The 72,089-nt window shown below is 44.5% G+C and overlaps 1 pseudogene; it reads right to left on the bottom strand.

The window, feature by feature from the left end:
* Positions 1–14,361: 14,361 nt before the first annotated feature.
* LOC144783316 (SLC35A4 upstream open reading frame protein pseudogene) lies at positions 14,362–28,480 on the bottom strand (annotated as a pseudogene).
* Between the last annotated feature and the right edge of the window lie 43,609 nt (positions 28,481–72,089).

Genomic DNA, 72,089 nt, shown 5'->3' on the forward strand with positions numbered 1-72,089 from the left:
GTTATTTATCAATCCACAAAAAATATTTGCTGAATTTCTTCTGCAGCATAGGTATATACATAGTGCATGATAGATTGATAAGCTGCCTCAGTACGGAATTCATATAATATTTTTTACATTAGAAATATACTTTAGTTACTTGAAGTACGTGTTACTATTGTTAAATGCCCAGACAAAGGAAACAGGCTTTCAGTTTATACAAATATTGGTACAACATTGCAGGATTTGTTGGCACACATTGATTCATATTTTACTTGTTGAGAATAAAAATAATGCAGACTTTTTGGCCTTATAAAAAACACTGCACAAAGGTATTTTTGGTTTATATCCTTTTTGGTGACAAAAATTCACTATTCTAACAACAAAGCTCAACCATTCAGAGGTGTTAAACAGTTCTGGAGATAATTAAAAATGGATAAGGGATAAGATTGTAATTGATATAGGAGCTATCGTGGGGAATTACAAAACTGTGACCAAATGGTTTCTGAAGATGTTTCCCACATGCATGAGATAATGATAATAAAGAACCAAAGTTTGAGAGCCTTGAAGCAGATGAAATATGAAAACTTGGAAAATGTTTTGTGATCAAAATTCATGATCAGTTCTATTTATACAGATACAATAAAGAACGATTGTATATGTATTTTCAGCATCATCATCAGGAGCAGGCGAAGGAGAAATTAGTCACAAAGGTGGTGAAGCAGCTCACCAATGTGTGAGACCACCGACATAGATGGGCAGCCTGGCTTTTGGGTGAGGGGACTGGCACTGAGGCCACCAGTTCTACATCACCTTCAGAGGCCTCCACAAGTGACCAGTCTGTAGTGGTGGTGAACCCTACATCAACTTTTTAACCTGCGTCCTTGTCCATCAACCAGAGAGCCATCTCCACTCTCCCTCAAGCCCGCCCCCCCCCCCCCAGTTGGCCAAACCAAACCCCCTAAAAGAGCTGGTGTCAGTTGCCTTTGCTACAGGCACCGCATCCCCTGCCCCTGTCCTGGCAACTGTGCTGAGTGAGGAGGCTAGCTCTTGGCCTACGCAGCAACTCTGTAGGCCAGGCTGCACTCCTGAATGCCATCCAGGGCCTTAGTTGCCAAATGCAACAAATGGTAGCATACCTGTAAGGCATTCATAGTGCTATGTCTAGCCTGCAGAGATCCTTTATTGTACTAGCCTCCTCACTGACCGCAGTCTCCCAACAAGCTTAACCTTTTACCCCAACGTAGGTCCCTTTTCCATCCCATTTCCAAAGCCCTGTCCCAAGCACACTTACTCCGTTACATGAACCCACTCCAACAGACACAAGCAGCACACCCCCACATAAAGACAAACACACCTAGAAACACAAACACATATCAAAACAACATACAGACACCACACCCACACCCACACTCATCACAACCATAACCACCACCACCAGCACAAGCATCACAACCACCACCATACCCACCACACCCACACCCACATGCACTCCCACCCCCACAACCACCACCACATCCACAATGTACTACCACCACACCCACAGACACAACACCCACAAGCACCACACCCACCATAACCACAAGCACCACACCCACCATAACCACCACTAAATCCACCATAACCACCACCACATCATCACCCACCAGCGACCCCCCACAAGCACCACTACAACCACACCCACCACAACCACCACCACACCCACAAGCACCAGCACGACCACAAGTACCACACCCACCACAACACCCATAAGCACAGCACACTAACAAACTTCCACAACCACCACCACCACACCCACAAACATGCCCCCACAAACACCACAACCAGACCAACCACATCAACAGCACACTCATCTAAACATACACATTCACACACAACCACACCTACACCCACAACACCACCAACCAAAACCAAATGCACACATTCACCCGAACACCAAACATCTGCCAAGAAACACATACCCAAATGTACAAAACATACAAAAGACCCAAATGCATCTACACAACAGAGAGACACGCACACACACATCACCCACTGCAGCTTCCTATACCTCCCAAACCCATCCTGCCCATTCTCCTTGTTATGATTATTTATTTGCTCTGGCCTTGACCCCTTCCAAACCTAAACAAACCCCTTCCAAACCCAAACCCACCCAAACTCAAACCCAAACCCACCCACACTCAAAGCCAAACCCACCCAAACCCAAACTCAAACCCACCCCACCTGAGAAGGATTTTTGAGGTTCTTGCTCTGTGCCAGCTAGATGCCCTTTACCTGAGGAGGTTGCCCATGGCAGTTATATAGGGGGTAATTTACCAAGAAGAGCACAACAGTTCAATCTGATGACTCCCATTTGTATATATTATTCATCAAACTTGAGTTAAATAAATCAAGATTTTTCTTTGCACCAAGTTTGTCATGACATTAATTTTCATTTGCAATTGTTTGATTCCTAGAAATGTTTTTGGCTAAAAGGTGAAGTACATATTTTCATTTACCATTATGACAGAAAATATAACAGATTTTTGTAATGTCTACTTTGTTAAGTGCTTACACAGGTTAACATTTTATGTAATGGTAATTTGAATTTAGGTGCAAGCATTCATCATGATAATGGACACAAGCACCAACAAATATATATATATTTTTAAATGTTAATAAAGGTATGTTTATTTCAACTTGATAATTGATAAGAATAAACAGATATGTATTACACCTTAAAAAAGTATGTGCAAATTGAAATTTGATCAAATACAGGTATTGCACTAGACAAGGGTAAATATTACATGGCTGTATATGTTAAGTCATTCAACTTTGGGACTGACATTGGTTTTACGGGTATTTAAAAAGTCACTGTTACACCTTGTCTAGTACAATTTCTACATTATGTTACATTTCACTTATCCCAATGATGAGTAATGTATGCATTTTTAATGTAACAATTTACACAATTTATTTAAACACACTTGTATAGTTACTTTTTGATTGATGGGATTGGGAGACTCCTGCACTTCCTGGGTGGATATAGATGTCACCTCGGCTAGGAAATATCCAGAGGACGAATAAGATATTGACTCAGTTATTCAGTAAATCAGCTGTAGGTTTATTAGGATAACTCACAAAAATGGCCGCAATTTCACTTTGAAAAATGTAGCCAGATCCCAATAGAGTTCAGGGTAAGAGATAACATTTGGATTATCAGTATCATGGCTCAAAAAAGAATTGAATATGAAGAAGCTTTCAACTATTTTTCTGACTGTTCTCCTTAGTTTGCTGGAGGGAGATAGCTGAAATCCAATCGTTGGATAAACAAGAAAGTTAGGATCTTTTTGCATCTTTGACATCCATGACGTACCTGTTGTGTGTGAGATGGGTGTTTGCACTGCTCTGCTCATGCCTATTCTGTGTGCGAGATAGATGCTTGCACTGCTGCGTGTATGTGTTCTGTGGGTGTTAGATGCTTGCACTGTTGCTGCCATACCTGTTCTGTGGGAGATAGATGCTTGAATGGCTGAAGTCATACCTATATTGTGTGTGATATAGATGCTTGCATAGCTGCTGCCATACCTGTTCTATGTGAGATGGATGTTTGCGCTGCTGTTGTCAAACCTGTTCTGTGTGTGAGATAAATGCTTACACTGCTGCTGTCATCCGTTTATGTGGGTGTTTGCTTGCACTGCTGTGGTTGTGGCTGTTCTGTGTGTGATTGATAACAGAACTGCTGCCTCCATTACCAAAGTCGTACCTCTTCTGAGTTGTGAGATAGATGCTTGCAATGCTGTGGTTGTGGCTTTTCTATGTGAGGGATGGGTGCTAGCACTGCTGCGGGCCTCTCTGTTCTGTGTGTAAGATGGGAGCCAGACCTGGTTGGAGTTTGCGGATTTCCGCTAGACGGAACTCCGTGAAGTGACCAAAAAACTCTGACGTGCAATGCGGAGTTTCGCAAGTGCACGGAGTGTGTTATGTCATGCCATTCGTGCTGATTTTTAGTGCTGGATGTTTGTCTCGTGCTGAAAAATGAGCGCCAATGGCACCATGCCCAGCGCAAGAGCGAGCAGCTTCTTTCTGCCGCTCGAGTAGATATTCTACTCGAGATGCAGCTTCCTCAATGCGAACGGATGGTTTCTCAACACGAGTGGTCGCGACCATCTGTGAACGCCCGCATTGAGAAATCTTGCTGGGAGGTGGTCTTGCATTGGATTTTCCTTGCTTGCGCTCGCCAACTTAAAGTTCACTGCCCAGACCTAATGGAGGATTGTACTGCTCCAGTCATTATTGTTCTGTGTGTGTATTGAATGCTTGCCCTGCTGATTGCATGCTTGTCAGTTATGCTTGCACTGTTGCAGTCCTACCCGTGTGTGTGTGTTTTTGTTGATGATGAATGCTTGCTCTACTGCATTGGTATTTGTTCTGCATGTGATTGGTGGTTGAACTGCTGCCTGCACTGCCGCAGTTGTACTTATTCTGCGTTGTGAAATAGATTCTTGCACTGCTGTGGTTGTGGCTGTTCTAGGCGAGAGCAGTTGCTGGCACTCCTGTGGGCATTGCTGTGTTACATGGATGTTTGAACTGCTAAAGTCATATCTGTCCTGTCTCTGTGGTGGATGCTTGCACTGTTGTGGTCCTACTTGTGTGTGCGAGCAGGGCACAAGTCTTAAAAAAAGTAGTGAGGGGACGCTGACGTCACGACAGGAAGTGACGTCATGAAAGGTGGCTTGCACCATCAGACTCATTGCCTCCCCTCGCTCACCCCTTAGATAGAATTGCATCAGAGAAGCCAGCGCGTGAGCAGCGTTCTGAATGAGCTCCGATCTCGCACCAGAGAGGCCACAGAGTGAATGTGTGGCTCCATTTGCTCCAGTAATCCAGCTCCTAGTAAAATAAGTGGGGGTTGCCGTCAACCCACGTGGTACCCCGACTCGAGCCCTGTGTGCGAGACAGATGTCAGCACTGCTCCTTGAACTTCTGTGGTTACATGCGTTGTGCGTGTGAGAGGGATGCTATGGCTGTTCAATATGTGTGAGAGTGGCTGGTTTCACTGCTGCTGTCGCACTTATTCAGACTATGGGATGGATGCTGCTGCTGTAGTACCTGGTCTTTGCGTATGATGGATGTCTGCACTGCTGCTGTACTACCTGTTGTGTTCATGAGGAGTGACCGCACCACATAGATCATATGTGTTTTGTCTGTGTGGTGGATGGCTGGATGCGCACCACATAGATCATATGTGTTTTGTCTGTGTGCTGGATGCGCACTGCAGAGGTCATATGTGTTTTGCCTGTGTGGTGGATGATTGCACTGCTGCGCTCACACTTGTTTTGTGTTTGTGGATCATTGCACGGCTGCAGCAGGTGCATCTGTCCATCTGTTCAGTGTGTGTAAAATGCTGAAATTGCTGCAGTCATGTGTGTGTGAGAGTTTTCTATGGAAGCTTTTACTGTTGTTGCCTACTTGGTTGAATTGCTGCCTGCACTACCACAGTTGAGCCTCTTCTGAGTTGTGAGATAGATGCTTGCTCTGCTGCTTGAGATATACATAGTATTATATGACAATGAAGCTCGCACTATTTTTGCCTGTTGATCCCCGTTCAAAGTGCGGATTGAGAATAGCCACTTTTTTTTAACCATAGTCAATAATGGACGTAAACTAATACGCCACAGTGATAGTCTATTCGGATCAAACTCCATTGAACCACTGTTAGTTGATCGCTGTCGGAGGACTTTGGGTATTTAACTTTCACCCACAGAGCACTCCATAAATTCTGTCCACTCTTTCTTTCCTCTGTCCGTCCATCTGGGGTCAATTATTTGTGGCAGGCGTGGGCTTGCCCAGCAGTTTCCCCCTCACTCATTGCCCTCCTTTAATCTCATAATAGGGGCGAAGCAACGGTAAAATGGCTGCCATTAAGGTGTCTTCGCGGCTCAGGATTAGCTAACATCAATAGTGCGCGTGACCTGACCGTGCAACAAGAACCGGCCGAAATTATGACGTGTCTGTGCTGATCACGAATCTGTGAACCCTGTGACTCACGCATTTACCTCAGATCTCTCAAAGTGTTCTACCAATTGCTACCTATTCTCTCTTTAACTCTCTTGATCCTTTAGGACTATAGATATCGGTGACTTGGATTGGTAAGGTAAATGGTGTAAAAATCCAAATGGTATAAACCCCAACTGATTGAGTGTAGGTTTACCTGTTTTAATGTATACATAAACATATGGGCCCAGGTGAGTATGTTGAGCAGGTGAGCCCGCGCAGATTTATTGTGAGTGAAACATGTCCTAGTTGAATTTTATGTTCTACCTCATAGCCATCCTTCAGGAGAAAGCCCCACAGTGACAGTTCCACCATCATACTTGTCACTTCAGACATACTCCACTAATCTCTGGCTTCTGTGGCTTCTGTGGTTTCTTTCCCAATCACAATACATGTCAATGAGATTGCCTAGTTGCCTTTGAGTTCCCTAGGACTGGGGAATGTGACCAGCACAAACACTGGCTCAGAGCTTTAAATGGGCCAGGCTTTGTCGGTACTCGGCACTAGCAGTTTTTAAAATGCAGGTGGTGAGACGGGTCCCTATCAGGTTCTCCATTTTTGCCCCCATGCACAGTGGGAAAAAAATCTTAACTTGCCAGCAGTACAACCCTTCAGTGGCCTTTGATGTAACTTCAATGAGACTCGATATAGTTATTTCCTAGTCTTACCATTTCAGAATTGAAGCATTTTTAATGTAATTTAGAAAAAGTCACTGTTATTACATATTTATCTTATGCAACATTCAACCAGTGGCTGCTCCTCCGCTAAGGCTGAGGAGCGTCACCCCACTGCTCTCCGAGCAGTGCAATGGACAAATGAAAAGATAATAACAACATGTTATTATCATTTTATTTTTAGTTTGGGTCTTGCAGCCAGGTTTGGGTGGGGCTTGCATGATGTCAGAGGGAGAAGGAGTGGCTGGTGCATCATAAATGCGCATGATGGTTTGGCGGCCGTCTTGGGCCGGCCAAACCGTCATGTGCACTTAGCATGTTCTCCGTTCGGCTGTATTGCACAGCCTGGGTGGTGAACTTGCACAGGCTCCCATTCCCTGTCTGAGCGCCGAAGCACGGCGCTCAAACCAATCACGATGCTGCTGTTATGCTGGTGACAGGAGCGTTGTGATTGGCTAGGGGAGACTGTGAGCCTAGGTGCTGCCGGGGCCCAGGAAAACAGTGAGGTCGGAGGAGAGGCGGCGGCTGACGACTTGCAGGTAAGTCTTCTTTTATTCTAACCCTAGTTCCCCCCCCCGCACCTGTCCCCACCACAGTGCCCTTACAGCCGCCACCAATTACAACCACTAAAAAAGCCAATAGTCCTGGCTTGTTTTAGGTGTAATGTCAGTCGTATTATCAGGATACAATAACAGAAAGATGCAGCTAAATACCAGCCGGCTGATACACTATGCCAAGTACAGATTTGTATCTTACGTGTTTAGGCCATGCCCTTAATTACATAGGCCACACCCCTTTGAGAGGCCCTCCAATGTTTTCATCCTACTTAAAGTCCTGCAATGGCCAGAGGTGTGAATGTGATACATACTGAAGGCAACACACATTAATAGTTTCTTCTTTTCATAGAGCTAAAAATTCAAACTATATTTATGGATTAGTTTAGCATTTGGTGAGTTGGCAATAAAACAACTGGAGTGGCAGAGACATGAACCTTTGTTGGCTCAGCCAGGCCAGCTTACCAAATGCCATGTCTGTTGATCATCCAAGCTATGTTAGCATGGTGGTACTGTCATCACTTCTATTTCTATTTCTTTCTATTGTTCTCCAAAGATCCCCTAAGCAATGGGTCTGTCCTCGGAAAATCCCCCTGGTGAGCTGGAAGTTTTCACCTAGTATGTGGGCTACAGTTGTGCACTTTTCCTCTCCGGGACCACCATGGTGTACATAGCAGACTCAGACAGTAAACAAAAGTAGTTTGGGTGGAATCAGAAAGATGCCCTGAATAAGTGTGGGCCCTCCAAGGACATTTCACCAGTGGTTGTACCGCAGTAGATCTGGGTACAGATCTACGGTGCCCAGTACAGTAAGCAGATGTTACAGCACCTCCAGATAAACTTGTAGGAGTTCAAATAGTAAATGAGCAATAAAGAGATATTTGAAGTGTTTTTTCTCTGGCAGCTTTTGATGTTTCTTCAAAGACATGTCAGAGATCGTATAACTTCTTACAAAATGCTGCTTATTATTCTGACAAAGGGATCTGCATTTATGTTTTATTTCTCTGACTTGAAAGTAAAATAATTTTGCATGTTGAACCAAGTGACACTGTTACTGGGACGTGAAGAGGGAAGACAAAGGGAGGACACAAACGATTGATAATGTTAAAAACAAGCGAAGACATTATTTTTACTTAGCAGACTAAACACAAAGTTACAACTGCTTTGATTTATCATTTTTCTGTTTTAAGTATGCCATATTTTTATATAAAGTTAATACAATTCCATAGCCAAAAAAGGTGAATTTTGTAACATAAAAACTTTGGTCCAATATCGTATTGGCGTGTGATTCCACTTACCTTCCACCTCACATACCACCTTGCATACCACCACTGCTTTAGGGTTATGTAAATAGTAAGAATGTACATAAACTAGATCTCTACAGATTATAATCCATGAGCATCAGCAGGTTTGTGGTATAACCACTTCCATGATCTGGTTTTACTGCATTAGTGACAAAGATAATTAATCACGTCATGGGGTTAAATAAAGAGCCATCTTACCGCCAGAAACATGCTGGAGGTAAAGATGTACAAAAGCATGCTGCAACAGTGCTACCGTGCATCAAGTCTCATTTTACCTAAAAAAGAATTGTTTGTTGGGTGGCAAACTACAGGTGAAAAGTTATGTCTGCAATAGAGAGTTACCTGTTGACTTGGGGGCATATTTACGAGGGCCTTGCGTCATGCTTGCACCACGCAACGTGGTACATGCACGACGTAAAGCTTCAAGTCATATTTATGAAGACAAGCAAAGCCACTTTGCGTGACTTTAAATGGCTTCATAAATAAGGAGTAATGCAATGCAGCGCAAACCGCTGTGTTGCATTACTCTGCGCAAGGGAGGTGTTCCGTAGGTGTTGCGGTGGGTGTTCCCACACAAGTCCCATGGTTTTTGATGTATTCCCAGATTAACCAATCCTGGTAAACCTGTAATTTGCTCCAAAAAGATATGCATCCCCAAGTAAGGTGTAATGAGGATAAATGTATTTATTTCTCCTTGTTGTTTCCTCTTTCTAAGCGTGTTGCAGTATGCAGCATACATAGAAAGAGGATTACGCCTCTGTGGATTGTTTTTGTGCAGGAAGGGGCCCCTTTCTGCACACAAACAATCCTGCCTGCAACACGGGCGCCCTTGCACCATGGCTTGCACCATGGTGCAAGGGTACCTGTATTGATGCTAGGCTGCCGAAATATTGCCAGCACAGGGGGTAAGGACAGCAATGCACCGTATTGGATAAATGTGGCGTATTTCTGCCCTTTTACTGTGACGCAGGACATCACAGCATGGGAACTTGCTGTGCTGTTCTATGCCACAATCTTTGTAAATATGCCCCATAGTGTTCTCATGTAAGTGAGCTCCATTGCTTATTTTTCAACAGTATGATCTTTTGGGCTACATATTGTGTCTGTGTATCCTACGGTACTTAATTATTTTGGTGTCTGTTATTTTGTGGACTGTGTAATATGTGTATTGGCCCACTGACCTACTGCATTGTTATTTTGCCACTCAACTTCGGTGTCGGCTCTTGTCTTCAATTTCCACTTATCTTGCATTATGAATTACAATACTGGCATCAAAAGTATAGTGTTTGCCAATATCTGCATATTGCTAGTTGCTACAACAGAAATAAAACAAATTGTTAGCTCCATTTCTGTTATTTGGTTAGGGTAAATTAAAAATAAATATTTTTAATTTAACTCAGTCACTTTAAGGAACAACACAGTTCATTTAGCTGAACAAAAAAAAAATAGCAATTTTATTATAAATTAATAATAGTTCAACCTCAGTTACTTGAAAGATTGGAAAGCTCATTGGATTGGTAATCGTCAGGTTGAGTCCAGCTCACTTCCCCCGGCCGCCGGTCCCCCCACCCCGCAGGGTTCTGAACCATCCTATATATTCATCTTGACATTTGCAGGTGACAACCATGAGGTCGTAAGACTTCTGAACGGAATCAGCTATTTTAGTACACTCACTCTTTAAGTAAAAAATTAATGTGACCTTGTGTAAAGTAATTTGTGCTCACGTAAAACACTCCAATACCTTCAGGTCAAGTTTGCGCTATATAAAACTACAAAAATAGAAGTAGCACATGAATTTTGAACAGCTTCTATTACTAGTGAGATGACGTTCATGGCCAGCCCCCCTACTCTGAAAATTGTTCAGTCAATCAGCATTTGTATAGCACAGCACTGTCACTCCTTGGGACATCTTGCCACTCAGGGTGCTGTGTCTCCATTGAAGAGCCAGGTCTTAAAGTTTCTTTCTAAAGTACATCAGAGAGGGTGCTGTGTGGAGGTGGAGGGGCAGGGTGTGCCAGGTCTTCATACTGATGTAAGAGAAGCAGCAGCCGTTGAAGCAGCTGTGAAGGATGCTGGAGGGGTGCGAGAGTGAGAGAGGCAGATCGCAGGTGTTTTGTGGGTAGGTGGAAGTTCTGTCGATTATTGATGTAAGATGGTCCTAGGTTGTGTAGGGCCTTGTATGCATGCATGAGGACCTTGAACTGGCATCTCTTCTGGATAGGTAGCCAGTGAAGGTTTCTGAGGTGGAAGGTGATATGGTTCAGTTTGGGGAGATCGAGTATTAGTCTGGCTGAGGTATAATGTATGGTCTGTACTCTTTTGAGGAGCTGGGTTGCAACTCGGCATAGAGAGTGTTGCCATAGTCAAGGGCCTGTGTGACTGTCTTTCTGGTGTTTATTGGGATCCATCTGAATATTCTATGGAGCATGCAAAGGATGTGAAAACAAGAGAACGTGAGTGCGTTGACTTGTCATTTCATGGTCAGTTGGCTGTTGTGGATGATGCAGAGGTTGCTAGCGTGGTCTATCAGTGTGGGTGTAGATTTGAATTCCACTGCCCACTAGCTGTGGTCCCATGTGGGGGTGTACTTCCCGAATATAAGTACTTCTGTTTTGTCAGAGTTGTGTTGGTGGCAGCTGTCCCTTATCCATGTGGTTACGATGGTCATGGCGTTGCAAAAGATGGTTTTGGTGTCGGTGGTGTTCTCCGTGAGCGACAGGATAAGTTGAGTGTCGTCAGCGTAGGAGATTATGTTCCGTACGTGGGATCTGATGATGTCCACTAGGGGGGGTCATGTAGATGTTGAACAGGGTGGAGCTGAGGGATGATCCTTGGTGTACGCAGCATATGATGTCCATGGGTGCGGAGGTGAAGGAAGGCAGTCAGATGCTCTGTGTGCGTCCTGAAGGGAAAGAGGTGATCCATTTGAGGGTGTTTTCTTGACTGCTGATGTTGTGGAGTTTGTCGATGAGGGTTTGGTGGGATACAGTGTTGAAAGCATCAGAGGTCAAGGAGGATCGGGCCACCATTTCTCCGTGGTTGAGGAGGATTCTGATGTCAGTGGCGCCAACCAGCGCAGTCTCAGTGCTGTGGTTGGCCAGTAATCCTGATTAAGAAGTGTCAAGTAGGTGGTTGAGTTCCAGATATTCGGTGAGCTGTTGGTTGATGGCCTTCTCAAGTTCCTTGACTGGGGAGGACAGCAGGGAGATTGGTCAGTAGTTTTTTAGGTCGTTGGGGTCAGTGGAGGGCTTTTTCAGGAGTGTTCTGACCTCTGCGTGCTTTTATCTGCTTGGGAAGGTAGCCTCGGTGATGTAGGTGTTGAGGATACTGGGGAGTTTCGTGCTGATTGGGTTGGCTCTGAGGTTTAAGAGATGATGGGGGCAGGGGTCGGTGGGTGCCCGGAGTGGATGGATGACATAATGGTTGTGATGGTCTGAGATGTGAGAAGAGACCAAGTGGTTATCATTTGACTGGTGTTTGATTGCTGGGTGCAGTTGTCGAGGCTGAGGATAGTGGGTCAAAGTTGTTGTAGATAGTGGCAATCTTCCGGTGGAGTCACCTCTGTGTTTCTGCAAATTGGAACTCTTGCAAAAACAGTATTTCACACAATTTGGCAGTGTGCGGTGCTTGAAAGGTTCTGGCTGGGGGTTTTGGCCTGTCTTTCTGAGGTCTTGGGTGGGAGCTCCCTTATTCCTCCAAATTGGTGCTGTTCCATATAATGGAGGGGGTGGGGGAAATATCTATAAGCGCCATTTGATACTACTGGGCTTTACGCTGGCTAAATAGGACATTGCTCGTAAGTGGAAGGCTGGGGCTCCACCATTGCTTTCGGCATGCAAAAATGGTTTGGATTTCAATATGGGTTTGGAGGTTCCTATTTTTAAAGTTCGAGGGTGCCCGTTGAAGCATTTTAAGATCTGGAAGAGATGGGCAACCCATAGAGGCTTTGACCTAGGGCCCCCTGCCGTTGGGGATGTGGCAGTTGAGGGTTAAATTGGGCAGGAGTTGTGGTTTTGGACCTATAGGGTCCGGTGGACAATGTCCTTTGTGTGCAGGCGATTATGTGTTATTAATTGTGTGGTGCAAAGACAATGCAGGGGGGGTTGTTCCTTTATTATTTCAGTTTGTGCATAATGTATATGCTAAAAGTCAACGCAATACTTTTGTGTATCATGTGGCAGTCTGTCTCTGGGTTACAGAGCTCTGCATTGTCTTTGACAATTGACATAATAAAAACTGTTGTTAAAAATGTATTTTTTTAAAACACAGTAAAGGAGAGACAGGCTCCAGGCAATGGTGAGCGCTTGTATGCTCATCAACCTTTAACACCCAAGGGAAAGTTTTCTCGAGAACCAAAGCAATCTACTTTTTGGTCTCCATCACGAGTTCCCTGTTATCTCTATGTGGTTATACAGGGCTAGAATTAAAGATTCCAGACAGTATGGGGCTTATTTATGAGCCCTTGCGTCCATTTTGCTCTGCCGGTGCGTAGGGTGACCAACTGGCATAGGTGCAAATTCAGGACTATCAGTGTAAAAATTCAGAACAAAGGGTTAAAATTCAGGACAAAAATTCAGGACAGAAGGTCACAATTCAGGACAAAAATTTGGGACAAACAATACGTTTTACAGACATATCAGAGGAGGTGGCACAATAATATGTAAGTAAGTAAATAGACAACCAAAATAAATACAAGTCAAAATAAGTTTATATAAGGTTGAGACAATCGTGCACTCCACAGTTTTTCAGTATGCGCACAGCTTTGCACAGCGACATTGGGCCCTTCATGCAATCAAGATTTGTGCTAATGTAACAATAAACATTAAATAGTATTTTTTTATTTCTATGTTGAAATCTGACATTTAACTGTACAGTGAAAACGCTGTTTGTTATTTTATTTTCTCCAGCATGGTGCCAAGACAAAAGCAGAATGTGTTGCCTTAGTCCGATGCAGGAGAAGGCACACCACATGCTGTCACTAGCAAGTTCTCTACATAATTTATTGAGCAGAGCAAGAAAGGAGCAGCACATTGTATAGCGAATTCAGACCTGTGGAACAGTACGCTTTGTTTGGTAAGCATGCAGATAGTTGTGATAATTCTGGGCCAAACTTAATAGAGTCCGTCCTAAACCTTAAAGACTTCAAACTGAAGACCTTGAAATTTGACCCAAAACTTCAATGCTACAATAAAGTAAAGGCATCAAACCACTTGCCGAGTATAGAGAAGGAGGGTTTCTTATTTGCAGCCTCTTACAAAACCATATTCTCAATAAACTAGGCAACAAAAGTTATATTAATAAATAAAATAAAATAGATAAAATAAAATATTCCCAAACAACAACACTGCAGACTAGACCTCGTAGCATTGAGAAGCAGAGTATAAACCTGGCTGAAGCAGACCCACATTCATCTGCTTTGCAATTCAGAGATACTTTAGAATTTAGCAAAAAGCATCATCAACAACTTGACCTTTGGTAACCAGTTGAAGTAATGTGCGCTTTCCATTATGAGAGATTTCTACTGAAATAAAGCCAACTTTTTCTTTATACATCAACTATTAAAATAGTACAACTATATCTTAAGAGTCTTCAGGTCAGAAAAGGAAATGGAAAGGCTCCATAGTTCCAGTATTGACCCCCAAACTAAGTCTCCTAATTCGTAGTGTGTGAGCAGACCGGCTGAGTTGTCAAACACCTTTCCAAGTCAACAATAAAACAGCATATATTACTCTCAATAAGAAAGTGTGCACATATTTCATCGTGCAGATTGTTTAAGGTTAGCAGCATGAGAGCTGCAATATCTGGGGTGCTTTGCTAGTCCGGCCGCCCTTTCTTGAAAGAGCTAAGGTAATCACGGATAGTTTGCTCAACATTCGGAACAACATAGTTCTGAGCTGCATAGTTCCTGGTGCAGACACCAATTGCAAAACATAGGACAGCTGAGGCTCAGAGCTAGGCCACCACATACCCCGCAAGGAAGCCCTTCAGAAATTGAGAACTTAGCAACAAGCCTTCCAAGGTCACGCCCCCTTGCACCTCATCCCCCACCCGACGCTGCAATCCTTCTAATTTATCTTTCAGAAAAGCCAGATCCTCCAGCTTTGCTGTAGAACCCTTGTTGTCTCATCAACTTCACCGGCAAATTGTTAGGCGCATGCTGTCACTACAATTGGGCCCATTGTCATTCTAGAAATGCTAATCAGCTGCAGTCTCAGAATGACAATGGGCCACTCCACAGTCTGCGCGAGGTCCAGGAGTGGCCGCTGCAGGCAGCCTCTACAGTTTGAAAGATAGGTGCAAGAGGCCCCAAGTGAAAACTTTTCACTCTGGGCCTCTCGTAGGGAAACAGCATACCTTACTGAAATGTCCCATTTCGATTTTAGTATGATGTCTGTAAGGCGTCAGTAATTTGGGGACCTCAAATTACGGACGTCTTGTGACATCATACTAAAATAACGGACGGTCCGTGAAATTTAAGGACGGTTGGTCACCCTACCGGTGCGTCACTTTTTGTGACGCACCAGCAGCGTTAAAAATGCACCATGTTGAGTCATATTTACAAAGTGACGCATCTAGTTAGATGCGTCACTTTGTAAACCCCTGCCCTACATTATACCTGCGCCCGGTATAATGTATGCAGGGTGGGTGTTCTGGCGCAAGTAAGCTTCGTAGAAGTCACGCAGTGAAATCTATGAGATTTCACTGTGTCACTTCTAGGACACAAATGTGTCAATATCTGACGCCTAATTCACAGCAGGCATAAGACTGACACAGGCACATTTGAAATGGGACTTGCCAATGTGAAATGACTCATTGATGAAGATGCGTCACTTTTATGACACACTCCAGCAATGTATCATTTTTGCGCCTACAGATACGTCAGAAAAACTGACGTATCTGTAACTCCTTGCGACATGATGCATCATACTGTAAATATGACGCATCCAGCATGTCGCAAAGAAGGCGCAATGAAAAGTGACGCATCACTGTTTCCACGCAGCGATGCGTCACTTTTCATAAATGAGGCCCTATGGCTTCTGGATATCACAGGAATCACCATTTATATTCCCTATAATAAGGAGTGGCTGGGCCTAGAATTACTGGGTTCTTTTGGGCAGTTTGCAGATGTTTTCCACTTGCTCTGAGCAGCTTATAAATATCTGTAGGGTCAGTGGGAATCTCGAGTGGGGGCAGGCAGGGAGCACATCTGAAGTGGAGGGGGTGTGGACTTTTTGGGGATATAGCATCCGGGCAACTCATGATGGAGGCCTTTGCAGTAACTGACCCTACGTCATGTGGTGACTTTCAGCTTTCAGACTTGCAGTTTCAAATTCTCATTAAAGGAATGACACTTCATGTCCCATGATGTTTAGGGCTCTATACTGAAAACCAGCATTGACTGAAAGTTACTCTCAGACATTGTTGAGGTATGGTTTCGATTTCGAAAGTCTAAATAAATAGTACACTCCCTTTCGTCTTAAACATTCCGAAAGTCTCATCTTCTTTAATATACCTTATTACGGGAATTAAAGGTCCTGCATTAGACTATGTGTTATTTTTCAACTTTGCCCCCACCCTCCTTAAATATGTCCCATAATGGCTTGCAAATGCTAGCACTGGAACCAAAATACTTGACACAATGTCCCGCTGTCCGGAGTCCCGCCCACTCCGGTGATGTCATGGAGTTGGTGGCCAGAATAAACATTTCATGCCTCGTCATTTCCAGAGCTGATGCTTCAGACGTGCCCACGAACGAAGAAGGTGCCTCGACGCCTCGAAACCTCGGGGCTGCGCTAGCGAAGAGTGTCGGTGACGTTCATGGCCCCTGAGGAGGAGGTTAGGATGCGGCCATCAGAGACCCGAGCTCAACTGCAACCACTAAACGCTCCAGCATGTATTTTAAATAGGCTATTAGTGGTAATGACTCTCGGTATGAGCAATTACGCAGACGAGACGGTGCTTAACTTGCTGGGCAAATTTTCCTAGCGTCAAAGCTGGCCCTGCAAAACAGCAGACAAGTGTGTTGGCGCGGAGGGTGTAAGAGGGGAGTTGAGGGGAGGGTGAAGAAGCGGCTTCAGAGGAGTGTAGGGCGCCAACTGGTGACACTAGTAGCCCGGGCGCGGGGGCGTAGCTTCCATTGTTTTGTTTTTTGGCATATTGGTGCAGTGTGTGCAGTGGCTCAGAGGCTCAAAGGGCCCTCTCGACCTTTATTTTTTGCTGTATTTTCCATTTCAAGCAGCACTCGGCGGTACCATTTCCTTCCCAGCACTTGCTACGCTACTGAGTAGTAGCTGCCTTGCAGGCTGGCAAAATGGAGACTTGGATTTTAATCACATTTTCTCTTTTTGACCACAATTGTGTAATCCTGGGGAAATCGAATTTTGCCACAGATTCGCTCTTTTTTTAAAACATAGGAAAGGAATGATCAAATAATGTTCTGTAGCACACTATTAGATTCGAGTCGCCAGTGTCGAACTCAGACTGAAAATTGGCCCGGGCACCAACTTAAGTTAAAAGTGGCCCTGACAGCGAATTAGATACCTAAAAAGGTGGCCTACAAAGTCTTTAATTAAAGGTGGTGGTTTCTAGTGCTCGTCACCATCCCTTCATTTTCAGCACCGGCCCTTATGACAGCCTGCCACATGGTAGCGTTGTATATGTAATTTTGAGATGAGTACAATTTCTGATGTTTAATCAATCAATATACATTAAAAATCACCTATGCCTGCCGCCCAAGCCATTCTTATAGCTTTGAGTGGCATAGAATAGTCTGAATTGTCATATTGTGAGAATGTGATGGTTAGTACTTGTGATGGTACTGTCATTGGAAGCTCTAGCAGGTGCAATGGGCTCTTGATAAGGGCGCAATGTTTTTGTTTTTTTACAAATTAAGCACCAGGCCTACATTTGTAAATCAGCGCAGTTTTAAACTTGCTAAGACAAGCTGTATAGGTGTTTTGCAAGGTATGGGCTACTGATGAATTTGTGCTTGCTTCAGGCAATGTTTGTGGTAATATCATAGAAATTAAAAGTACAAAAAAGAGCCCTTCACAACATAAAAGCGTCCCACAAACTGCCAAAAAAAGCCCATACACTGATCTGTCAGGCGAGCTCTTCAGGCACTGCCAGATTGCCCCTTAGGCCAATTCAACCCTGCAATTCACTTTTAAGCACATAGAGAAATTAATTTGATGCCTGCATTTATATAGTGCAATAAGGTCACGTGCAATAGGCTGACCAGATCTTGACCAGTAGCGGCTGCTACGGGGCATTAGTGGTCGATGCAGGAAGCAGACTCCTCTAAGCCAATTTCGAGGATGCTGTCACCACCATGACAGCAGCATAGTGATTGGTCTGACCGACGTGGTTTTTGCGCTCAGACAGGCAGTGGGTTCCTGTGCATGTTCTCCACCTGGGTGTGCAACACAGCCAGGTGGAGAACATGGTAAGTGCGCATGTCTGTTTGGCCGGCCAAAAAGCAATGCACACTTAGGAAGTGCTCACCACTCCTCCCCCTGCCGTGTGGGCTGCCCCACCTCCGACCTTCAAAGCCAGTACTGAAAATTAAAATGATCATAACATGGTGTTATTATCATTTTATTTTGCCTGTGGGGCAACGCTTCTCCACCTTAACGGAAGAGCCACCACTGATCTTGACAATCAAAAACCAGTACATTCCACAAACCTAGATGTTTGACTACACCTTTGCATTCGCCAGGGGAAGATAATGACTTATATGACAGCACTCACTAGCATAGAAGAAACAGACAATGAGGCATTAAGTAGAATTGAATGAACATTTTACACAAAGTATACTTTGTTGACTAAATTGCTTATTGCTAACGGCTGCTAATTAATTTCTCTATTGGAACACATGAAAACTTGAATACGTGTGGCTCACTTGGGTTGAACTGGGCTGTAGTCAAGTTACGTAGCATAACTGCTTATGTCAGGCAGGTGCAGGCTACTTGGCAAGCTCCTGAAGGCAACAGCTTCAGTGGATGGCAATGTCCAGTCCCTTTCCAGATGCAGGGCTCTGGCTGCTAATTAACAGCTTCAAAGTGCTTGATGGATGGGTATCCATGTTCAGTCGCATCCACTGATTTCTAGCACAATATCAGCCAATCAGTGCTTTGGCTCAGAGTGCCTTGATGTAGCAGCTTAGTTCTTCACAGCATTGTAGGTTTAGTCTGTTGAACACATGCTGGGTCAGTGCTGGGCTAGCCACTCAGGCAGGTCAATGGGGTATGTTGGGGTGGGCAACACAGGTTTACAAGATTCTTCCTCTTGGGCAGCGGGGGCCACTTGGGCATGGTTCAGCTGGTGCCCTGTTCAAAGAACACAATCATAGACACAAGGGTGCCGCAGAACAGAGTTGATCCCTTCTTCAGTTGAGGAGACTGATCGGGCACACTTGGACAACAGTGAAGGCTGCGATGATGGGGTTGATGGTGGAGACTGCTGGGGCATGCTTTGGAAGTACTGCATTTCCTCTGAGCAGTTCAGTGTTTGACTTCCAGGGTAGATCAGGTTAGTCACATGAGTTGTAAGGGTCTAGTGGATGATCCACAGTACCAAGGTCAACCGTTTATGATGACACCAACAATCGGCTCTTCCTGTGGGGTCGGCCTGCTCCTTCTTCCTCGCTCAGGGAGGACTCTCTCAGACTTTCAGGGCAAGACTTAAAGTTCTTCCACTCAACCAGACTCCTAGGAAGCTGGCTGTCCTGCAGACACTAGCTATGTTTGTGAAATAGTCCTCTGAGCACTTAGTGGCGCACCTTCTTTTTAGTGAGTGAGACGTTTGTGCTGGAACAGTAAGTGAGCCGTCAGCTCCCACTCTTATACAAAGTTGACAGTCTGGGTTCGCTGTCTCCCGTCACACCTCGTTTTGGTTCAGTTTTCTTTTCATGTGTCCTTCTTAGGCTTGCTTCCAGACTCAGCCTTCATTTTGAGTTATGCTCTTAATAGCTGGGTTGTAGGCTGGAGCTCTGACAATAGAGGCGTAAAGTAGTGTGAGCAGACTGCTCCAGACTATCAGCAGCTACAGTAGATACTGGTCAGGAAGAGAGACAAAAGGCTGACCCCTCCTTCTAAAAGATATTTTCACACTCTGACAACAGGAACAGTAGTCACACCCTTTACCCCTATCATCCACCAAATGACAGTTTCAGGAAGATAACCAGCGGCCCTCAGTATCAGAAAGGGCATGATTGAATTTTTATTGGGAAGCATGTCTCCTCCTTCCTCACTTCAATGGCTGGGTTCCCACCCTCCAGTCCCTGGAATGTCAGCAATACACAACCACAGTCTGGGAAAGCTACTTCACCTCCACCTTATGCTCATTATCAGACCAGGGGACTTCCAAAATGTAACCCACAGGTATGTGTCACTTTGGTTCGCTTAGGCACTCATGTAGTGTGTAACTTTCTTCTCACGCACAATACACCAATTCATCCACATACTCAGGATCTCAGCTCTAAGATTCTGGGTTCACTATTAGCAGTGAAAATTTGTACAAGGGGGCAAGTTTGTGCCCACTTGACATAGGCAGCAGTAGCCCATGCAGGTAAGAGAGGTGAGACCCGCGGGGGGATTTCGTTGGACAATGAGGGAAAATTAATTATTTATTTAATTTTCCCTCGTCATAGTCTGTCAAATCCCCCCTCCACAACCGCCCCCACCGCCACACTGCTCGTACCTGCATGTGCCGCGGCTGGATATAGGTCTCACCACACTAGGATCACTTCAAAACACATTGTGCTGCTAACACTGCGCTACATGCACAAACCTGTGGCAGTGACCGTAGTTCTCTAACGTTACTAAGGCCTCAATATGAGAACCTCGTCCATGTCCTGAACAGCTTTGAGACCAGTCTTATGTCAAGGCCAGGCATAACCCTTTGTGCACATTCAAGATTAGCATTGCTGGGGACAAAATTCCAGAAACCAGTATACCAAATACTCGGTGTTGGGCACGCAAGGAATGGACATGACTGTACACCATGCGGAGGACATGCCTGTCCCAACATCTGATTTGTCCAGTGTGCAAGTAATTAAGACTGACATCCTGGTGCACATTAGCATGCAACAATCATTCTGTGAGGGAGAACATATTGAATATTCGGTGCTATGCAACAGACTATCAGGAAGTAATTATATTTTTTAGCAGTTGCCAGTATAGGACTGGGTCTGAGTCACTCAAGTGGCTCAGGCTAGTGATTTACTCTGCCTGACACATCACTGGATCTGCCCTAGTCCTACTTGTATTTCACAGACAGAGCTGGTTCATTAATCAACTTCTGGATGGGAAATAATACTTGTGATTTTCAGTAAATTTGGAGTAGCTTTCAAGTGTTCCCAGCAAGTTGCATTTTGAAGAAGGGACTTAAAAATCCCAACATGAAAAGTGCCATTGACTAAATGACCCAGTCATGGCACTGTGCCACTGCTCTGTATCATAATTTTGACACCAATGTATCTCACAAGATACGGCGTCAATCAATCAAGTCTTCCATCCCCTCATGTTGTATTGGAAGGTGGTCGTGCTGGGGAAAGGGAGTCTATATATTGTATTTCTAGATATAAAAATCTGCATTCCACCTTGTTCCCAGGGACAATTTATGGAGGTTGCTCGGAGAGATGACCATGCCCCCAGGGTTGCACTTCTGATCAGGCAACACAAATGGAATTTTGCTAGAGTAAGATGAAGCAGCCAGGGACAGGTCACAAACCCCATTAAATTAGAGTGGGGGGGGGTTCTACAGTGTTGTGTCCTGGCCCCAACCTTGTTTTCACTATACGTCAGTCATGTCACTGAGCTTCTATCTGCCATTCCAGCTGACGCCCCTTCCTTAGCAAATCAAAAAATTGCCTCTGTCCTATTTGCAGACAATACCTTTCTCATCTCAAAGATTCAAATGGGCTTGCAAATATTATTAAACCAATTCAAGCTCTTTTGCGATCAAAGGGGGCTCGAAATAAATACATCTAAAACCAAATTAATGCTATTAAATCCCCACAAGTCTTTTAAGGAAAATCTGCTCCTAGACAACATCCCTTTAGAGAGAGTGAGATCCTTCAATTACCTAGGAATTAAATTATCTGAGGCCATGGCTTGGAAATTCCATCTCAACAAGGCCCATCTCAAATTTTCCCTGGTAACCGGGGTTCTGTGAAAGGAACATCGTCTCTCCCACACTAAGTCAATTGCACCTGTACTTAAACTTTATAGCTGCAAGGCTGTGAGCAGTGCCCTTTATGGGGCTGAGCTGTGGGGCATGACAATAATAAGTGAGCCTAGAGCCCTGGAAAACAAGTTCCTTAAAAACCTGACTTCTCTCCTGCAAAGCACCTCGCTTAGCCCACTAAAGCTTGATATGGGCATCAAACCCATTAGTGATTTAGCGAAGCTCCGACCCCTGTTGATCAGGCAGTGGATGGTTTCCACCCCGGAACTGACATCCTACGCAGCTGCCTTAAACACAATGAACAAAATAGGCTGGATCAAATACATCAACAGTCTTATGTCCAGTATATGTCTCCCAGGACATAATATTGTCTGCCCACACCAGAAGTCAGATTAAAGTACTCTACTGGGAATGGGTTCAGCAAAATGCATATCTCGATCGCAGCTAAGGCAGACTATCTGAAGAAATTAGGGGCATATTATCAAGAACGGAGTTAAGATTATCGCCACTTTAGCGGCAGGAAACTGCCGCTAAAGCGGCGATAATGGGCTTGATAATATGCCGTAGAGAATTCCAATAGAAGCCTATGTTCACACTGCTGCTCCTGTCCACATTAATCCATTGGCATCGTCTTCTTCACCTGCACAGCGTACACAAAACCTAGGAGCAAATGGTTGATTCCAATTTGCAGACAACTTAGAACTCAAGGTTTTAGAGTGGCCCTCCACATACTGAAATCAGATGTAAGACCATTATTTGTGTGCGTAATTGCGAAATTTCTGAGCCACGTATGGGTGATTAGAAGGAAGGCAGAGGCAGCTTCTTCGACTCACCCCGAGAGCCACAGATATGATCACCTACCTACTATGACTATAAGACAAGATGGCCAGCAACTCCAAAGTGCAAATCGTTATTTTAATCCTTGTATATAAGCAAACTCAAGCTCTCTTAGAATGTTTTTATTGTGAAGATGGGTGTTTTTAAACTTTGATATGATATGATAAAGGAATTTATACAGCACACGTTCACCAACAGGAGCAGGTGGACAGCAAGTTAGAGCCTGAGTAACGGAGGACTCGTGAGGGAATGTAACGATGGAGGCAGGAGGCGATAAAGGCAGGGCCTTGTTGGGAAAGGGCCTGGTAGATCAAGCAGCCCACTTTGAAGAGGCTGCGCTGGACTACCGGGAGCCAGTGCAGGCTCCTCAAGAGGGGCTTGGCGGAGCTGGACTTGGGTTGTCCAAAAATGAGACTCGCTGCCTGGTTTTGAATAAGCTGGAGTTGATGGGATTGGTAGGCGGGGATACCGATATACAACGAATTGACATAGTCAATCCGAGAGATCACTAAGCCCAGCGTGACTTGGACTAGGGCATCATGGGTAAGGAATCTGCTAATTTTCCTGATGCGGCGAAGGTGGAAAAAGCATGCCGACATCACTGATTTGATTTGAGGTCTCAGAAAAGATCCCGACTGATTGTAACTCTGAGGCTTTTGACAGAGCTGACCGGGCTAGGTGCACTGCCCAGCAAGTGAGGCCAAAAATTAGAGTTCCAGGGGTTTCCAGGGGGCCCGGTGAGAATCAGCTCAGTCTTGTCAGGGTTGAGTTTGAGCTGGTTAGCATTCATCCAACTGCTAATGTACGTCATGGTAGACTGAACATTCGCCATGGAGGTGGCGGAGGAGTCGATGTCAAAAATAAGCTGGAGGTCATCCGCATAATTAAAGATAATTAAAGATGTCCACCGGCAATTTCCGCAGTTCAGAGATGAGGGGAAGAATGTAAAGGTTAAATAGCAACGGGGAAAGGGAAGAGCCCTGGGGGACCCCACAGGTGAGGGACTTGCCTTCAGACATAAAGATAGTAAGGCGTACTGCCTGCTTTTGATCTTGTAGAAATTAGGCAAGCCACCTTAGCGGGGTGCCCCGGATGCCGGCGTTCTTGACCCGTTCGAGAAGGATGGCGTGGTCGACGGTGTCGAACGCCGCCGACAAATCCAGGAGCACCAGGGCCGGGGAGATGTTCTGATCGGCCCCTTTTCTAAGTTCATCGTGGACAGCCACGACAATAGATTCGGTGGAATGCTGAGGTCTGAAACCAGCCTGATTAAAACCTCTCCTGAAAAAACCCGGCCTTGATAAAACCGATCTGAAGAATTACAGGCCTATAGCTAACCTACCGCTCCTTGCAAAAATAGTTGAGAAGGCCATGAACACCCAACTTACGGAATTCATCGAGCAATACCACCTGCTTGACGAAACACAATTTGGATTCCGTAAGTTTCATGGGACTGAAACAGCACTCATAAAAGCAGCAGATGATATTCGACTAATCAGAGACCAAGGTGGCACGGCACTATTGGTGCTTCTAGATTTATCGGCCGCCTTCGACACGGTTGTCCATAAGATCCTAGTCGACCGTGTCGAAAAAATGAGCGTGCAAGGCCAAGCAAAAAATCTACTGGCATCCTTTCTGACGGAGAGATCCCAGGCAGTTACCCTGGGTCAATTTGAATCAGCTGAACTATCACTGCCATGTGGGGTACCTCAAGGTTCACCCCTTAGTCCGACACTTTTTAATATCTATGTGTCGGACCTCGCAAAGACCATCAAAGCGCACGGGATGAACCTTACCTCATATGCAGATGATACTCAGCTGATTCTGGGTGTCAGAAACGATGGGGAAACAGTAGCGGAGAGTTTCAAAATAGGTATGCTGGCCATTGGACAATGGATGTCGGCAAACTGTTTGAAATTAAACTCCGATAAAACTGAGGTGGTCACTTTTGGCCATCTCAGTCCTAGCTGGTCCCCAGTATGGTGGCCATCATCCTTTGGAGCCGTGCCTGAACCTGCTCCAAAAGTAAGAAATTTGGGCGTCATCTTTGACGACAAGTTAAATTTCATGGCACATGCCAATCAGACTGCCACCACAGCATTCTACAAACTACGCTTGGTCAGGAAGATTCTCCCTTTCCTTCCCAAAAATGTAGGCAAGACACTTGTCAGCGCTCTTGTCCTATCAGCACTGGATTACTGCAATGGCTTGTTTGCCAACGCTCAAGCCAGGATCATTAAGAAAATGCAGGGAATCCAAAATGCCGCAGCCAGACTTCTCTCAAATACCCCTAAATTCAAGCCCATAGCTGAGACATTGAGAAGTTTTCACTGGCTCCCAGTCAGGAATAGAATTAAATTTAAGACACTGTGTATTGTCTATAAGTCACTACATCATCAAGCGCCACAATTTTTGAAAGACCATCTTGTCCCATACATTCCCTCTCGGACACTGCGTTCAGCAAAACAGAACGACCTGGCGGTGCCACGGACCAGGTTGGTCAATTGGGGAGACAGACGTTTCTTAGTGGTTGGGCCAAAACTATGGAACACAGTCCCGCAATCCATACGATCCAGCCCAAATTTGATGTCGTTCAGGAAGAAACTGAAAACTTGGTTATTCAACCTTTAAACAATTTCATGTGACCTTACAGGAGAGCAAACAAATGTACAGCGCCGAGACGCCTGCGGGCAATTGTTCGCGCTTAATAAATGTTAAAAAATAAATAAAAAATAAAAAAATGCGAATCCAGGAACAGAGAACTTTCCACAAAGGAACCAAGGCAGGTGGTGACATGGGTTTCCAAAAGTTTGCCTAAGAAAGGGAGCAGGGATATAGGGCGAAAGTTACTTGAGACAGCTGGGTCCACCCCAGGTTTTTTGAGGATAGGAGCAACGACTGCTGATTTGAATAGTTTAGGGACTACCCCAGAGCAAAGGGAATGGTTAAGGAGGAAAATGGGTACATCAGGGAGGTGGAGAAAGATCTTACGGCTGATATGGGCAGGGCAACTGTCCAGAGGTGAACCAGACCGAACTTTACAGAGGAGGGAAGGGAACGTCTCTTGTGTAATTGGAGGGAAATTAAGAAAAGAAGCAGGGTTAACCGGAATACAGCCTGGGTTAAAGTTGGGGTCGGGCTTGGGGATACTTGCTTTAATTTTGACTATCTTGTCCACGAAATAGCTGTTGAGGGAGTCACAAAGAGATTGAGAAGAGGAAGGCATGATGGTGATGCGGTCCGGTTTGGCAATTTCGATAACTATGGAAAAAATGTCTTTCTATTTATTGGAAGAATTAAGGATTTTATCGGAAAAATGCTTAGTTTTGGCCCCAAGAATGGCTAGTTTATAATCTTTTAAAGCGGCAAGAAAAGTGAGCTTCTTAAGAGAGTAGTAGCCTGAACGCCACTTGCGCTCGGTTTGACGGAGCGCAAGCTTCATGTCTTTCAGGTCCTGAGTGAACCATAACTGGGCATCGTGAGGTCGTTTGTTTTTACATTTTTTCAGGGGGACAAAGGTGTCCCGGGCCTTGGTGAGCCAAGCGTGGATGTTATCGGCCTGGGTATGGACGGACAGTAATGAGGCAGATAGACCGAAAAGAGTAGGGCTCGAGATGGCCAAAGAATGGCAAAAGGAAGGAAAATCTACTCCCCAGTTGCGGACTGAGAGAGGATCAGAGGAGTAGGGTTTCGAAACCACAAGTTTGGGTAAAGAAAAGGAAATGAAAAAATGATCCGACCAGGTGCATGGCAAGATCTGTAAATTAGAGACATCCTGATTTAGAGACCAGACCTGATCCAATATTTGACCCTTTACGTGGGTAGCAACGTTAACATGCTGAAAGAAATTAAGACCAGTTAGTAAGTCTGTGAACTCCTTAGAGGGGGCACTTTCATGCAGCGCATTGGGCCAATAATTAAAGTCCCCAATAATGAGGATTTTGGCATGATTAATCGCCAACTTGGCCACCATGCTACTGAATGACTGAAGAAAACCCGGTGACTGGCTGGGAGGGTGATAAAAAAGGGCAAATGTGAGGGGGAGAATGTCCGAATCAAGTGTAAAAAGTAAAAAATCAGCCGATGGAATAGGGGACATAATAATGGAGCTAACTTTATAGGAGTGGGAAATAATGGCAGCAACTCCACCCCCAGCTTTTCCCTGAGGCCGGTTAGCCTGGAGGATATAGTAGCCAGCCGGGATGGCCGCCAGGTTGTCAGGAGTAGACTCCGTTGTAAGCCATGTTTCAGACAACAACAGTATGGAAGGTTTGACGGTTTCTAAAAGGTAGAGAATCCCCACCTGGTGTTTGACCAGCGAGCGGGTATTTAAGTACCCGATAGTCAGGTGATCAAGCTCTGTGCCATGACAATATGAGGGGTGGGTATCCTAGGGGATGTCAAGGTTGGAGTGGGACATGGCGATGGCAGGGGCCGTCCGAGGCAGGGGGGGGTTTGTCGGTTGCAGTATTCCTTTGTCCTTGAGGACAACACAAAGGTGTTTAGCAATGGGCTCATGACCCCACAGGGAATGAAGCTCCTCGGATGAGTAAACATGGGTGGGGGCTATTTGGGCAGAGTGAATAGCCCCTGGTCCCGGCCGGGCGCGGACGGGCACAGACGGGCTTGCCTTTGGCACGCGTCCGCTGCGTGTTGTCCCCGGCATCTGGTTTTAAAGGGAGGAAGGTCCAAGCGCTAGAACACTGACCTCCTCCTCCCAGAAGTGAGTGGAAAGTAAAGATGGTCTGCAGCCCTTTAGGCTCCCTCCACATCAATCGAGCAATGCTCGTGGTGGACCGGGGAGTCTACAGGCAATGGGCAAGGTAAGAAAAGTTAAAAAATAAATTCCCCCCGGCAAGCCGCTCTAACTCAGCGGAAAGAAATTCAAACAAGATAAACATACAGTTAAAAAGGTGCAGCCGGCAGCGAGTCCCAGCACGTCCAACGCGCAACGCCCCAGCATCCGGTTTTAAGAGGAGGAAGGTCCGTGCGCTAGAACGCTGACCTCCTCCTCCCGGAAGTGAGTGGAAAGTAAAGATGGTCTGCAGCCCTGTAGGCTTCCTCCACATTAATCCAGCAACGCTCGTGGTGGACCGGGGAGTCTACAGGCAATGGGCAAGGTAAGACAAGTAAAAAAATTAATTCCCCCCGGCAAGCCACTCTAACTCAGCGGAAAGAAATTCAAACAAGATAAACATACAGTTAAAAAGGTGCAGCCGGCAGCGAGTCCCAGCGCGTCCAACGCGCAACGCCCCAGCATCCGGTTTTAAGAGGAGGAAGGTCCGTGCGCTAGAACGCTGACCTCCTCCTCCCGGAAGTGAGTGGAAAGTAAAGATGGTCTGCAGCCCTGTAGGCTTCCTCCACATTAATCCAGCAAAGCTCGTGGTTGACCGGGGAGTCTACAGGCAATGGGCAAGGTAAGACAAGTAAAAAAATTAATTCCCCCCGGCAAGCCACTCTAACTCAGCGGAAAGAAATTCAAACAAGATAAACATACAGTTAAAAAGGTGCAGCCGGCAGCGAGTCCCAACTTTGATTTTAACTTAGTTGTGCATAGTTTATGAATGTATTTCCATGTTCTTGATGCTCACCAAAATATTAACCAATGCACTTGCCCTTTAGACAAGGGACTTCGCCACTTTGCATAGCAATTCTTTATTGGGATTCGGGATGGAAATCAAGAATTGTATGATATTTGCTGTTTTTAGGTGTTTCGTTGCCAACTGTTAGAACCCCGTTATGGACTGCCACCTTCTAATCGTATTTTTTTAAACTATAACATGAATTGTCTTGTTGCTTAATGGTATCTAAGAAGCCCACCCTGTTTGCCTCTTTCATGGTATTTTACCGAAATAAAGAGTTTGATTGATTGTATCTCACATAACATTAACTTACCAGATATGTCCATTTCGCCTAGGTCGCTTTGCTGCAATTCCGGGTTTTTGTTGAACAAACTGGTGAATTCTGGGTGTTCACTTTAATTTAACTAACATAACTGAAAACAATGGGATGTAAAAGAATAGCCCAGGATTAGAGCATTATGGGCCAGATGTAAAAAAACAGTAGGCCTTTCCTGACCACAAAAATGTTTTCTTAAATGTACTAAAGCACAGATTGCGATTCAGTAAGATGTTACAGAATCGCAATTAGTGTTAGTGATTCGGTATTTGGATGGGGCATGTTTAGGGGGTCCCTTCCAAATACCGAATCAGTATGGTATGTCATACTGTTTTGCAACCGAATTCCAGTTGAAAACAGTAATACTATACCACCTGTTTAAAAGTGGTGGTAACCCATTGCAAATGGAAAGGGGTCCCATTTGTCTTTGAGACTAAACTATGAGGCAGATTTTCAAGCCCCTTGCTACACATTTACGCCGCCTTTGTGTCACTTCTGTGACGCAGCGGCGGCGTAAAATATGCTCCATGTTGCGCCGTATTTACAACGTGACGCATCTAGGGAGAGGCGTCACGTTGTAAAGCCCTGCGCCATATGAAACCTGCTTTAGGTTTCATGTGGGCATTCCGGCGCAGGATGGGCGTTCCCTCGCAGGTACGCCTCAGAAAAGTGATGCAGTGAAATCGACAAGATTTCACTGAGTCACTTTTACGGCTATGCTGCGTCAAAACCCTGCGCCTGCTTGAAGCAGGCGTAAGGAGTGACACAGCATGTTAGGCATAAGGCGCCCCCGAGCCTTGCTGGAGCCACGTTGCGCTTGCAACACGACTCCAGTAATGTGCCGCTTTTACGCCGGGGGATGCGACGCGCATCTGCCCATCCGTGCCCCACGGCGCGCTGCATTGTAAATGCGTCGCATCAGTGGTGGTGCATGGGTGGTTTTGCTTGTCGCATCTGTTCTGTCGCAGCCCTGCTGATTTGCAAAGATGTGCCAGAACTCGTAAATCTGCCCCCATAAGTATAACAACTCCCCTGAACACAACCGAATCGGTAAATTACCGAATCTGAAATGTAGAGAGCACTCAAGTGAGTGCTTTTTACATTTAAGGATTCGTTATTTACCACCAACTAATAGTTGGTGGTAAATACAGAATACCTTATAAAAAGCAATTTTGTGCTTTTTATTCAATGCCATGTGGCAGACATACATGCCCTTAGGGCATGTATGTGTGTCACATGTGCACACAAGCACGATTCAGGGGTGCAACAGGGTGTCAAAGTGACACCTTGGCACCCTTGAATGTTTTCCCCATTTTACCGAATATGTATTTACCGATTCGGTAATTGCCACTCATTCCTATGGGCCTCCAGGCCCATAGGAATGAATGGCAATTACTGAATCGGTAAATACCAAATCTTACCGATTCTGTAATACTTACCGAATATTTAGCTACATAGCATTTACCGATTCTAGAATACCGAATCGGTAAAATTCGGTATTCTAGAATCGGTAAATGTACTTTACCTACATTTGGCCCCAGATTCTATAAAGTTTGGACACATCATGCTCACTTGGAATAGAAAAAGGTTAGGCGTGAGCTTTGGCATAGTTATGCAAAATTTCAGTAAAATTATGTGAAATTACAAGTAATTATGCAAAATAGAAACCAATCCTTTAGCTAAAGGTTATAGTAGACAACGCATAGTCACATAAATGTTTGATGTTAAGACATATTTTCATGCAAATATAGACTGAGAAATACAAGTGGCATGGGCACCAGTTCCTTGTATTCTATCTGCTCGCTTTATTCTTGAGCACTCGCTCTAAAATTTTGCTGCGGATTGCATGTAATTTTGTGATGTGATGTATTTTCACGCACTTCGTACAAGAAGTGCAATGAAGAATTCCTAAAATTACACTGATGTAAATTATATTTTGCAAGGCCTAAATAATATGCAAAATCTGAACTAATTTCACCTATTGTGTTATATACTGAATATGACCATTCAGCATTATACCACTTTAACATAAATAATAATAATATATGCTGTATACAGTACACTCCTGCGTTTTCTAAGTGCAGCAAATAATAGATGTTACCTTTGAGAAATTGGATTACTGGTTGAATATGGTGTGAGCCCTGCCCAAGCAGAAACCACAATTCTTGTCAGGGTAAGGCAGAAGCAAACCCCAAATTAACCTGTGCTCGCCCCTCTGTTAGCTTGGCACACAGCAGTCAGGCTTAACTTAGAGGCAATGTGTAAAGTATTTGTGAAACACTTCAAACTGTAAAACAGTGAAAACACCACACAAAGGAGATCCCACACCAGGTTGCAAACACAGTCACTAAGTTAGGACCACTCAGGTTTTACCTTTTCAAGTTTGTGCCAGGCGCCACGTTCCCATGCTGTCGAAGAAGCACGAGGAGCTGACCCACACCACAGGCTAGTGTTTCTGGTGCTTCTCAGTGCCAGTACCTGCCAGAGGTCGATGCTGCAGTCTGAAGAGTCAGTCTGACTGAGCTTCATGCTGATTTGCAGTGTGAGTGACGAGGCCTCGGTGTGAACTGGCCTGTTCGGACTCAGGAACAGCCCAAAAGCTTGATTTCAGCACCCGTGACCCAAACTAAGGGTCCAGGACCTGAGATGCACCACTTGGGTTCAGGAACTGACTGCCGCTCGGTCCAATGGGTGGTGCAGGTTGTTGGGGAGCCTGTTATATCCCTAAGGTTCAGATCAGGAGGCCAGTAGACTAGCCCTTGGAGTCACTCTGAAGTCCTGGGTTGAAGATGAAGTTGCAGGTCCAGTTCTACTTCCACACAAGAGGGAAACAGGTCAGCACAGCAAGGCAACAGTTCCTTCAGAGCAGCAGTCGAATAGAGTGACAGTCCTGTCAGCAGCGCAGAACTCCTTCTTCCTGGGAGAGTATCCACAGGTCCAAAAGTGTACTGAAGAGTTGGCACTTGAAGTTCAGTATTTATCCGCAGGTTGTGCCTTTGAAGAAGGGAGAAGCTTCTATAGCATGCCTTTGAAGTGCACAGATGTACTGCCTCCCCTGCCTTGGCACCAGATTAACTACAGGAGGTATGCATCCCTTTGTGTGGAGGCAGGACACAGCATATTCAAGTGTAAGTAGGGCTGCACCCAGCTCCTACCTTTCATCCAGCCAGTGATGGTTCATCCAGTCACAACTAAGCTTCCCATTGTAAGTGGCGTTTTAGAAGGAATACACAAAGGCCAACTGTCATCCACACCCAGTCATGTGACCCAGTGACAGACTGCAGGCACCAAATGACTAAGACAAGAAAATGCAAACTTTTTAAACGTGGCATTTTCGGATTTGCAATTTAAAATCCAATTTTAGCATAATTTGGGATTTTCAATTGTGATTCCAGAGACACCAAACATGAACTGGTTACCTATTCACTTTTGGAAATTATGCTTATAAAATGTAATAAGGTAACTCCATTGTTATCCTACGGAAGAAGTAGGACTTGCAGTAGTGCAAACGAATTTAAGAGTTTTTCACTACCACATGTAAAACGTAAAAATATATATCCCACTGTTGAAATACATTGCACCCTGCCATCTGGGCTGTCCAAGGCCTATCCTAGGGGTGAATTATGTATTAAGAAAAGAAGGTTCAGGCCTGGTAAAAGATTAATTGTGCCAGGTCAAAATGGCAGTTTAAAACTGCACACACACAGGCTGCAGTGGCAGGCCTGAGAAGTTTAAAGGCTACTTGACTGGGTGGCACAATCATTGCTGCAGGTACACTAGTATCATTTAATTTACAGGACTTTGGCACATGTAGTGCCACTTTACTAGGGACCTACAAGTAAATTAAATATGCCAATTGAATATCAGCCAATGACAATTTGTTTAAAGCAGAGAGCACACGCACTTTAGTTCTGATTAGCAGTGGTAAAGTGCACAGAGTCCTAAGGCCAACATCCAGGTCTCTGAAAACCTCTCTCAAAAAAGTTATTTTGAGAGATCTGTAAAGTAATGTAGGAGGTGAGGTAGCATCACAATTCTGGTTCAAGCAGTCCTCCCCATCATTTGTAAGGTCATTGTTTTACAAAATGCTATTTGAACTTTTATGGCCCTCACTGCTCTCGTCCAACAGATGTATTTTGGAGTGGTAAATCCTTACCCGTAAGTAACCAAATGTTTTCTGTTCCCACTTTACCGCCCCACTGTTGAGGTCCATTTTGCACTGGTCCACGTTGTCAACCTTAGAATCTCTGAGGCCTAGCAGTGTGTCAATGGCATAGATCAATGATGATCCTACCTCGGGAACAGAGAGGGAACCACGTCCTGTAGTCACACTTACTTCAAGGTACGGCAACTCAGATCCCTCCCCGAGTTAGGATCATCATTGATGAAACTCGAGTACACAGACGGTGTGTCTACAAAAAGGGCAATTGAAGCCCCCTAGGTGTTCCCTACCATATCTTGAATAATCTAGGAGGGTACGTATGTAGAACTTTTCTTAGGGATCCATATCCTGTGACTACAGGACGTGGTTCCCTCTCTGTTCCCGAGGTAGGATCATCATTGATCTATGCCATTGACACACTGCTAGGCCTCAGAGATTCTAAGGTTGACAACGTGGACCAGTGCAAAATGGACCTCAACAGTAGGGCGGTAAAGTGGGAACAGAAAACCTTTGGTTACTTACGGGTAAGGATTTACCACTCCAAAATACATCTGTTGGACGAGAGCAGTGAGGGCCATAAAAGTTCAAATAGCATTTTGTAAAACAATGACCTTACAAATGATGGGGAGGACTGCTTGAACCAGAATTGTGATGCTACCTCACCTCCTACATTACTTTACAGATCTCTCAAAATAACTTTTTTGAGAGAGGTTTTCAGAGACCTGGATGTTGGCCTTAGGACTCTGTGCACTTTACCACTGCTAATCAGAACTAAAGTGCGTGTGCTCTCTGAATGCCATCGACCCATAAGTGGGCGACCTATGGTAGAAACATGTTGGTACGGCAGCTAGAGTAATGGTGTCATTGCTTGCCCATATACGATGATTTGGAACTTTTTTAATCCTGCCAAGTGGGACCCATAATAAATACAGCAGATACTCACTTAGACAGTTTTAATAATTTTTCTCTGCATGAGGGATCCCTACTGTATGATTTCTTTCTTTTCTATATTCAGTTTTTTCTCAGCGCTCCTCCCTGGATGTTGGCCTGCACCAGGGAGTCACAGCGGCCCTATGATGAAGCATGCCACTCATTGAGTGGGTGAGGGCAGTATTTACACCATTTTGGGATTCCCAAATTGGGTCATTCATTTTCAGCTTTTACCTCTCTCATTTTTGTAGGTGAAGAATGTTCTTTCTACATTTTTATTTAAAAAAATACTTTTTGAAGTATGAGGGGACCGGTTGGCCCACATCCTAGAGGGTAATATACATTAAAAAGTTGTTTCTGAGGTATTACCTTTAGTAATAAGTCCTTCTCGAGCAGTGAGTAGTATAGTCTATGGGAGAACAAGGGAAGGCTCAATCTCTCTTCCCTTTTTTCTTTGAGTTAAATAACTGAAATTCTGCCCAGGTCTTGACAAAGGCTTTTTGCAGATCAAGTCAAGGAGGCCTTAGTTAGGCCAGCAAAGAGGAGCCACCGTGAGCAACCTGACAGTCTCCTTGTACATAGGGAGGTATTGCAGCCTGGTATAAAGCTGGTTTGATCTCAGTGAATTAAAGTAGGAAGTCCTGGTAGCAGCTGCGGCCGACAGTGGGTGTACCTGCCGGGCGGTGACGTGGGGAGGGGGAGGTGCAGGGTGGGGGGTAGTAATATATGGATTACGGACCTTAACACCTTCGCTGCGGCGGCTATTCCGCCGCAGCGCTAAGGGGTCGGGGGGGCGCGCGGCGCGCCCATGCTGGTGACGGAACCGCTCCGTCACCAGCCTCGGTTGAGCTGTGCTCATGACGGAGCGGTTCTGTCATGGCCCCGCACGCTCAATAGAACGCGCCGCGCAGGCGTGAAATCAGCGCCGCGCAGGCGCGTCGAGCGGGCCATGACGGAACCGCTCCGTCATCAGCACAGCGCCACCGCGGCTGATGACGGAGCGGTTCCGTCATCAGCACGGAAAAGGTTAACAGGTAAGTAAACATATAAATAAATAAAACGAATTTTGTTGCATGCACTGCATCACCAAATGCGATACAGTGCGCGCAACAACATTTGTTTTATTTATTTATATGTTTACTTACCTGTTAAGGTCCGTAATCCATACATTACTACCCCCCACCCTGCCCCTCCCCTTCCCCACGTCACCGCCCGGCAGGTACTCCCACTACCGGCCGCGACTGCCTGGAAGGCGTCTCCTTGCCAATATCTTGCCTAGGATTGAGTAATCCATGTTCAAAATTAATCGGGGTCTGTATGATGAGATATCAAAAGAATCCTGACCAGGTTTTGGAAATGACCCATTAGTGCTTCACTTGTGGTAGGAGGATGATGCCACGCCTCCAAGGCTCCGGCATATACCAAAGCCCCCGGGTTATGTACGACCTTTTCAGTCACTTTTGGCTTTTAAGTCAAAATTACATTGCTCAATGAAAGTTTTCGTTTTGTATTTCCCATTATAAGCATGGGCCTGCTAGTCTCAGCCTGCAAAGTGATACTGCCTGTAAAGACCACTTAGCAGCTAAAAAATTAAATACATATTTTAAATGACAATATATGGTTTAGCGTTCTGCAACACGTATCTATAATTGACCAAAGTGGAAACTGAAAAGACTGCTTCCGGTGACAAATATTTGGAGTTTCCAATTTTTCCTAATGTGTGAGTGATTTAAGTGTATAGCCAAGTAAATAAAATGTGTATATATACGCCATATTGTACTTCCTACACACATCAGAGGATAGGGCATGATCTTGAACTGCGCATTAAAAGTCAAAAAAGATGTCCAAGGGGAAAAAAGTTTTACTTTCTTTAATATCTGAAAGTTGTGCTTCAAAATTCTATTTATTTGTTTTAATTTTGCATGTCATGGCCTTGCAGGTACTCATCTCTCCACTCTGTCCTTAAATTATCCCTTATTGCCATGTTGCACTTTGTACCATTGAAGAGGATCCTGATTGGAGATATTTTTAGAAGCAATTAACCTTTGAACTTCTAATTTGCGGCGATCTTTCCCATTACTGAGAGCTGGAGGCATTTTGTCTAATTACATAGAATTAAGTAAAAAGTGTTCCAGTCTAATCAGGCATAAATTGTCAGTTTAAAGGTAGGTTGACCGGTGCAGTTTGGAAAAAACGCAGGGGGGAGTAAGTGGGGTCACTATTTGTAAGTTCTAAATATTTACCCAAAGAGTACAAAAGTCATAGGCATTTATGGTATTGAAATTTCAGTTCAATATCTAATTAAATGTAAATACGACTTTTGTCATATCTTCATGGTAAATTACTGTAAAAATTGTTTCCCCCCAAAACTAGCTTATACATGTGGGATGTTTACATCTGTGAGATCACACTCCTTCAGAAGAGTAAGGAAGGCCTGTGTTGATTCACAAAGTGAAAAATGAGACCGCTGATGATATACTAACAAAATGGGAGACAACTGGTGAGAGACAATCAGAATGTGTGAGACCACTGGTGATAGGCAGATAGAACTTGCGAGAACAGTGACAATCACAATGTGTGAGACCAGTGATGACAGACAAACAGAGTGCGTAAGAACAATGAATGTAGCTAATCCCCCTGTATAAGGTCAGCGGCATCAGACAGACCAACGCTAGTAGACTGTCAGAATGCGAGAGAACAGTGACAATGTTCACATGTATAAGACCAATGGCATGAGAGAGAAGAGTAATGATATACAGTGAGTGTTAGTCCTGGCATCCTTGGAGTGGTATTCCCCCAAACCTTTTTTGTTGACTTCAGGATTCTGTGCACTTTACCACTGCTAACCAGTGTTAAAGTGCTTGCGCTCTCACCTTCCAACCTAAATTAACCTAGACCTGATTGCCACATTTAATTTACTTGTAAGTGTCTAGTAGTGATATTACAAAAACCCAGGACCTGTAAATTAAATGCTACTAGTGGGCTTGTAACACTCATTGTGCCCCCCACTAAAGTAGCCTTTTAAAATCTATCTCAGGTCTGCCAATGTAGCCTGTAGTGCAGTTTTAAACTGTAATTTCACCTGCCAATAGAAAGCTTTTGCTAGGACTAACCATTCCTTTTTAATACATATAAGAGCCCATAAGGGCTCATAGGGCAGGGTGCAATGGATTTAAAAAGTAGAACATGTGTACTTAAGTTTTACATATCCTAGCAGAGAAAAACTGCTAAAGTTGTTTCTCAGTTTGTAAGGCCTATCTGTCCTATTGACTAACACTGGGTTACTTTAATACATTTAATAAGTGATAACTTTGGAGTGACAACAGACGGAAATAAGCGTCAAATGAATTGCAATGTAAAACCCTCTCTAATGGTAAAGTCAGATTTTAAGTCAGAATTCTGAAAATTCCACTTTTAGAAAGCTGGCATTTTCTAGTCCTAACCATGTGTGCCTTCTGTCAGTGTCATGGGTCACATGGCTGTGAATGGCTTTGCTGTTGGGGTTTGTGTATTGCTTCCAGACAGTAACACAAAGGGGGATTAGATGTGGACAGGATGGGTCACCATAGCAGGATGACAGAGGGAATGCTCCCAGCCCCACTTATATTTCAAAGTTCTTTGCCTCCTGCACACACAAAGGAAACCGACACCAGGCCTGGTCTGTCTTTTGCCACATCAGACTTTCTGGAGTCTTGACAAGGGAAGGTATAAATAATGGATCTCCAGAGCCACTTATCAGAATACTCCTGGACCTATGGACATTACAGAAGAAGGACTGCCCTGCTGATTGAGAGTGTCTTACAATGTTTAATGTACTCATATGTGACAGTGCGCTAACTCTTCACTCATGGATTATAACACCCTACCCACATTCTCATTCAGCCAGGCATCAAATATATACAATAGCACACCGGCAAACTGGGTCTACTATAGAGGACATTTGGACTCCTGAAAGAGTGCTTCAGATGTCTATATGAGGGTAGGGGAGAATTAAAGTATGCACCAGATGTTTCATGTACAATTGCTGCATGTTGTGCTGTGTTGCATAATGTAGGAACACAAAGAGGCCTTCCTATAGAAATGTTAGAGGACAATAGCGATGATAGTGAAATACCTTTCCCTCTTACGCAACATCAAGAAGCAGGTGTCAACAGAGCCATTGATGGAAGGAATCTTGGAACACAAATCACCAACAACTACTTTGAAAGAATTTTTTTTTTAATATTGACATTTTTGCCTTCCAAAAAGTATAGTTTTTAACCCGTTGGCTGCGGCCAACGGTCGTCGCGTGCACTACCTTGGTAGTGCTGCGCACGTCCGTTGGCCGACTCTGCCCCACCCGTTTTTCGTACGTTCAGCACTGGAGCTGAACGTTCGACGCAGCCAATGGGTTAAATCATGAACAATGTTCCTCTGTTTTGTCACTGGATATTGAAATGCAAAGTTATGTTTTCCTTTCAAGCAACATTTTGTAAATTAAAATGTAACTATAATCAAATCTTGTGCAGATATTATTTTTCCATTGAAAGTGTACATAAAAAAATAAACAAAGAGTTGTAGATTTACTGATTTGCTCATTTTAACTTTCATTCCTGTAACTTTGTTATTAGATATTGGTGTATTACTTGGCTGTAGATCTAGGGTTTGTCTAGAACTGCATTTTAGAGTACCCTGCTCTTGCATAGACAAGCTGATGTGGCTTCATGTCTTTTCACATTCTTCAAGTACCCCTCCCTCAACCCTTCTTACATTTTGATTTTCCATTTCATTTAGCACATTACTAGTTGTTTTGTAGCAACATCTCCCAAAAAAGTCCTAGTTTTAATTGTATATTCAGGGACCTTCAAGATAAAAGACTTGTAACCGTAACAAGGTGATCTGCCGATCTATCAATGCCTTGCAATCTATTAGTTAAATGTTTATGCTGACATTGGCCATCACATCTATCAGCATTCATTATTTCACACAGTGTGGATGCAGCCACTGTTAATGCAATGATTTCAATACATATAGCCTATTGTGAGATGTTAGATTTCCTCAAAATCACTTAATTGTGTTCCAAAGAACACATTTCGCTTTGTTGATGTTTTTTTAATTTAAACATAGATTTCTCAATGTTTTGAAGTGCTTGAACAGATTGTAATTCTGCCTCTAAATTAAGAAATATTACTGCCCTTGGCCTTACATTAGCTCTGCAGTTTTGCAACAATCTGCTTTGCATAATGCATCTTGTTGAAGACTTAATATCTCTAATTATCTGCATAGTTAAATGTATTGGAGATCTTATATGTCCATGGAGTTAATCTGGGATTTCTGATGGTTCTTCTGCTTGTAAATTGCTACTGAGATGTTGTACAGCAGATGTTTCATTCATCTCTTTATCATCAATATTTTTAACATTGTCATCTTCATTTTCAACACTCTGGGTGAGCAATATTTTCTAGTGAGAAATAAGATACATAATTTTTAGTTATGGTGAAAATGATGTATGGTTTGACTTGTATATAGTAAACCTGTATGACCCCTAATGCGTTGTTGTGCATTCAATTGTACACTGATTCACCTATTTTGGAAGTATTTATTTTTATATCAAAAATGTCTTTTTTGTTTTACAAATAATTGCTTAAACTTTGCATTATGGGATTTGTATTGTTAATTTTGTAGATGTTAATGACTCATTGAATTTACATTTACGTTGAAAATATGTCTCACGAAATGAATACAAATTAAATTATGATAAAAATCTACCATTAAATGTGTTTTATATAGTTTTGTTTAATAAGGTGACTTCTAACCTTTTTTTGATGGTGGAAGATTTGATATGCCAATGTATCTCACTCCGAACACTGCTTCTGGTGCAAAGGTAGTTCAATCATCTCTTCCATCAGATTTGCAGGGGGACAGATGAAGAACCACCCCCAGTATGCCGAGCAACAGACATTCTTTGTGCAAGACTATTAATCTCTTTTGTACTAGACTGTAAATCATACCAGCACTTACAGATTTCATCAATGGTGCGCTTGCTAACATCAACAACATTAGTTCTTTTTTTGATTGCACCAATCTCCAATTCCACATCTGCAAACATCTGTTTTCATCTGAGTCCATTATCATGTTTGCCTTTATCCTAGCTGGACATTGTAGCAACTCACCAATAGTCTCCTGCTCCACAGAGATGTGTGCCTTGAAAGTGCTAACCAAGCAATGAGAAACAGCTAATTAACTTCCAGGTTCCTGTTGATGAGGTCATCAAAAGCAGTTTGAGCAGCATTCTGTCAGGAACTTTGGGTGGAGCACCCCTCAAGTTCAAGGAATATCTCCTTACGGATGTAGTGTACTGAAGCGGAGGAGCAGACACAGGCATGCACCAGTAAAGAACAAACACAGAGTAAAGCACAGGAACAGGATAGCGAAGGCAGGCGACCTTAGTGTGAAGAAACAGTGAATAGACCAATAATGACAAAAACTGTGGGTTACCACTAAGGTTGTACGCGGGTAAGACTCAAAACTTCCTACACCAACAGGGAATTCCAATGCCTCTGTGCAGACTTGTCTTACAAATAGTCACCCTACAAGCACCATAGAAAAGTGGCAGCAGAAGTGATTTTGTCTTGGAAGCCTAGGGCACAACAAGGATTATACTTCCATATGCAATACAAGCCCTTATGGGTCCAGCTGGAGAAATAGTGGCAAATACTAAGAAATATGGAAATTCTACATTGTCACAGAAAAGGCACTTAAGACTACACAGAACACAAGACAAAGGATGGGGCAGAAATTAACTTGTGGAAAGCAGGAGCCAACCCCTGTACAAAGGAATACACTTATACACAAGTGAGGACCAAATACTGCACTTATTAAACACAAGAGCCCAAAGGAAAATACAGAGCAAACACTAGAGTGGAACCTAAGAGCTGTAGCAAATAGCCAGGAGCAAGGTATTCATAGAAAAATGGGAGAACGGGCAAGTCAGCACAAAGATTCTAGGAACTGTGACACGCAGGAGACTGAAAATTCAAGCAGCGGCTGCTCCTCCGCTAAGGCGTAGGAGCATCGACCCACTTAGTTCAAAGGAAAAAAAATGATAATAAGGCAACGTTGATAACGTTAAGTTATTATCATTTTATTTTTTGAATGAAGCCTGAGCCAGGTTAGGGTGGCCGGGGCTTGGCTGCCCTCACAGGGAGGAGGAGTGGTTGCTGCACCATAAGTGCGCATGACAGTTTCCAAACCATCATGCGCACTTAGCATGTTCTCCACCTGGCGGTTTTGCAAGGCCGGGTGGAAAACATACACAAGCTCTCACTCCCTGTATGAGTGCCGAACCAGGGCGCTCCGACCAATCACGACGCTGCTCTCATGCTGGAGACAGCAGCATCGTGATTGGCTAAGGGAGTCTGGGAGCCTGTGTGCTTCCTGGAGACTACAGAAGAGGATGGAGGAGAGGCTTTACTTTAGTTATTATTATTTTTTTGTAATTCCCCCCACACCTGCCCACCACCCCACTCTACATTACAGCCGCTCCTGACTTCAAGGGAACTAGAGACTGCAGTAAAATTCCTGAGAAAGGGAACAATAACCAAGAGCAACATTTAGGAGACTGGGGAGAAATTAGAAGATCTAAGGTAGAAACAAAAAGAATAAGCAAAGGGAAAATATTTGCAGGGACAGAGGAAATAAACTAGGAACAATTAGAAAGGGAGCAGCTCACCTCCCTGCACTGAAGGGGTCTCCTCTTCTCATACTAGAGAGTAAGAAAAAGCAAAGCAGTGCTGGGATAATCTGTAGCATGATGCACAGGAACATGACACCAGCTTTGGCTGAAGCAAGGCAGGAACTGGACTGGAAAACAAGCAACAAGAGGGCTGGTACACAGAGGAACAAACTTCAGTGCATGAACAAGGAGCTTCAGCAAATGGCAGCTTATGAGCATTTCCAGGCAGCAGCAATCCAAAGTGAAGAGTCATGCCACTGTGTTGGGTGAGACTGGTCACAAGTGTGTGCAATTCCAGTCTCTCACAAGTTCTGGAGGAGAGATTTCAGTGCAGAGTAACAGCAGAACTACTCTCATAGAAAGAAATAAACAGCAGATTCCAGGTCTCATTGAATACTAGGCAGTGAATCATAGAAGCTGAAGTCCATGGAAGCAAATTTAGTCTTTCAATTTCAGATTGAAATGGAAAGCAGGCAGGCATCAGAGTGGGACTGTGGATGACTTTTAATGGTGTTTTCCGGGCTGCAGATGGAAATTTGCCTATTGCACCGTGATTCACGTTGCTTCACTTCAACCAATTCCCTAGTTTTTGACATGCCATCACCATCTTGAGTAATTTGAACACTGTTTGTTTTGCTAGCTGGTTCTTTTTATCTTCACACTGTTTTATGCATCATTTACGATGGCTGATTTACATTCACAGTTCTGAGCTTGTTAGTAATTGCTCATATGAATGCAAATTAACACACTTACATAACTTATGCGTAGGATATATAAACAGACGCATAGTGACTTAGGCTTTATCTGTTTAGGCGTTCAATATTACCCTGATGAAGGGATTCCATCAGCCCGATATGCATCTGGACCAACAAGTTGGCGAACAATCATTTGTTTCATATGAAGCTTCACTTTATTGAAACCATGTGAACAAAGTACACATGAAGAGGAATTTATGAAAATTGAATAAATTCTACTCTTAAAAACAGATCAACCAGTCTTACCTTTGATTGTAAGTGGATCACTCCAGTCACTGGACACTATGCTGTGCACTGAGGGGACGCCACCCCTGGGGTGGTGTTTATCATATACCATGTACAGGGTCACCAGAGGCGGAACAATGGAATCATAACACATTCAGAATGAACAATTCTCTATTTCTAACTACTTCTGAATCGCAAATATAGAATCGATATTTAGAATTGCAATTCCAAAGGAATTGCGATTTTGAAGACCGGGCCTTTGGGCCTGGCAGCGCAGGGCACGCCTGAAATCTTCGAGTTCACCTGCCTTGTTGCACAGAGACACGGAATACTCTGTTGGCATAGAAAACCAAGTTTATTAGCTACAGCTAAGAACAGTTGTCCAAGAAGTACACACAAGTAGGTTCTCAGGAGACTGCCACTTTATTTCGTGGCTCACAGGCTTTTTACAGGCAAAATACATCTGTGCAAACATACACCCAGTACAAAAAGTTTTAGCCAATCAGAAGAGTTTGAAAACAAGGTGTTGTGCAACCAGAATGCTTTCTGCTTGCAGTTGTGTGTTATCCAGCCCCCAAAGTTAATCAATACTGGTACCCATGGTTCCGGGTTGTAATGGAAGGACATGTCTGTATGCTTCAAAAGAAAGGTTGTGGAATAGGAAAACACAGGGAGAGAATAGCGAAGGCCAAAAGATAAGATACGGCACAAGAAGAATACTAAAGGCTAACAGATAGTTGATATAGAGATTAGGTAGTCCAGACAAGGATTAGTTTAGGACGGCTGGTGTCTGAGATGGGTTTCAAGACAAGGACGGAGGGGGTTTGTGACACGTTGCAGTCCAAGGGGCAGAGACACTTCGTGAATCGAGCAGCCTGTGTAAAGGCAACACAAAATGGCGGTGAATGTAAAATGGAGTCGAAATTAAAGAACCTCAGACCCTCCTATTGCCATTACGCAGGCAATACACAAAGACTCACGCTAATCTGAATCGATGTCGATGGTCATGAGGTCGTCAAGCTGTTGCTGCACCATCATCTTCATATTCTCTGTTTTCTATGACATGGGTCTTGGGACACACATGGTAGCACAAAGACCACAGATTGTGGGGCCACATTGCAAACAAAGGCAACACGAAAAGATGATGGCCAAGACTACTCCAACGAAAGTCAATACCCTCCATACCCATGTGGACAGTAGTCCCCAAAACCATCCCATCAGAGACCAGTTTCCTTCGTCCTGGTGGATGGACTCCGCAATGTGGTGCAATTTAGAGATGGCCTGGTATACGGTAGGGGCGTTATCAGGTATATAAATGCAACAACTGGATCCAATCAATTTACAGACTCCACCACGATCTGCAAGAATGATGTCTAACACCATTCTGTTTTGTAATGTCATAAGGCGATCCGCCTGAAGCTCAGCAGTGATATTACTTAGTGCTCCAACAGTTTCATTTATTGTTGCTTCAACTACCCGAATGAGATGCCTGATATTTCTGCTATTGGCCATAGGGCCCCAAAACGGGAGGAATCCTTTAAGGAAGTCGGCTCCTTCCTGTCCTACTGTGTCTTCCAAAGCAATAACCCCTCTACCATACCTTGTCTTGTGATGTCCCGAAGGAGCTGTATATGTTGGAGGGAGGAGAAAAGTCATATAACAAGTTCCTGAGAAATCGGCTGGTAGCCATGTATAGGCTCTGTCATGGCAAACGAAATATGTTCCTTGAGAGGCTACCAGTGGTGGAGACGTTCGGGATGTATAGATGCATGTAATGTTACAAGTGCTCTTTCCCAATTGAGCCTTAGGACTTTGACCATTTGCTTGGAGACATAGGTGACCTTGGTGAGGCACAGTATATATAGGTGGGGATCTTTTCCTTTTGGCTCTGTCCGTAAGACTAGTGACGTAATGTGTCACATTCCAGTCAATGTATGCTTGTCGTTCGTCAGTGGGAAATTCATTAAATTTCTTATAATGTTTTGACATAGCCACTATTCCTCTTATCAGTGCGTCATGACTAACGTCAATCCCATCTCTATATGGACCAACGGGATGTCGATGTTGGTTCTCATAGGCATTGGCAAACATAGAGGTGTAAGCCCAAGCAGATCCTTTTAGGGAGAAGGGTAGAACTAAATATGACATTCCTCTATCTGTATTATGGGGTAAAAGTCCACAAACCCAGCAATCGGTGGTATTGATCACCAATTGATGCTGGTGTAACAATTGAATGAAGGAATTGTTGTAATACTCCATTCTCCTAATCTGCTCATGCTCTGGTAGCGTATGAAATTGGTGTGGGGAGCAGTAGTGCGAAAAGACATAGGGTGAGAGGTAGGTGTAGGTACAGATGTTGGCCGCAAAGTGTGAGTAACCCAACCCACACAAGCTAATAAAACACATAGCAAAGTTAAAACACATAGTACTACGCCACATCTATTAAATAACAATTTACAATATTTAGCAGAATCCTTCTTCTAGGTGTTGCTCGAGGCAGTCTTCCTTCTTCACTTAGCCACGATTATTAGCCGTCCTATGACACTGCAAATCCCGCAGACCTAGTGTCACGACTCGGGTCACTATCTAAGGCTCTTACCACGACCCTGCAACCCAATTAGATGGTCAATGTTGCAAAAACAAAACACACAACAAAAAGTTCCCTAATTGTCCTTAGTAGCTCTAGATCTCAAATTGTATCTAGTTTTGTTCGGTACAATCTGATCCTGGAAAAGTGTCTCTGGATTAGTTGTGTTCAATCTCAGATGTGGTGGGATAGCTTCTTGCAAAACGTCATCATCCTCCTTCTCAGACTGAGTCCATTCTAGGTGTGCATCACCAAAAGGTACAAACCGAGGGACCCTCTCTCCTTCACAGTCACCTATACCTTCGCGGACCCACTGATCAAAAGGCAAAGGCAAGGGTACCTTTTTGCAATGCACACCATGGATCCAGTTCTTTTTCCCAACAACTTTCACGGCTGTACGTGTCGTCAGCAGGACCTGCCTCAGCTCCCGCCAGCGAGGTTCCAAATTCCTCTTCCTTTGGAAGTTTTTCAGACACACCCAGTCGCCATGTTGAAGGGTGTGCCCAGGATCCGAAGAAGCCTGCGGCAAGGTGTCTTGTACCTGCTGATGGAGAACACGCAATTTAGTGGTGAGGTCATGCAAATAGTCAATTAACATTGGGTATTCTATGTCAGAGTACTTCTTGGGTCTAGGGACACCCCAGACATTAGCCGGGCGTCCAAACACAATCTCATATGGGCTAAGTCCCACACGAGAATGAACAGTTGTTAGAGTTGACAAGAGGGCTAAAGGTAAAGCATCGGGCCAGGCAAGACCTGTGCTGGCTTGTATCTTCGCAAGGTTAAGCTTGAGAGTGCCATTATAGCAATCTACCAAACCCACTGACTGAGGGTGGTTTTCCGCATGGAATTTCTGCTTAATACCAAGCCCTGCACATACTTTCTGCATGATTTGACCCACAAATTCACTTCCATTGTCACTCCAGACAATTCGAGGTAAACCAAACCTCAGGTAGTATTCCTTCAGAAGGACCTTGGCTGTAGACAAGGCAGTATTATCCTTTAGGGGGTAGGCCTCTATCCAACTAGAAAAGGCACACACCACCACAAGGACATACCATAGGTTATTGCATCTCTCCATATGAATGTAGTCTATCTGCAATACCTCAAAAGGATATGTTGGGGGAGCAAAATGGCCTGCTGGGGTTGGTGTCCCTCTTCCTGGGTTGTGCATCAAACAAACAATGCAATGTTTAACAACATTGTCTGCACATTTAGGAATCCCTGCATTCTGCCATACCGGAGCCAAAAGCTTGCATATTCCTTTCGCACTGATGTGGGCTGGACCATGCGCCATAGTTACTACTGGAAGTACATAGGCGTCTGGTAACAGCCAACGTTGGTGTTCCGACAATTCTATCTAACACCCCGTTGCATCCAACATTCCCTTACCATCTCTCCACTTACTCAATTCTTTCTCTGTAGCCTCTTCCTGAATCGTTCTCACACTTTCTATTGTGTCCTCACACATTCCTCCTTGACTGACCCATCTAGCAGGTCCAGCAACATACATATGACTCGTCACATCTCTTGCTGTCTCTTTTGCTATCTGATCCTCAAAAGCATTTCCTTCACCCGCATCATCAGTGATCCTCTTATGTGCACTACACTTCACAATTGCTATCTGAGTGGGTAAAGCAAGTGATTCTAAAAGGTCATTCACTAACTGACCATGCTGTATTTTAGTACCATGTGAGGTAAAGAATCCTCTTTCCCTCCAAAGGCGGCCAAAACTGTGGGCCACCCCAAATGCATATTGGCTGTTGGTGAACACATCCACTCTCTTCCCTTCAGCCAATACACAAGCTCTAGTCAGAGCTATCAATTCAGCTGCTTGGGCTGAATTCTGCCTGATGCGTGCTGTCTCTACAACTGTATGCAAAGTGGTAACAGCATAGGCTGAAGTCGTTTCACCATTGGGGAGCTTAAAACAAGAACCATCCACCCATAGGATCCCATCCGGGTCCAGGAGCGGCGTATCTTTTAAATCAATCCTACCTTTTGTCGTCTCCTCTGTACGGAGAAAACAATCATGTTGCTCTTGAATGTCTCTCTCTACTGGGATCGGTAACAATGTAGCTGGATTTAGGGTATTACATCGCTTGATGTGCACGTGACTAGCCAAGAGCGTCAGCTCATACCCCGATAAACGGGCACTCGTAAGATGCTGAGTTTTTGTCCTGTTTAGAAGTGTATCCACGGCATGTGGTACTATGACAATAAGCGTATTGTCTAGCACCAATCCAGCAGATTCGCGAATAGAAACTGCTGCTGCTGCTGTATCTTTCAGACAACTAGGTAATGCTTTAGCTACGGGATCTAACGTAGCCGAAAAATAAGCACACGGGCGTTGCTTGTCACCAAATTGTTGTGTCAAAACTGACAACGCGCAACCTTCTCTCTCGTGCACATAAAGTGTGAAAGGTTTACTGTAATCCGGAGTACCCAACACAGGAGCAGAACATAAGGAAGTACGCAAATCAGTAAAACTTTTCTGGCATTCCTCTATCCAAGGGAGAGGTTGGGTTGTATCTTTAAGAGTAAGTGCTAACAAAGGTTTTGCTAACAAAGAAAAATTCGGAATCCATTGTCTACAATAAGAGGTAATGCCTAAAAAGGCACGCACCTCTCTCTGTGTGCATGGTACAGACATTTGTGCAATTGCTTGGATTCTTTCTGGGGTCAATCGCCGTCCCTCCTTCGACAAGAGATGACCTAAATAGGTAACCTCTTGGCGACAATATTGTAATTTAGAGGGTGAAACCTGATGATGAAGGTCAGACAAGTGATGCAACAGTGAAACAGTAACTTGTTTACAATTTTCTTCGGAATCAGCAGCAACCAGCAGATCATCTACGTACTGAATAAGGGTGGCACCCGGAGGCAAAGTGAAAGCATTGAGCTCAGTTTTCAACGCCTGACTATAAATGGGGGGACTTTCACAATAGCCTTGAGGTGCACGCTTGAACCGGACACTTCGGCCTTCCAAAGAGAAACCAAAAATGTCCCTACTTTCCTCAGCAATGGGAATGCTAAAGAAAGCATTCTTAAGGTCAATGACGGAAAACCAGGCAGCCGAAGCAGGTATCAGTGTCAATAAGGCAGTGATATCTGGGACGACAGGAAACTGAGGTACAACAATCTTGTTGACTTCCCGGAGATCGATCACAAAGCGATAAACAGGTGGCTGGGAAGAGTCAGTATGTTTAAGGACAGGTAGAACAGGACTATTGCACACATTTCCTCTAGTCTCTTCAACCACACCTTTGTCAACCAAATCATGAATAATAGCCAGGAGCGCTCTCTCACCATCACTAGAAATCTTATACTGAGGAATGCGAGGTAACCTAACATTAGATTTGAGGGTGACAGTGTAGGGTGGAATCTGTAAGAGGCCAACATCATTGGGGCCTGTAGACCAAAGAGTGGCAGGCAAAGAGCGTAATTCAAGAGGGAGTTGGTCTCTGGACAAATATGTCGGGGAAATCAAACTTTTACCTAAAGTGAGGTGTACGCCAGAAGGAGAACAATGCAGTTTCGCATACAGTCTTTTCAACAAATCCAAACCCAACAAATTCTCGCCACAACCAGTCGTTAAAATAAGCAGAGCCTCCAAATCATAAGGACCTATTGAGATGGGCAGAGGACAAGAAACTGGGTTACGAACTGGGGCGCCAGAAAATCCTACAGAAACATTTGTTAAGCCAGACAAAGGTGCCCCAGGGAGTTTAGAGTGGATGATAGAACTCTTCGTTGCACCAGTATCCAAGAGAAATGGCTCTGACACACCAAGCGCAACGACATCAACATAAGGCCCATTTTGATCCACTGGAACTGATATGACTCCCTCACTTTGTCTACTAGCTAGAATTAAAGTCCTGGTTCTCATCCTCCATATAATAATCATCATTATAATAATGGGCAGACTGAGTATTTTGCTGATCAAAATAGTTCATGAATTTTTGAGGCGGAAAGGAACGTTAATCCTGGGAAATTGTACCTCGCCCCCTCCCCCTAGGTGCTGACTGGAAGCCACCTCGGCCTCGAGGCCCAGGCGTACCACCAGCACGCTGCAATAATACTGGGCAACTATTCTTGAAGTGACCTTCTTCCTTACAATAGGCACATTGATTAGGACCCAGTGGAGGCTGTGGAACAAAGGGCTCAAGTTTCTGCAACAACTTCTGAAACTGGGGAGTCGGCTGAAACTGGCGCTGAGCAGGATGAGGAGGATAAGCTTGTTGCAAAAGAACCTTCGTTTTTAGCTCTTTAGTCTTTTTATCCAATTTGTCCTTCTCCTCCTTATCCCTATTTTCATAATATTGGGCAGTAGCCAATATCTGGGCTGAAGAAGAAACAGCCCATGAACTTTCGGAATCCTTTAACTTATTAGAGAGATCGGGAAGCAAATTAAATACAAATCTATCTACGAACAATCGCTGTCCCCCCTCTGTGCCCATATCCTGACCACTGTGATCAAGGAACGTTTCCTCAAAATGAGTGAAGAAATCGGAGACACTCTCATCTTTCTTCTGCTTACAGGCAGCTAACTTATCCCAATTAACTCGCAGAGCGGGCATCATAGTTTTCATTATTGTGATTATTCTACCAGGAAGTCCTGCAATTAAATCATCGGGTCTAGCACCACCCACTTGGAGTCTATCAGCAGCAACTATAGCATCCCAATCACCTCCTAATTCATTTGCGTGGTCCTCTTTCCAAATCCTAGCCCACAATGGTTGTGGGACAACATTTCCCATCAACATATCTATGTCGGCCAAATTCATAATGCAAGCATCAACAGTTTGGGATAATTCTTTGTAGTAACCAGCAGGGTTTTTACGGGGGTCAGGTAAGGACTGTTTAAGAGCCAGCACTTCAGATCTCTTCCAAGGTACATGTACCCATATACGCTGGAAGTGAGCTGGTATAGGCGGATTACCATCCTGGGTTCCAACCTCTTCTCTCCACACTGGGGGAACCTCTCGCATAGGGTAGTGTTTCAGTTTGGGCCTAACAGAAGGATCAGGTTCAGACAAAGACCGGGGAAAGAACATTGATCTGAAGGTGACAAGTGTCTGCATAGCATCCTCAACCTGGGGACCCACAATAATTCCTTTATCGAAATCAGCCCGAACATTCAGCAAACCCTTGGGAACTGAACCCAATCCTGTAGCCTCCCATTCCTGACCTAGGATGTCACACATGGCATTGAAAACGTATCTTTGTACAGGGGCATCCCACTGCTCAAAAGCATCCATGATATCTCGAACAGTATATTCGAGATCACTCAGGACCCACTTGCGAGCAAGACCCATTAACGTATCTCGTTCTCGGGAATCTGGGAGCGAGCTTTGTGTCTGCCTATGGGAAAAACAGGAGTCAGGCTTCCTGACCCAAAGAAAGAAGAAAGGAGACCCGAAACAGTCTCAACCATCCGCTGATGGACAGAAGGGGAAGCTGGCAGAAAAACAGGAGATAAGGCAGGATGCGGAACAGGAGAAGAGGCAACAGGTAGAACGGAGGTCGAGGACAAAGAAGGTTGAGATAGAGGAGTCGGGGCAGAGGAGCTGGAAGCAAGGGAGCTAGAGGCAAAGGAAATGACGGTAGTGGTAGTGCCACAAAGGGCTGTGGTGGGGTGCAGGAGCTGGAGCTGGTGAGAGGATAACAGGTTGCTGGACAGGTAACAAAAGCGGGGGTGCATTAGCACCTTGTGCATAGGGCGGGGGCGATCTTAACAAGTGAGACATTAAAGGATCCTTCTCAAGATCAGCATCAATATTTGGGGGAGAAGTTGGCAGTACTGGGTAACATTTATCAATCGCCATGCGATGTTGCCTATCTAAGATCTCTATCGCATGATCTATTTCATTATCTTTAAACTGTTGGGCAGCCTGTATAACAGTCATGCCTCTTTCTTTCCCATCTCTTTTTGCCTGTTTAATTTCTCTCTGTTTGCCTTCCTTGCGCCAAAGGCGGAAAGAGTCAAACATAGCCGGCCGGGCTTTTCTTTTAAACAAAGTAGCTTCTAAGTTATCTAGAATGTCAGGCTCAAAACTACCAATATGTAATGTAATGTAATGTAAAAAGTTCTTGTATAGCGCGGCCTTCACTCCCAGGAGCATCCTGGCGCTTTAGACAGGATAGGCAGAAAGTGGGGAGTCTAGCTGATGGTAATAGGAAAAACTGTGTATTCAGATTAAGCTTTTGCACATGGTGTCGGATAGGTTGTATATCCACGTTTTTAGGGTCTTTCCTCAATCTGTTTCTGATCCAATTTGGCGAAGGGACGGCGGGAGAAGGTTCCAGGCCTTGGAACCCAAGACTGACAGAGCCTTTCCTCCTCTCGTTTTCAGTTTGAAGTTGGGGATGGTGAGGAGGTTAGCTTTTTGGGACCTCAGGTTACGCGAAGGGATGTAGTTTCTGAACATGCTCCGAATGTAACTGGGTCCTTTCCCATGGAAGGCCCTGAAGGTGATTAGAAGGATTTTGAAAATAACCCGTTTATGGATCGGCAGCCAGCGTAGTAGGTCCATTGCTGCTGTAGCTGAAGTTCTTCTGTTCCATCCTAGCACCAGTCTTGCCGCTGCATGTTGTACCATTTGCAGTTTATGGCAGACCATCCTGTTTGTCCCTGCATATAGGCTGTTGCAGACGTGATGTTATAAGTGCTACTGCAGCCATTTTACGTGCAGGGAGTGGTATTAGGTCAAAGAATTTTCTGAGCCCTTTTATGATGCCGAAGCATGCCCCTGCCACCGTCACTGCTTGATGTTTAAAAGTCAGAGAGGAATCGGATCTGATCCCTAGATTTCGGGCTGACAGGATGGTGTTAGGGGGGACGGTAGCATCTTCCGGCCACCATAATGAGGGGTTAAACAGATTCCCTTTTCCATATGGCACGATCTCTGTTTTCCCTGAGTTGCATTGAAGATGGTTCGCGCTCATCCATTGGAAAGTGGTTTTTAGGCAGTTTTATGTGGCCACTGTAAAACACCATCTTTCTTCGTATAGCGGACCCACACTTCATTAAAGGTGATGGGGCCCACACCATGTTTAGAATAGAGCTCATAAGTAGGAGTTCCAGCCGGAGGAATTGGACAAGAGTCCTCCAGTCGGGAGTCCATATCGCAACAAAAACAACACCATTTTTTAAACTTACTGAAACCAGGCATCGTTACTTCACTGGCTTCCTACAAACAACAAGGGGCTAATCAAAATAAAACAGCACAAACGTACTCACCCCTTGACTTCGGTTATTTCAATAATCGAATCAAAGAACAAAAAACAAAGAAGTGGGAGCGACCCACTAGTACTTAACCAAATGTCTTCTCACGCCAACAGAGGTCCGCCTAACGTCTCACAATACCAGTCATCACCAAAAGGGACCAAGGCAGGGCGGCAGTCAGGGCAGCAGTCACCAGCAGCCGTTGGAAAGGAGAAGCCACACTTCAAAAGACCATCGGTCCATTTTTCGACATACAGGGGTCGCTGGTGTGGGGGCGCCTCCTCTGGAATTTTCCTGCGGGGCTCCTCACGATCCTTGGGCGCAACCGCTACCTCTGAAGCCGCCCCACGTTGGGCTGCCAATTGAAGAACCGGGCCTTTGGGCCTGGCGGCACAGGGCACGCCTGAAATCTTCGAGTTCACCTGCCTTGTTGCACAGAGACACGGAATACTCTGTTGGCGTAGAAAACCAAGTTTATTAGCTGCAGCTAAGAACAGTTGTCCAAGAAGTACACACAAGTAGGTTCTCAGGAGACTGCCACTTTACTTCGTGGCTTACAGGCTTTTTACAGGCAAAATACATCTGTGCAAACATACACCCAGTACACAAAGTTTTAGCCAATCAGAAGAGTTTGAAAACAAGGTGTTGTGCAACCAGAATGCTTTCTGCTTGCAGTTGTGTGTTATCCAGCCCCCAAAGTTAATCAATACTGGTACCCATGGTTCAGGGTTGTAATGGAAGGACATGTCTGTACGCTTCAAAAGAAAGGTTGTGGAATAGGAAAACACAGGGAGAGAATAGCGAAGGCCAAAAGATAAGATACGGCACAAGAAGAATACTAAAGGCTAACAAATAGTTGATATAGAGATTAGGTAGTCCAGACAAGGATTAGTTTAGGCCGGCTGGTGTCTGAGATGGGTTTCAAGACAAGGACGGAGGGGGTTTGTGACACGTTGCAGTCCAAGGGGCAGAGACACTTCGTGAATCGAGCAGCCTGTGTAAAGGCAACACAAAATGGCGGTGAATGTAAAATGGAGTCGAAATTAAAGAACCTCAATTGGAGAAAATTCACTTTTCAAACATATCATTTACTGAATCTATATTTGTGATTCGGTATTAATCACAAATAACAAATCGGTAAATTATATGTATGAACATAAGGTCCGTTGTTATTGAGAGCAGATTATTGATTACTCCTTTGCCATTCTTCAATTGAACATGTTATTTGCTCTACAATTGCCTTTGACTGTTGCCTGAAGTGATGTGAGACATTAAATGATGCCCCTTCAATAGATAGAGCTTCAAGGAGTGCTTTTTCAGTAATACTATTGCATTAGCTGAGCTCAAGCAATGACGGCCAGTGTCACTACTAAGCATAGCATATTTTTTGCGACCACTCAAGCCTCGTGTGACGTGGAAGCCAATTTTCAAACCAGCCTTGAGCAACTGTCTACTGCAACCAAAACATACTTGCGTTGCTTGACTGGAGGAAGCGGGCCAGTGTTGTCTAAGTACACCACTTTAAAAAGCTGGGAAGCCTTACTGATACCTGTTGGTTTTAGTCTTGCTATTTCCTCACTATTATAGATGGCTTTTTTAATTTTCAGACCTGGCAGTGTATCCTTATTTTTTTTTTTTGTCTTTATAGACCACCAGCTGTATTGACGACGCAATGTTAACCCCTTCGGCGCTGCGCACATTTTCGCCCTGTGCAGGAGATTTAAATAGTGGGCAGGATTCGGATGGACCCCAGCCATTCTCCGCACACGCCCACCGTGACGCATGACAGCCGGGGGCCGTCTTGCACACCGAAGGGGTTAATGTTGTACCTGTACTTGCATGAGCAGAGACTAGACCGTCCTGTGCAGCACTGATAAGATTCTGCCTTTTGATTTCATTATCAGGATGCACAGGGTATGATTGCCTTCATGTCCCCGTGTATAGTTATCCTTAACTGGGCAGGCTTTTTGTGGAGTTTTTGAGGTCAACTGTATTATCAATGCTATGCTTGGTGTTTACTTGCAACATCTTTGCAGGTATTCACTGTCACTTCTGCAGCTATGTCTGCAGCAGAATTCTCTTTTGAATATATACTGCTACTTTGATCTGTCACTGTATGCTGATTCTGAGTGAGATGTGCTATTTTGAAATTAGCCCACCTATTCCCATAACTGTTTAGCCCTAATGAACTTTCCTTTACAATATCAATATGCCGTTCAATGTAGCCTTATACACAGAAACCTGAATTATAAACAGTCTGCACAGGGACCTGCGGATCTGTATTCTATAGGCTTAATATTAAAGCCTGCATTTCTCCTATTTGAGCAGTGGAGTCACTTCAGATTCTGGTATGAGTTTGATGTGTTACATTTCCTGCAATTGATATGCAAGCAGCAAAATATTTTTGCTTTGCACCCATAGTGTGCTTTGTGTGTTTGTCTTTCAGTTCTCTTCTTGGAAGGTGAAGTGATCAGCTCACTAATTTGGAAAGTATGTGAGTCCAAAATTCAAAAATACCATAAGAGCTTGAAGCTTATGAAGTGTTTTTGGAGGTTTTGGTATGGCCCACTTTTCTAGTAATTCAGGCACCAACCTTTTCACCTCACAAGACCGTTCATGATCCAAAAACATGACATTTGGCTGTGTTTTAGATGATTTTCTGCCCTACAGTAGCAACGGTGGTGACTATTCAGTTTACCCTTTGAAGGTGTTCTTGCTAGGCTTTATATTAGTGAAAGGTTTCATCAACAAGTGAAGCAGCTTCTGGGTCAACTTGAAAAACTCTCGTAATTCTTGAGGCAAATACACCTGCACTGTTCTGTGGGAACTATACTCCTGGGATCTCTTGCAGTCTCTTAAGTATTGAAATATTTAACAGATTTTTCCTTGAAACTGGTTGTTGTTCACTGTGCTTTCTTTTATGAAAACCTTCTTGGAAGAAACCCCCAAGCCAACCATTGTCATCTCTTCCACAGTGCAAAATGTGGCTGGAATTCTTTAGACCATCAATGTACAAAAGCCAGAAGTGGCTGCTAGGTCTGAAGAGCTGGCATGATGGCTCAGTGAGTTGAACTGTACTAACAGATGTGGTCTTCTAAAGGTCACAATATTGAATCCCAGCAAAACAGATTCAGCCTTCCATGCTTCTGAGATCAGTAAATTGAGTAGTATAAACTAGGGTAATAGTAACACCTTGGGTCAGATTCATCACCCTTTCATGCACCGCAACGCAGCAAGATAACTTGCTCTCCTGCATGATTGGAGGGCAAGAATCCACCATATTTACCAATATATGGGGCATTTTTTTTTGTGGGGGGGAGTTGTATATTGCGTGATCTAGACCCAAAGGTATCAGACCGCTTTACATGAGCACCAGTCGTGTTACAGACGTACAAATGCATTTTTTTGTAAGGCGCAGGTAGGGGAGGTTTAAGTGATTTGACCAGAATCACTGGATGCTGAAAGTCCCTGCAGAGATTCAAACCTGATTCCCCAGCTTCGAGGTCGACCAATGCAGCTGTTAAACACATCCTCTCTCTGCTCTTTGACTGCGCTGGTGCACAATCTGCTGCCTAGCGCCCATGGAGACACCCTTGTGCATGGTGCAAGGAAGCCTGTGTTGCAGGCAGTATTATTTTTGTGCAGGAAGGGACACGTTGCAGCACAAAACCAATCCCCTGAGGCTTTTTCTTCAGTCTGAGTGTACTACAGAATGCAGCAGTTTGACAGGAGAAACAATTAGATGAATTAAAGGTAGTTCTTCTTGTGCGCCTCCCCTGGCAAGGCATAGAATCTTGATGCATTCCCTGGTTTCCCAGTCTTGGTAAATCTAGGTTTGTGCCAAAATCCATAGGTCGATGAGTGGGAACACCCACACTCCAAACATGGAACGCCTTCCTGGGGCAGAATAACACAAGGCAGTGACTTGTTCAGTCTTGCATTACTCCAGATTTACCAAGCAACACAGGGACTCGCAAGGTGGCCTTGCGTTGCTTTGCATTGCAGTTGCATTTGCATTGCAGACTGAAAGACCGGCAACATAACACAAAGTTAAGCTCAAACTGCTGCCCCTCTTTTAGCACGTGTGACCTAACGGCCAAAGCTGCTGACTTTGAAACAAGAGTTCTGGCTTAACTCAATGTCCTGTGATTCTGGGCAAATCTCGAAATCTCCAGGTGCCTAAAAAAACGGACACGTGAAATGTAATCTGGAGCTCATGTAAAGTGCTCCTATGGCCTTGGTCCAAGTTTGCGCTATATAAAATTACATTCATTAAATAAAAAAGCAGCAGAATCTGACTGTTGCCGGGGTTGAGAAAAACTAATAATTGCTGAGCGAGCTGCGGTCCAGCCTAAGGCACATCTACAAACAGCCATAACACACGTAAGTGTCCATAGTAACAAATGCTTGTGCAATAGGCAGTTCTGCCACATTTGTGTTGACAATCAATGATAGATGGTTGGGGTGTCAGAAGAATAATGAGCGAGCCTGAGTCTGTATGCTACATTATGCGCCAAAGTCTCGAGAAACTGTGCTATGTGTACTCCCTCTGTAAAACGTATAGTGTGGCTCTAAAAAGAAATCTAAAAAGGTGTAGAACCGGCACCACTAACAGACCCTCAAAGTGAGAGGCCTACAGTCACATGCTATGAAAGAGGAGTTTCTTGAGACAATATTTTAATACTGTCTGACTATGCATGTGTTTTATTATTTTATTTATTTATTTTATTTTATTTATGCGATTTTATATAGCGCAAACTTTACCCGAAGGTGTCAGAGCGCTTTACATAAGAAACAGTTAAAAACATAAGGATTTAGGATTACATGCGTTATATAAAGGCTACAAACAGAAAAAAATTGCAAATGTACAAGATGTAAAGTCACACAAGGAGGAGATACAAATGGATATACTCTAAAAGTCACATAGGAATGGTAGAGAGCACAACGGTCTACTGCATATACTAGTGATTAGAGTTATCTCTATATACATAGGGAAGGATACGGATGGATATACTCTAAGAGTCACATAGGAATGGTAGAGAGCACAACGGTCTACTGCATATACTAGTGATTAGAGTTATCTCTATATACATAGGGAAGGGATATGACTGGATATACTCTAAGGTGAGAGAACCATGGCTTCATGCTTTTCTGGAATCTTTCAATATGAACGGGAAGTGGGAGTCAATGGGCTTTGCTTCCTCCTTAAGTGAAATCTATTTTGCAAATACACTACCTGATGTATGCACTTCTTGTTTTTATTCTTTCTCTCTCCCACTATATGTTATACTACCTGAATTCAAAACACTTAACCACTTTTACAGCTCAAATGCTGAAAAATGCATGTCTAACTGAGAAATGGGACTGCAAGCAAAGTACAGGTTAAAAACTAGCAATTTCAAATACTAAAATCTTCATAGCCTGGTCTTGGGCTCGTCTAGCCAGAGTAGTTTTATTCACGGGAAAAAAAACACCACTTACCTCTTCCGCCGGCCGTGCCTCTCTTCCTGCTTCTCCTGTGAGTCCTGGAACCAGGACGCAACCAGGCTCCCCATAGCCAATCACAACGCTGCAATGCAGCATTGTGATTTGTCTGAGCGCCCTGGATCCGCGCTCAGATGGGGACTGGGGGACTGTGCATGTTTCCCACCAGGCTGTGTAATGCAGTGTACACATCTGCACTGGGCTACTGGTACTGTGGTTGCTGAGGCTAAGGGTATATCATCCTTCACCGTCGCACAATTTTCACCTGCTTCCCAGGACAGATCCTTTTCTTTCGCAAATGCACTCAGCTAGTGTACCCAAAAACCAAATGTATCTCTTTACCCAGTAATGTCTTCTCTTAAACCGCTGAGCCATCTGTCTCCATGAAAATGCCTTTTTTCGCTTGCTGAATCATTTCAGTCAGTCTTATTCTATATTCTCGTCCTAATGGTTTATCTAGAGGTGTGCTCCAATTTTATTTTCTTCAAAGGATGTTTGTTGCTTATATAATTCTCGAACCGAAATAGAAAATTGTTTTTGCGTGTTTGTTTATTGAAGAAAATCGCACCTGTCTCTCACTTATAAAATCATGTTTTGCTCTGGTACTACTACCATACTACCATACACAGCTCCTTTCCTCCAATCGCCCAAGACAGCAGAGACTCCGCTAAGGCTTACACCCTGCTTGGCCTTTTTTTGCCCAAAAGCTAAATATACGGTACATTTGGTGAATCCTAAATCACCTTTTAAAGTCGGAGATTAAGAGTTTGACGAATTGAGTCGACCAGAAATATGGCTGAAATATTTTTCAAAGATTCCGACTGTGTAAATGTGCTTAGCCCTGCCTTAAGAACGGAAGAATTATTCCTTTTGCCTGTCTGTCGGGCTCCCTGGTGGTGGGTGACACTGATACGTTTATTTCGGCCTTGCACGCGTCATAATGGCCAGCGGGAAGACTATTTCCGGCTGTCTAATAGCGGCGGTATTATTATTGAACGTGGAGGTCTTGACCCCCTAGATCATAATTGCTGTTACAGGCTATGAAAGCCCATAAAAAGCGGCTGGCCTGCTGTAAAATGCCTTCCAGATACGCGGAGGCCATCAATTCTTGGCATCGGCCCCGTTTCTTCAGGAACGCCGTCTTGTGTTTTAAAGGCTTCCTGTGCTGGGTGTATAGTATGGTTGAAGTTTGTCGCATAATTAATTCTCTGGTGTTTCTATATTTCAAGACCGTTGAGAGACACAAAGTTCCATCCCTTGCCACCAGAGGGCGCGCTTAGCCTACTGGTCGCTCAGCTATACATTTTCGGAAATCCCATTAGCGCTGTGATATTAAATCCGATCTTATTCCTTAAAAGACTAAGGGGCAGATTTACAAGCCCCTTGCGCCACTTTTGCGTCACTTTTAACATGGTAAAAGTGACGCAAAAGCGGCGCAAGGGGCTTGTAAATCTGCCCCTAAGCAAGCTCGAACATAAACCGTCTATAAGCTCTAATGTGTAAATAAACAACAGGGGAATTACCACGACTACCAAGACCACACTGTGGTACAAGGCCCTTGCGTCATTTTTGCGCTGCTATTGCGTCACTTTTTGTGACGCAGCAGCAGCGTAAAAATGCGGCCATTTACAACGTGACACATCTAGGGAGATGCGTCACGTTGTAAAGCCCTGCGTCACATTATACCTGCACCAGGTATAATGTATGCAGGAAGGGCGTTCCAGCGCAAAAAACCTCGTAGAAGTGACGCAGTGAAATCTACAAGATTTCACTGCGCCACTTCTAGGACGCCACTGCATCAAATTCTTACGCCTGCTAGAAGCAGGCGTAAGGAGTGGCACAGTGCAATGAGGATAGGCCTTCCTCTGCATTGCTGGAGTTGCGTCATGCTTGCAACACAACTCCAGCAATGCGTGACTTTTGTGTCAACAGATGCATCCGAATTTCTGACGCATCTGTCAATCCTTGCATGGCGCAAGGATTGACAGGTGCACCATATTCTGAATACGGCGCATCCATAGCAGCGCAAGGGTTTCTAATGGTAGCGCAAGGAAAGTGACGCATCTATATAGATGCGTCACTTTCTTGTAAATGAGAAGTGTGGCTCAGGGGTTAGAGGCAGCAGACCCGGAAGCTGAGATCGGTCCTGGACCAGGGTTCAATTCCCCACCTCGGCGGGTCTTGGGCTAAAAATTCCACGGACTCGATAATTCTCGCCCCGGTGCCTCCTCGACTCACGGGTTCACACTCTGCGACTCTGGGCAATAGTTTGCTTAATCTCCACAACGGCCCCTCGCGGCGGGATGCCTGACTTTCACCTTGTGGCCACCCTGCCGGGGTTTCTCACAGGGGAATACCAGGACGGGTTCCCTAAGCAAGCGCCAGGATGCCCTTTGGGTGACAGGTTTGCGCTATATAAGTACATTTACATTTACATTTAAATCTGCCCCTGTGTCTCCATGTGGCACTGAAAACGACTAACGCTCTATCCGCTTTTAAGTGTTCACGCAAAATTCAACTGAATAGGTTTTTGTATTCAATAAGATGAGGTTCTCGAAAAAGTGACCATTGTATGTTGAACCATTTTAAGAGCATGATGATGATGTCCATGAATCAACAGTTGGTCGAGTATGTAGAGAAACATCTTCTACTGGATGAATCACAATTTGGTTTTCGAAGATATCATGGCACCGAAACTGCCTTAATCAAGGCTGCAGATGACATCAGGGCAATTCGAGACCAAGGAGGGACAGCAGTACTTGTACTGTTGGACCTATCGGCGGCCTTCGACACGGTCGACCATAAGATCTTGGTCGACCGTGTCAAAAAGATAGGCATTCACCATTCAGCGAGAAACCTGATTGCATCCTTCCTGGCCGATAGATCACAGGCAATCACCCTGGGCCCATATCAATCTGCCAAGTTGTCACTACCCTGTGGGGTTCCTCAAGGCTCATCCCTAAGTCCGACACTATTTAATATCTATGTGTCGGACCTTGCTAATATCATCAAAGCATATGGGATGAGCATAACCTCTTACGCTGATGACACACAATTGGTTTTGGCCATTAAAGACGACGGACTTGAGGTGGCAGAGCGTTTCCAACGCGGAATGCTTGCAATCGAAGAGTGGATGGCATCCAATTGCCTTAAGCTTAACTCCGAAAAAACGGAGGTGCTTATCTTTGGACCCCTTTGACCAGACTGGTCAGCAACCTGGTGGCCATCTGCCATGGGAGCCCCCCCCCCAGGCCAGCTCTCAAGGTTAGGAACCTGGGAGTAACTTTTGATGCAGACCTCAACTTTGTGGCACATGCGAATAAGGTAGCGGCAACAGCCCATCACAAATTAAGGTTGATCAGAAAAATCATCCCGTTTCTGCCTGATACTGCCGCTAAAACACTGGTTAGTTCCTTAGTGTTAGCGTCCCTTGATTATTGTAATGGACTATTTTTGAATGCCCAGGTCAGGGTAACGAATAAGCTTCAGACAGTACAGAATGCAGCAGCACGTCTGCTTTCGGGAACACCCAAGTTTTCGCCTATATCAGATACCATCAAGAAATACCATTGGCTGACGATCCATAATCGGATCAAATTTAAATCACTTTGCATAGTATATAAGACACTGCATGACCAAGGACCATACTATTTTAAGGATCAGCTGATACCTTATAAACCGGCTAGACAGCTTCGATCGGCCACTCTTAACCAACTAGTGGTCCCTCGAGCTAAAACAGTTTTGTGGGGTGATCGCCGCTTTTTAGTTGCGGCACCTAAATTATGGAACACCTTGCCGCAGTACATCAGGATTTCCCCTTCATTTCTGCAGTTTCGCAAAGGATTGAAGACCTGGCTTTTTGATCAGTAATTTATGACAATCATTCATTATGAGCCTCTTGGGAAAATTAGGGATTTATTTAGCGCCGAGACGCCCACGGGTATTCGTTCGCGCTTAACAAATTGTAAAAATAAATAAATAAATAAATAAATGACAATAACCGTAACTTGTTTTTAACACCTTCCATGCTGATGACGGAACCGCTCCGTCACCAGCCTCGGTTGCGCTGTGCTGGTGACGGAGCGGTTCCGTCACGGCCCGGCCGCCGCGCCTGCGCGGCGCGTTCTAACGAGCGGGCGGGGCCGTTACGGAAACGCTCCATCACAAGCACAGCGCGCCCGAGGCTCGTGACGGAGCGGTTCTGTCACGATCATGGGAGTGCCGCGCGACCCCCCTCCCCCCTAGCGCTGCGGCATAATTGCCGCTGCAGCGAAGGTGTTAAAGTCAGCTCTGTGTTGTATTTCAGCCATTTCCAAGCTACAGTAAAAGTAAATAACAGAGTATGATCTCAGACAGTTTAATGTTGTTCATGCATGTATGTATGTGGTATTTATAAAGCACAAACGTATCCTAAAAGAAGCAAAGTTCAGTGGTTGTCAAAGTCCAGCATAAGGTGAAAGAGTACAAGAAGAGGAGGCTGGGTTGTGGATGGTTAATGAATTGTGATGTAATGTTCTTTAACCTCTTCGACACTCATGACGAGCTGAGCTCGTCAAGAGCCACGGCGCTCCGGTGCTCATGACGAACTCAGCTCGTCATGAGCACTGGAACGCTTGCCTGCGGGGATAGTTCCCCTGCTGTGCTGAGCGTTCCACGGCAGGTAATGCACTTGTGACGAGCTGAGCTCGTCATGAGCACAGGAGCGCCGTGCCTCATGACGAGCTCAGCTCGTCATGAGCATGCGGGCGCTGTGCGCGCCCCCCTCCCCCCAGCACAGCGGGGAATTAACCCCCGCAGCGAAGGGGTTAAAGAGGTGTGCTTTCAACTCTTTCCTAAACTGGAGCAGTGTTAGGGTGGCCCTGATTGATAAGTGGAGGTTGGTTCTGATCCTGGGTGCATGCATGGAAAAAGCCTGTTGACTTTTCTTTTCTTTTTTGAGATAAGCTGGGTTGCTGGTCGTGATGGGCTTGTAAATTATGCAGCTGTTTTTGAAGATGGTGCGGGCTGGCAAGGGGAGCTATTGGAGCTCCATTAGGATGGGGGTGATGTGATCATGTTTCTTCAGGTCCTGGATGAAATATGCTGCAGCATGTAGGATGCCCTTAAGAGGGGCCAGTGTGGAGTATGAGAGCCCCTGGAGCAGGCTGTTAACACACCCAGATGTAAGCGTACGAGGGCTTGAACAGCACTTCTGAAGTCACATTCTGGAAGGAAACACCTTGACTTTCTATGAAGAGAGAGCTGGTACCAGGCTGCCTTTGTTTTTTGACCAATATGTTCCCTGAGGGTGATGGAGCGAGGGTGAAAACAAAATTTTTTGTATATCCCTCCCGAAACCTCTTTCCTATAACAGTAATATGTACTAATCGTGTGGTTTTGAAGTTAACCAACATAGAATAGAATGCACACACACAAATACACACGGGATACTAATTTGCTTGTGTTGCAAATCTTATCCTACTAATTAAGTGAAATCTGGTATGCAAATGTCATAACTTAATGAAAATCTATGTGTGTATGCTTTTTGTATGTCTTATTGTGGCAGAAATGATGGAGAATGGTAAGAAAACCACGCCTAATTGTTGCAAAACCACTAGGTAATAATTAATCGGGTTACCTTAGCATGGGGGGAGGTAAACAGAAGGGCTATACTTCAAAATCTAATGTTTAATTGTGTTTGTTTCTATAATAGTTCCCATTATGGCTCATGAAACCTGTTCCAAAAAGGAAGTTTGCTAGACTCCGAAATTGTGGTGATCTACGCTTGCGCAACTGTGCTCGAGAGAAGTGCAAGCAGCCTGTGCCTGTACAGCGTGGGTCACGGTCAGCGTGGCCTGGAGTGCAGACGAGTGCGAAATATTTGTATGTCCGCGTTGTGAGCATGGGAAACAAGCCTAAAGTGACAATTTAAAGGACACAAGTGAAAAAACTGTTCAAGAACAATCGAAACCTTATTTTTTATTATAACAATGACTTGGCGGAAATATGGACAATGAGGAGATGAGGTTATGCTCATCCACCCCTTACAAGGATCAATGAGAGTGAATAAGGACCCTAAAAGTTTCAAATCTTAGATAGATAAGTTAGGGAAAATGGGTATAAAAGAGGACGTTTGGAAGTAAGAAAAGAGCTTACTTTTTATTTCATTTTCACACCACGACATGCTGTTGGACTGACAATCTTTTCCTATGGTGCAAAGACTTTGACATTTTTCTTGACTTTAACTTTTGATGGGTGTGGAGTCCAGATGGGAGGTGAACATCAAGAAAGAATAGAGAGGTGGTTTTTGGGCACTATGCTGTCCTTACTCTGATGTCCGTTTTCCGAAATCTTGGTAATATTATCTTGACTTATTTTTCTGAACTATTCTGCTAATAAATGTAAACTGTTTGAATGTAACTTTCTTTTCAGGTTATTAAATGTTTTCATAGTTATTGAAGTAGGCTAAATAAAATAAGGTCGTGCTAGGAGAACTAGTCTTTAAATAAAAATTGAATAAATGGAGAATTAAGCTGGTCTTGTTGTCCATTAGTTAACTTTTACTAGCTGATCCATTGACCAAATGGTGGGGTGTTTTAATGTTTTCTTAAGAATAAAACCATGTAATATTGATAAACTGCAGATGTATATAGTGTATACAATTTTATAATGAAGTAAGACGGTCCGCTAAAATCCAGCATCTCTTCCTCTAGTTTTCACTGATCCTGGGAGCAGGGTGATTTGTGTGAATGAGTGACTCGCAGTGTTATGGGCCCCACTGACGAGTAGTGTGTGGTAGCTCCTAGGGGATATAGTGATGGTATGGAGGTTTGGTTTGGAGCAGCGCTGGGTCAAGGGTGAGGTTAATGTCCAGGATGAATCTAAGGGTCTTGGCAGTCAGTAAAAGTTGGGGTTTGGAGCCATCAAAGTTCATGTTATTGAGCCAGATTTTTACTGATTGTTGTTCTTGGCACAGGACTTGGGTCTTAGTTCGGTCAAGCTCCAGGTAGGTGTTGGATACCCAAGTCTGGGTGATATGCAGGCAGTGTTTGAGGCACTAGATGTCTGACACAGAGGAATGTTGTGTATCATTCAGACATTGGTGAAACGTGATGCTTTTATCTGTAAGTAGAGCACAAAGTGGCTCCATTTAGAAGGTGACGGTGACAGGGGACGTATTGAAGCTGTGGGTACTCCACAGGCAATGGGGATCTTTTGAGACGTGGAGGAACCCATGTGATGAAACTGGTGTCGGTTGGAAAGCTAGGATGAGGAGCAGTAAGGGACATTTGCGGATAAGTTCCATTCAAGACTTCAGGGTGCATATGAAGGTATCCTGTGCCCCAACATTGAAAGTGGCTTAATTGTACACCTCGGATCAAGTGCTTTCTGTGTGACCCTCTTCCTGCCCTTTTCCATTCTCCACCTCTATGCACTACCCTTCCCCTATTTCTCAAATTCAACCTGTCTTTTTCTATACCCCCTACATTTTCTCTTTCTTCAGTACCTCAGTCATAAACTTGCGCCTTCTCTTATCCCCTCCTCCCAATACTTCCATCCATCATGTTCTCATGTTCGCTGCCTCCTGCCACACCATTCCTCTTTTTACTCTTCTACACCTTCTCTCCTGTGCTCTCTGCTTTCCTTACCCATCAGCCCCATTCTTTACTGCCACTTCTCTTCTCTTCTCATGTCCCCCTTTGCTCCCAATACTCTCTTCTCCTCCACTCCCCATTGTCTTGCTTCTTCCCTCATTCTTTTCCTTTCTGCCCCGACCTCTTCTTTTCTGTTATAATCTACTATGATTTATCATGGAGAGTCAGTAGGCAATCCCCTTAAGGAAGTTCAGATGAAAAGGACTATACCCCACTAGTGGAATCAGCTTCCAACCACCGTTTATGGGGTTATAGGCTGGGCCTGAGTATGTTAGTTGCCCATGAACAAAGGAGCACAACTTGGAAGCTCTCTAAACCATAAGAGCCCATTGTAAGAAAGTGCCCTTTTAGTATGGCTACCCCCACACACGTTTTCCCCCAATGCTGATGGTCATGACTCTGAAAATGCATTGGATCCTGATAATTAGGCCCCAGTGCCCTCTCCCTAAAACTGATGCATGTGGGTTGGACCCCCATTGGCAAGGACTTCAATCCCCTTATAAGTCCCTGCTGAATGGTAACAGTGGGAACCAGGGCAGGGGAGTTAAAGGGGTTACTGGACCCATAAGCACTCTTTGTACCACCGTGAGTGACCTAAGTGAACAGATAACAGCAGGAGTCCTCCCATTGCAGACTGCTGGAGCAGTGCAAACTGCGCAAACTCGACTTTGCCCTCAATATATTGAAGAAGTCAAAACTCCTTCTCAGGGGTCTCACTAATACTTGGTCCTTTTAACAAAAAGAAGTTGGCACAGAACTGAAATACAAAAGAACATCTTTATTTAAACTCAAATGAGTGTGACTACGTCACACAGAAGCCGTAGCAACTGAATGAAGGAGTCCAAAGAGTACAGAACACTGGGGCCTTATATATGTGAGGGTTACTTACTCGGCATAAAAGCAATGGGCAGTCCTAGCTCATGCAAGCATGCAAAATGCCTAATATGGACATGGAAGATATGCCAAATATTAGCCAATAGGAAAACATTCAAAACAAGGCATCATGTAACCAGAACGATCCCCTTGAGTCGTGTTTTTGCCCAACCCCATAAGTCAATCAATGACAGCACCTATAGGTCAATCAGTAATGGCAGGACATGTTTGTGTGCTTCAAAGGACAACTTGCAAAATAAGATAAGGCAGCGAAAGAATACTGAAGGCCAACAAATAGTTGGGACAAGGATTAGTCAGACTAGACAAGGATTAGTCAGTTTGGCTAGTTCCTGGAATTGGCTTCACAACAAGGAAGGGGAGGTTATTTGACACGTGGCAGTACAAAGGGCAAAAACACTCGGTTTACCAAGCTGCCTGAGTGAGGGCAACACAAAATGTCAACGGAATACAACATGGAGTTGAATCTGAATTACCTCAATATGTGGCAAGGTCAACACACTATTTTTAATATAAGCCAGTCACCCCTAAGAAAGGCCTCCTGAGCCCAGGAGGCAGGCATTATAATAAAGGTGTGGACATATAAGTGCAAGCTATATGTCCCTATAATATCCTCTTTGTATTAAGGGCTACTATAAATGATCAGCAGGCAATTGGATAACATGGGCTGGCACCTGGGCACCCCAAGGTTGCCAGCTCCAATATCGTAGCACTGAAATATATGTTTGTTTTCAAACAACATGCCTTATCACCCTTTTTTTCTATTTTTTTTAACTTTATTTAGCAATTTTGAGAAAAAGGAAGCAGGGGACAGAGTTCAATGTGTAGTACATATACAAATTACATTTCAACATTGTTATTTCCATTGCGGTCATCAAGATACGGCATATCGGCGCAACATCAACCATAGTATAATCATTACATTCTAAGACTGCAGTAGTTGGCATGGCGGAGGTACAATCAGTGGAAACCCTTCCCAACTTGCCATCTGATCGTCTTGTACCAATCATTTCTTCAGCTCCTGTTATCATACTATGTACAGTGCACACAGACACGCTTTTTGTTTAAAAAATACAGTGTTCCCCTCATCCCACCCCCGTTGGTTCCAAGCCCTGTCCCTGCTGAGTAGGAGGGTTTTGAAATGGTCCCCATATATCTTTAGGCCGGGAGGGCGCCGGTATTGGACCACCCAGAAATCATATACTCGGGGACGGCTCCAGGCCAGGTGTGAGAACTCAGCCTGTGGGGCCTGGCAACGCTGGCAGAAGTGCGGTCTGGAGGGGTCTATCCTGTGTGTGCGAGTGGGTGTAGCATAGAGTCTACGTAGGATTTTAAAGTGTATCAATTTGTGTTTGTTATTCAAGGATACAGTCTTGGTAACCTTACAGCAGTCCAGCCATTGCTCGTCCGTGATCGAACTGCCCAAGTCGGCCTCCCATGCAGAGCGCACCCTAGAGTCGTCCACCGGCATCATGTCAGAGCATGCCCCGTATAATTGGGATATAAGGTGGATACCCTTGACGCTGTCTATCACCAGTGTAAGAGGGGGAAATGAGGGGGGTTCCAGTGGATAGTCTGGAAACTTGCTACGTAATGTTGCGCGTAGTCTAGTCAGGACAAATTTGTCCATGAACGTAGCGTCCGCAAACGTGGACACATCCTCCATGTCGAAAACATGTCCCGCAGGGAAGAGATCTCCCATTTTGTGGATGCTGAATTTGTCTCAGGTTCTCTGCGCTAATTTTTCGCCGGTTATGGGTAATAAGTGGGCATTTGGGAGGGGTAGGGAAGAGGAGTACAGTGATTGTGTGTGGGTGATCATGCGTAGCTTGACCCAAGCCCAACTGGTGGTGAAGGAAGGCCGTACATCTTTCGAATCTCTAGGGATACCGGTTGGTAAAATGGAGGCAAGTGTATCAGGGAGAACAAAATCAGATTCAGGACGGAGGTAGGTGATCCTAGCGTCAGGGTGATACCATGCATGTTTGAAACTACACTGCGCTGCCAGGTAATATGAGTGTAAATCGGGAACCCCAAATCCACCACGATCGTAGGGAAGAGTCAGCACTTGCTATGCCACCCTGGGCGTCCTGTCCCCCCAAACCTGTTTTATCAATAGGGACCGTAGAGGTGCCTCATCACCCTTGACATGATTCATTTGTCAGAGTCAATGTGGCTTGCGCCTAGGTGGTGACCTTAGAGGTTGCTATCCTGGTAGCCTCAGCTTTTTTTGTGACCTGGTTGACAGACCGCCGCTGCTGCAGCCAAAATAGGAATCTGACCCCCTGAAGGAGGCATGTACTTCCCAAGGAGTCAGAAACAAAGGCCTGGCCAGGAAGGAGCTGTCACCTCTCTCTCCAACAGGATGGCTGGTGAAGTGGTACATCAAGGCAGTGAGCTTCAAGGCTTACATTGCCTCTGATGTGCATCCAGGTTGCCTTGCATAGGAGAAAACAGCCCCCCCTTACCCCAGGCACATTTGCAACCAGGTAGGTGGGAAAATTATGTAGTCGGAAGGCATACACCCCCAGAAGGTTAACCATACCCCTAGGATGGACTACCTGGTCTGTACGCCAAAGAAGGTTTCCACCATTTTTAAAGTGGCAGAGTAGAGCGTTCTGGGTAGCAAAGATGACATACACTCCTGGATTTGGTCACCTCTCTGGTGGATTAGACTTCGAGGCTGGTAGCCCATTGGCTTCTTGCATCCACACCCCTAATACCCTTCAATCTAGGATTTAAGGGGCACCGCTGGCATCACAACCTCAGTTCTGATTTGCATTGCAACAGGGGAAAAAGAAGAAACCTGAGTCTGTGACTACAGGAACTGCAAAAAACAAAGGTGTGATACTCTGCACCTGTGGCAACCACTCTGCACTAGCACAAATTCTACGAGTCCTGGACCAATGAAAGGCAACCCCAGACTCCCTTGGACTAGTGGCACTAGTCCACTACAGTCTGCAGATTAAAACAGTGTTCCATAACCAAAGAATCACTGGCTATCGAACCTCCAAAAGATCACCCAAAAGTAGATAGCCCAGTGCATTGGGGAAAATGTATTCCTGACGTCCAGCAAGCTTTAGGTGGTTACTGTTTCCCTTGGACCTCAGGACATCAAGAACACTTCTCGCTGACCTTACCACTGCCAAGGCCTGTTGGTGACCAGGCCGGCTACCATTACCTTTACTCGACGCAGCAATACGAGGAAGCATCTTCAACTGAGCACCTCAGTGGCCCCCTTGTTGACTTTTTGCACCTGTTTCTTTACCAGCACTGTCAAAGCGGTAAAACCATCTCCCCAGCTGCTCCAGCTTCAGTGCCAGGGACAGCCAGAGCAAGTCTATACCCAGGCCCTGTGAGCTAGGTAAAATTCAACTGGCTTTCATTGCTTCGTCCTGGGACCTCCATCACCTTAGATCTCAGTGGGTTCCATCCATCTCAATCTGCAAGTGACCAGTTGTCACTAATGCTTTTTATCATTGACTGCAATGCTAACGTTTTGCAGTACAGATTGCCCTGATATAACTTCCTTCTAAATCAATTACTCTGGTTATACTTACCCAATTGTCTTCATGTTGGTGTCTAAATGCATATATATATTTTTTTTATATATTGGTGTCAGATTTCTTTCAAGTTGTGTCAGTTTAATTATTGTTCAAGTTGGTACACTGAACAGCTTAACACATGTTCCTCTATTAAAGCCTGACTGCTCTGTGCCACACTACCAGGACAGAGCTAGGGATTTATTAATGTGAATCCAAAGGACCTATTTTGGGGTATTGTGAGAGTTTTACATAGTGAAGGCTAACTTATATCACTGCATAATTCTCCACTTTCCTACATTGGTGTTACAGTGGTGGTATACTGAACATGTATTGCGCAGTACCACTTTATCATAAGTGATTTTTGATGAGAAATCCATATTGAATTTAGACTCAAAAATTCTTTATTTCAGAAAGTTTTCAAAATTTTTGTAATTGGAATTTCAGGCCCTGTGTAAGACCCACATTCCAATAGTAAAGTAAAAGACTTATAAAGTTAGGAAAAACGTTTAAATGTTTTTTAAAAAGTTTAAAAAAAGGTCCCAACTTTCTGGTAAAAGATTAGGCACAATGGAGGCTGACAAGAATCTCGACTTGCCTATCACCCCTGCCCTGAAGATCAGTGATCTAACGTTTTATGCAAAGCTAGGGGCATTAGCTACAGAATAATTGCTTAAAGGGAAGACCTAGAGAACACCCACAGGTCTATGAATAAGAGAAACTAGAATGGGAGGGCCATTCCTCAGAAGAAGACTCTGAAGATGGTGAGGATGATACCTTAGCCAGATGATGGGGAAGAAGGTGAAGACCAAAACTCTCCACCCTTTCCCAGACCATCTTCACCAGCAGGAAGTGACAGAAGTCACTTTATTAGACCCCAGTGGCGGTTTCTCTTCAAGGACTACGGGGCTCCGCCCCCTTTACTTTCATGGACAAAATTAAAGCAATGCAAAACACAATCTATTTTGCCTGGGGGGCTGCTGCTGCATGCTGCCACTCACAGTGATTTTTGCTGGGTGGGCCCAAAGTCTAAGGTATTTGCAGGGCTGACGATGTCACTGCCCTGAGATCTGTGAGGTCATCAGCTCTGCAAATACATAGCCTTGTAGACCAGTCTCCACCCCCTGATGATGTTGCGGTAACATTCACCCCGGGCGCTTCAGGCTCAAGCCCTGTAGTGCGGGGGCTTCACGTCAGTCAGGGAGTGGAGAGGATGGTCTCCCCACCCTTTCCCAACTCGTCACATGGTGGTGGGTGGGTCCCATTCTATGACGAGTTGTGAAAGGGTGGGGTTGAGATAGCAGGCAGGAAGCTGAGATACCGATTCTGCGCAGTTTGGCAGGAATTTTGAATACACATTGCGCAGAGTCGAGGTGTCTGCCTCCCGCGCTGAAGTTAATGTAGGACGTCGTTTGAGCTGAGGTTTGTGTTAAGTTTCAGTGCTAGCCAGCAGACCCATGGCGAAGGTGTTACACACTGCAGGTTTGTGTATCTCATTGAAGTAATTATCTCTTTCGTGCTGCCTGAACCGTTTTTCAAAACAGGGGCTGTTCTGTATAATCTTTAAATACTTTTTCCGAACTCTGTAAAAAAAAAACAAATATTGCCAACAATATGCTATTTCTTTTTCTTTCCTCTTGTCTTCAAACACATCTATCTGAAAAGCTCTAATTTACTGGCACCTCCAGTGCGCGCCTTCTTTCAAACATGCAGTTACAGTTCATGCAATTGCGGGGTACCACTACTCTTATACAGGTGTCTATTACTGACTATAATTATGTTGGTGGCTGCGTGTGAGTTCGTCAGTCAGTGAGAGAAGGCCTTCTGCAACTACATGCCTCGCTTTCACCATTAGTTTTCAACCCCCAGGACAGTTGCGAGTTAATCTACAACTAGCGGTTAACACATTTTCCCAATTGCTTGCCAGATGCAAAAGAAATAAGAATTGGAAACGTCAAAGACCATTTGAAAATTTGTGCTGGAAAATGCATCATTTTATCCCATTTAAAAAAAGAGATTTGCACTGAAAATGGTGACTGCCCGTCCCAAAAAAGTAGGGCCTCCCCCTCACCCAGCTCCTCAGGGCCTTGCCCAGCCACACCACTCTCAAACTTCACCAGCCGCCACTGTTAGACTCCTTACTGGTAAATTGGTATTAAACCTTGAAGACGAGCTTAATCTCCTCTCACTAGAAGAGAAAAAGATTGACCTCGAAGAAAGGTGACAAGTCCTTGAAGAAAGAAGGGTCAAGATGGGCTTGAAGCCCAGAGATAATAGTGGTAGCAATTGTAATAGAGAAAAAGAGGAAACCTTTGACCATAAAATCCCCAAATGGATTGTTTCAAAGTTTACTGATAATGACAAATAGTTTGCAGACTTTGAAAGGGCGTGCAAAATAAGGAGGATAGGTCACCAGCACTGGGGCTCTCTACTGTGGGAGTCATTCTCAGTAAAGGGCAGAGATAGG

This window comes from Lissotriton helveticus, chromosome 9 (assembly GCF_964261635.1).
Source record: "Lissotriton helveticus chromosome 9, aLisHel1.1, whole genome shotgun sequence".
In the NCBI taxonomy this organism is placed as follows: Eukaryota; Metazoa; Chordata; class Amphibia; order Caudata; family Salamandridae; genus Lissotriton; species Lissotriton helveticus.